This window comes from Rhineura floridana, chromosome 5, assembly GCF_030035675.1.
Source record: "Rhineura floridana isolate rRhiFlo1 chromosome 5, rRhiFlo1.hap2, whole genome shotgun sequence".
In the NCBI taxonomy this organism is placed as follows: Eukaryota; Metazoa; Chordata; class Lepidosauria; order Squamata; family Rhineuridae; genus Rhineura; species Rhineura floridana.
Window position 1 is genome coordinate 20,482,390 of NC_084484.1, and position 72,089 is coordinate 20,554,478.

Genomic DNA, 72,089 nt, shown 5'->3' on the forward strand with positions numbered 1-72,089 from the left:
CAAAGCACACATATCTCTCTTCATTGCAAAAGTAGATCAAGGAAGCTGACCAGGACTTCTCCTGCCTTTGCTCTCCCAACACTGCCCTCTTGTTGACAATAAGAGGCATCTTGGAGTCCAAGCAATCCCCAATGTCTTAGTCTGAGGACAGCCCCTTGATTTACTGCAACCCTCCAAAGAGAAGCTTGTCTCCATTTCTCCCACCTCAGAATAAGTAACATTCCTGCTTCTATTTCTCTTTATGTCCCTTTCACTTTTTAGCTCTTTTTGCAGATGTTCATGCAGCTTTGCAACAATGTGTATTTGCATTCTAACTTCCCTCTCTAATTAATTCAGTTCCACACTCGGTGTCTTCTGCTTTTCCCACACCATATTTGGCATTAGATCTGTTTGATCTTTTATCATTCTCTTAGCCTTAACCAAAGAACTATTGGTCCATTTGTAATACTGCCTGTGTAATCAGCTTTTTATTGAAAGAACGTATTAATATATGTATATTAATCAACAATTTCATTTGTAATAATTGATACGTTCCTTGATTTTATGCCTTGACTCATCATTTGATTGCTAACTTCCCCTGTTGTAAGTGTACTGTAAGTATCATTTGCCCGATGACATGTTGTGACTCTTGAGTTGGACACAACCTAGGTTCCTCTTGTACACAGGGGTTTCCCCAAAATGTGAATATACAGACATGGAGTAATCTAAATGAGGACACATGGTAACACAGGTGACTGCCCTTTGCAGGGTATGTCTGTACAATAGAGTCACATCTTATGTGGGGGTTATGTTCTAAAGTCAGTGTGTAAAGTGAAAATCGCATATAGTCAAAATTTCCCATGTATTATTGACTAAGGGGGCATTATTTTTTGATGAAAATCAATGCTGCCTACATCCATAAATCTTTCTCGGCCGATGAGACCGAGCTGGCTGGAAAGTGCAAGAGTAAATTCTGGGTTCACGTTCAACTTCCTGTTCTGTCTTAGAGCTGGCCAGAATCTAACATCACTTGAGCTTTGGTTCTGTGGCAGTAACAGATTTCTCTCTCCAATCAGCTGAGCACATATAGTTGAATTAGCCCAAGTTAAATGTGCATGTGGCACAACTCCACTGTATGTGAAAATGTCTCCCTTTCAGGTTATCATCTATTGTCCTACAACAACAGAAGCAAATCAACCTTTCTTTTAGCAATAAAAAATATTCTACAGCTTAGTTTTTATGTTGTGGAAGAGATATAATTGTTGTTCCCAAATGGCTTTACCACACACTACTCCGGTAATATAAGGGTGTTGAAAAAATGTGGGAAAGCTGGGATTCCATAAGACATACCACACTAATGTCAAAGAGATTGGGAATGCACTAGCATGATGTTGCCACCCTGGGCTCCTGTTGGGAGGAAGGGCGGGATACAAATCAAATAATAAATAAATAAATAAATAAAAATGATTCTTCTAACAAGACGATCCAGTGTCTTCTGTTTCTACATTCTCCTATTAGCAGATCAAAGTGGCAGTAACCACAGCATTCCTGTAATGTAAGAACTTGGTTTAAGGTGATTAAGGTAAAACATCCCAGTGACCTTCAACCATTAAAAAACCTATGCTAATCCAAAATATTCTGAACAGATCAATGTACATGGGCTCAAAGTCCTTTTGACTCAGAAATATATACTGTCGATTCATCAACTTTTTATATGATATACACATTTTTCTCCATAGGGGAATATCCATGGGAGCATGTCATGCATTTTTCAAGAAAGAGCTTCAAACAGGAGACTCACAGAACAATCCAGGCCCCACTCCTTACACAAGGCTGAGCTAGCCTCCCACCAGCCACTGAGAATGCAGACAGGCAGGAGGCCCATAGGTGGTATTCTCACCAGCAGAGCCCAGCTGAAACTCCTGAAATGGCAAGTTCCAAGAGTGGAGTGAGCTGGGCCAGGATTTGCTGGAGCTTAAACTTGTCTCACAGACATTGCCGGCTGGTGTTGAGTCCAATCCGTACCCAATCACTGTGCCAGCTTGATCACCCTGCTCCCCCATCTTCTGTTGCAAAGTCCAGTGGACATGGAGTTAGGTTTGAAGCCTTAATTATCATGTCCTCTTCCTCACAAATCTTACCTGTATGGATCCAGATGGATTTGTCATTCACAAAGAATGCTTTCCACATATATTTTTTCCCATGGAGGGTGTGGGAAAACACTAGTTGAGAATCAACCTGTTCTTGTTTCAGTCTGCAGTAAAACACTAGTGTTACAATGTCCAAACACCCCTGCAGTAATGATTTACAATTCAATCAGTTATTTTACTTTTGTTTAGGAACCTCAGTGGAATGGTGCAGATGGCAACTAAGGGTCTGATGGCAAATAAATGCTATGATTTGTTTAAGTGATCAAAACAAGAGATCAAAGCTACAAAGCTTCTATTAATTCCCTGCAGCTCTTCTTTGTAATGCATTCAACAAGGTTTTAGAAGAAAGCTGAGGGATTTGTTACGTCCAGCTTGATACAGAAAATGTCTTGTCAATTCCCCTTTTCCTTGACATTTGGCAGAGGGATTTGCTGTCTCACGCACCAGCGGGATCAAATGGTCATAAGCCACAGCTTGGATAGTCTGTGAGCAATGGAACTAACTACTGATAATCATAGATTCCAGGTGAGAGTGAAGGTACATGAAATGGTCTATAGTGTGGTGCCTCCTCACATATTTATTTTCCCCTATTGGTTTCCCCAGTAGGGTTTCTGACACATGTAAATGTATATCATCTAGTTCCGCACCCAACTGTTACAGGAAGTTGAAAGAAAAAAAGCTGTATCTTTTTGACTGTATTTGGAAATTTCATTATTCTGTTAGTAGACCAGCCAGTTAGATTATGAAAATAAACTTGAAAAAAGTAAAATAATCTGTTTTTTTTATTTCTTAAAACTGAATTCCTATTTTTAATCCAGCAGCAATGATCATTAGTCATTTGTCCCTTATTTCAGAATATGCATTCAGATTACCAGAGTTCATACAGCGGAGGCTAGATCTTTCCAGTTTGTTGTTTTTAAAATGATGTTATAGTAACTTAAAATGCCATATATTCTTCTATATGTTTAACAATGTTCTCTCTCCTTCTTTCCTACACACACACACACACACACACACACACACACACACACACACACACACACACACACAGACCATAATTTTAAAACAAGGTCAATTAGTAGGTTAGCAACTTTGTGCGATGCTTTAAGCTACAATACAAATCCCTCAAAGGCTCATTGACATGCACAACTTTTAATGTCAAACATGCCACGACCTGCCAGTAATACCCTTCAGCAATCAACACTAACACAAATAAAGGGGGGAGGGAAGGAATTATACAGCCACAAGAGTGGCTGTGTACTATAGCCAGCATGGATTTTTTGCATTCTGCAATGTTAAATATAAAATACCCCCATGCCATTCTGCTGCTTCCGATAGGCTCAGTTCAAAACAAAAACTTACAGAATTTATAGTCCTGAACTCAGAAGTGCTGGCTTAACAACACTCTAAATTTTCATGGCAATACACAAAACACTCAGAGAGAATCTAGAGTTCAAAGTGTAAAACAAGAGGAAAAAAATCCAGATTCTTTTTGGACTTTTTTCTGTCAGAGTTCTCATAATCTGTTGAAATTAATTAAAAATCACCCGTGTTCACAGAGTCCCATACTCTGACCATTATCTTCTGCAGTTTAAAGGTTTAAAAAATGCATTGCTGATTTTTAATTAATTTAAGAATCTTAACATTGAAATCTATTATAGGGCTCCTGCTGGGAGGAAGGGCGGGATATAAATCAAATAATAAATAAATAAATAAATAAATAAATAAATAGATGATATAGTTCAGATAGTCACTTTAAATATGTTTGATTTACTTTACAATTTTAGTGAAGCATTTTCTTTTGCTTCTGTTTCTGTGAATATGTGAAGTACAGCAACACTTTGCATAATTTACACTAAAAAAAACCTCCAAAAATTATGGAATAATGGCACTGACTATTCTGAAGAATAGTCTGCAGTGGACATGAGGAGTGTCTCAGTTTGCATAAGATAAAACAGTGGGAGATGAAATATATTCTAGCAAATTTCTAGGTGTTCTCTATTTGTTTTTAATTTACCATGCCCACACTTCCTTGACAGGGATAATTTAAACATAGCAGGCTGAACACATGCATCTTGGGCAGGCCAAGTTTGTTTTTTTCCAACAGCTAGTGTCATTGCTAAAGTAGCAACATATTGTAGACAGTCTGATTTTACATCAAACTGCAGTTTCAGATTCAACTGTTAACACACCCAAAATAGAAATAGAGCATAACCTCCAGTTTGAAAGGCAAAAGATTGTCTTCACCATCATATGACATTGACCAATAAAAAGGCTTTGAAATTAATAAAAAATAAATTTGACATAGATTTCTAGTATAAATAATGTGAGAAATATAATTGCAGTTAAGGGACGAAATAAAACACAGAGACATCAGCTTGGGTTGAACAAGGGCCACTTTATTAAATTACAGCAAGAAAAAACACAATTTAAAGTGACCTGCAGAGGGAAGCCTAGGTGCGGGAACTGTCTATGAGCAAGTAGCTTGCCAAACAGCTCTCGGGTGACCAGCCCCTGTTGGGGTAAGGGCAAGCCCATCTGCTTACCCCTTACCCTGACCACACCTTGTAGGTGAGTAGGGGGGCCTTCCCACGTCATCCCCACCCGAGGCCGAATAACCCCTGGGTAGATGAGATGAGTTGGCCACAAAGGCAGCCCATATCCTGTCCTCGAGCCGCATAGCCGTGACAGACAGGCCTCTGGAACTGCCAATCACCTCCAAAGGTGCCTAAGGGGGCCACCTAGCTGTCCTTAACTATTCCCTTCCCGCACCTTTCCGCTACCAGTGCTATAACGAACTGCCCTGAGAGGGCATTAACCTTTCTTAATGTCAAGTAGCCAATTAGCCAAAACCACCTATTAATAACAATGGCCCATAACCTGATTCCCTCCTCCTCCCATAGTGTGGAGCAGGCAAAAAACCTGCCCGCCAACAAGGGTGGGCAGGATAAAAAATCCTACTCGGCCCCAAAGCATCCCCTAGGCACACCATAAAAGAGGGAGGGGAGGGTGGGCGTCGCAGCTGCAAGAGGAACATAGGAGGGGTGGTTGGGCTTAAATAAGCACAGCAGCTCTGCCCCTAAGGCTGCTGCATCGTGCTCGCACCATAGACGTGACGTGCGACTTTGCCTTCATTCAAGATGGAGGCAGCAGCTTTGTCCCAACCTGCAATTGTGCCCAGCCTGCCAGCTACGCGGCAAGCAGGGTGTTATTTTTCTTGATTCGAGGCTCTGTAGAAACAGCAGTTACACAGGAAAGAAGCAAAGCGAGAAAAACACCAATAAACATACAAAAAATGTAATTTTCCATCTTTGGAGATGTTGTTCTGATAAAGGCCACTTGTGAAAATAAAATTTGGGCCCCCCAGCAACGGCAGACCGCCTAAAAAACTTTGCATTTTAATTTTTTATATCATTATTTTCTTTGAAATTCACTGGTTTTACAATTGCCAAATTATTTATTTATTTATTGCATTTGTATACCGCCCCATAGCCAAAGCTCTCTGGGCAGTTTACAAACAAGCAAAAGCACCAAAAACACTGGAAAACATCATAAAAACAGACTTTAAAATACATTAAAATAAAACATACTTAAAAACGTTTTTTAAACAAAGCTTTAAAACATCTTTTTTTAAAAAAGCTTTAAAAACATATTAAATATGTTTTATAAATATAATGTAATACAAATGCATAGACTAGGGAAAGGGTACAAAATAATATCCAAGTGTTTGGATATCCCAGTGAGCAGAGTTGGATCAATAATCAGGAAGCTGCATCACACCACCCAGGCACTGCCAAGAAAAGGCTGTCCCTCAAAACTCCTGCTCCTGCTGGGCTCCTGCTGGGAGGAAGGGCAGGATATAAGTCAAATAATAAATAAATAAAAATATAAGAAGGAGACTTATGAGGGAAGCCACAGAGAGGCCAACTATCATTTTGAAGGAGCTACAGAGTTCAGTGGCTGGGGGTGGAGTAATGGTGCACCAGTCAACCATATCAAGAGCTCTGCATAACACTGGCCTCTATGGGAGGGTGACAAGAAAGAAGCCATTCCTCAAAAAGTACCATCTGCAAGAACATTGCAGTTTGCCAGAAATCATGAGAGTGCCCCAGCTGTGATGTGGGAAAAGGTTTTGCAGTCAGATGAGACCAAGATAGAGCTTTTTGGCCAAAAGTCACAGTGCTATGTGTGGCACAAACCTAACACTGCCTGTGCCTCAAGAAACACCATCCCTACAGTGAAATATGGTGGTGGCAACAGCATGTTGTGGGGATGTTTCTCCTCAGCAGGGACTGGGCATCTTGTTAAAATTGAAGGAACAATGGATGGAGCAAAATACAGAGAAATACTGCAAGAGAACCTTATTCAGCCCACTAAAAAACTGAAACTTGGGAGGCAGTTCACTTTTCAGCAGGACAATGACCCCAAGCACAAGGCCAAAGCAACATCGGAGTGGCTCAAGAACATAAAGGTGAATGTCCTACAGTGGCCCAGTCAATGTCCTGATCTCAATCTTATTGAGAATCCATGGCGCTCTTTGAAAATTACAGTCCACAAGCAATGTCCAACCAGCCTGAGACACCTGGAGCAAATCTGCCAAGAAGAATGAGCCAAAACCTCTCTGACACTGTGTGCAAAGCTGGTATGTACCTACCCCAAAAGACTTAAAGCTGTTATTGCAGTGAAAGGTGCCTCTACCAAATATTAATGTGTGGGGGTTGAATACTTATGCAAGCAACATGTTTCAGTTTTTGATGTTTCTTACAAACATTTCCCAACATAAAACCAATGTCACCTTACAATAATTGATTTTGAGTTTCAGTGTTTCAAAATAAAATATACAGAATGAAATTACAATGTACCATCTGTAATTCAGGGTCTGAGTATTTTTGCAAGGCTCTACATGTATTTTATCTCTATATTTGCAATATTTGCATTTCTTAATATAATTTTTATCCTAAACATGCTTTCTCACATCTTTGGCAGTGGTTTTTGAGTTGAGAACTGTGACATCCAAAGAATAACTTTCCAATCTGTAAATTAGTCTGGATGGTATGGACCAGATCAGTTTACATCAGAATTCACAAAAATCAAATTCCTTAAGTATCCCTTGAAGTACAAAAAGATATCTAGACACAAATTGTTTAGATGTCAGAGATCACAGAATTTTAGGGCTTCCAGATACCTTGAAGTCATCTTATGCAAGAAACCATTCAGGGAGGCAGAAACATTCTTAGTCTTCCTGTTTAATATAAGAGGAAGCTGAAACAAGATACAAGGAACACCTTGGGAATGCCTAAGGTTCTTGAAGGGCAAAGAATACATTTAGTGGCAAGGTAATGAGATGTTAAATAGAGTAGGAGTAACAACTTCTTATTGGAAACTAGAGCACTTCTGATGGGGGATGGGACAATATTTTGCACAATCTTCTGAGCTGTTTAACAAAGTTATTATATTCACTCCACCTGAAATGTATTTAACATGGTATTATTCCTTCCTGACCTATGCAACACTTGCTTCATAGATTGCTAGACCAAAGACGACACATCTCATATTCCCAAGTGTATCAATTTAGCTAAAAGAGGATGATAACATTTGGTAAGGACATTGACCTATTTTTACTCATTTGAATTGGCTAGAAATGATATAATTATTCTGCCCGAAGCACAAAAAAGTGTCTTGAAATCGAGTGCATATGTTATAATAAAAGACTTCGTTCTCAAGGGAAGAGGCAAGGAGGTAATGGGACTGATGAACATATTAATCAGTTTTCCATAGCAGAATTCATCCATCAGTCATTGGAACACATTTATATCTGCAAATATTAGAAATCAAATTATTATGAAAGAGTGAGGCTCCTGGAAATCTAGGCTAATTTCCTTGAAGCAGGAGAGAGGGTATGGGGGAGGCAAGGTCTAGTCCACTGAACTGTCTCTTTCCCTTCTTTTTGTTTGCTGCCATTCCTTGCGTTCTCAAATAGCAAACTACATTATCTTCTGAAAGTGTGAGATGCTGTAGCAGACTGCAGCTGCTTAACTATGCTCCAAGTGAAAAGAGATGCTATGTTTGTGGAGCACTAAGGTAGACTGGAAACATCCACATGCATCGTGTGACATCCAAACATACCCTAGGAACAAAGAAGCTGCCTTAGAGCGAGTCAGACCATGGGTCTATCTAGCTCAGTATTGTCTATGCTGACTGGCATTAGCTCTCCAGGGTTCAGGATGGAGTCTTTCCTAGCCGTACCAGAAGATGCCAGTGATTGAACTTGGGACCTTCTGCATGCCAAAGAGCTACTCTACCCCTGAGCTACAGCCCTACAATTTTCTTTTTTCTCTGAACATCAACACATTCTGTCACCTTTTAGCAGTGTTACACTTTGAATGGGTGTTGCGCCCCGGGCACACCAGGAGTTAGCTCAGGGAGAGGGAGAGGAGTCATATGAGGACAAGGTCCCTGGGAGCGTTGAAGGAAAGGAGAGTGCAGTCAGCCTGCAGCCTCCATCAGCCAACCCTCCCCCATCAAGGCAGTTCCCACTCCACCTGCGAGCCCCCCGCCTGAGCCGTTAGGAAGCGACCCCTCGCATGCACCAACCACTCCCCCACAGGAATCCCCGCCTGGCACTTCAAATGTTTCCCAGGCAACCACCTTCCCACTTCCTGAGGTTGAGCCATCGCCTATCAAAGCCCCACTGTCAGATTGGCCAGCGGAGGCTTGCCCCCCTCACTCCATGTGAAACAGCATGTGAAAAGGGTCCTTCAGAGGGTGGAACTTCGGAGGAGCTGTTGGTTACTGGCAAAGACCTTCCCTACTTAAGCAGGTGCCTGCCCAGGCTCCAGTGCTGATTCAACTCTCCCCACATGCTGCAGAGACTATCCAGGTAGCTTAGTTAGGGAAGATAGTGAGCTAGAATAGACAGGTTTATGACTCTAATAAAAAGAGAATTAAATCAAGCCTCGTCTCTGTCTCGTATTTGGGCTCTGAGCAGGACAATGGGGAAATGACAGTTATGGATTGTGCCAATTACTGCACATGTATTTCATACCTAGAATAGTTTGGCAACTTTTTAAAATGTGTGTTAATTAGGCAAAAGATAAACATATGAATGCATAAATGTATATTTGCCATTAATTGGCACATCATCTGAAGGACAAGGGAAAGTCAAAACTACCAGTTCAGCTCACTGATATGTACAGGCCAGATTGCAAAGTAAGGTGGACTCATACAGCATTCTTCTGAACACTGTGCAGAAGCTTTGTAGCACACCATTTAATGCTCTTTACTAATGGAGGCCTACTAGGGCTTTGGTAAACCTCCTGGCATAGGTGTCTGCCAGCGACTGAAAACAGGGATGTTGCCAGGCTCATGGTTGGTGAACTATATTTAGCATAATGAGTCATAAGATGTCCAGGCCTGTTGTAAGAAACAGAAGGTAATAACAGAAGCAAATCCAATTTCTCAGCCTAGAATGGAGACCTTGATTTATAGAACTACTACTATGCCAACAGGGTTGTTTTTTTTTTAAAGAAAAAAAACCCTTGAACTTCCTGACATGTTTACTTTTCTATTTTTAACATGGTGATCTTGAGCCATTTTCTCAGACTCAAATACCAGATTTTATTGTCTTTAAGCTAAACATTTCCTGAGCCGAAAAATAATTTTCTTTTTAAAGCTTCAGCTAAAACATTCTGGTATTAGAAGCAAACAGTGGAACAGTTTGTGGTGTGCTCAGCAAGATGCCTTATTTATCAGATCTATAGGTGACATTTATTGCTTCATACGCTATGAGCTCCTCTGGGACCTTTCCTAAAATATCTACCACTAAATCACCTTCAACCAATTGCTACATTTACAGCTGTGGGCTATTTGCCAAAGGCGACACACGTTGAATATAATTGCAAGTCATTGTGTTTGACTCAGAACATTGCCAACTAACATACAGCATGTTCTTTTCTATAGATTCAATTCTGATTTTTTTGTTTGATGGAATTAATTTTATTTTATGTCTGAGTGACCATAAACAGGCTGTATATTACTTCTGATATCTACAAATACTCATTTATGTCTGCAACCAACTAAGACACCAATGGGCAAACCCCACACTCATGCTAAAATAACTCTTGATTCAAGTGCTGAGATAAGCAACAGCAGCATGAATTTATTATTCTATCTTGTTTTAAATCTTCGATGAACATGTCGACCCAGTGTGCGGCAGCTGTGAAAAAGGCAAATTCCATGCTAGCGATAATCAGGAAAGGTATTGAAAATAAAACAGCCGATATCATAATGCCGTTGTATAAATCTATGGTGCGGCCGCATTTGGAATACTGTGTACAGTTCTGGTCGCCTCATCTCAAAAAGGATATTATAGAGTTGGAAAAGGTTCAGAAGAGGGCAACCAGAATGATCAAGGGGATGGAGCGACTCCCTTACGAGGAAAGGTTGCAGCATTTGGGGCTTTTTAGTTTAGAGAAAAGGCGGGTCAGAGGAGACATGATAGAAGTGTATAAAATTATGCATGGCATTGAGAAAGTGGATAGAGAAAAGTTCTTCTCCCTCTCTCATAACACTAGAACTCGTGGACATTCAAAGAAGCTGAATGTTGGAAGATTCAGGACAGACAAAAGGAAGTACTTCTTTACTCAGCGCATAGTTAAACTATGGAATTTGCTCCCACAAGATGCAGTCATGGCCACCAGCTTGGATGGCTTTAAAAGAAGATTAGACCAATTCATGGAGGACAGGGCTATCAATGGCTACTAGCCGTGATGGCTGTGCTGTGCCACCCTAGTCAGAGGCAGCATGCTTCTGAAAACCAGTTGCCGGAAGCCTCAGGAGGGGAGAGTGTTCTTGCACTCGGGTCCTGGCTTGCAGGCTTCCCCCAGGCACCTGGTTGGCCACTGTGATAATAGGATGCTGGACTAGATGGGCCACTGGCCTGATCCAGCAGGCTCTTCTTATGTTCTTATGTTCAGTTTAAGATAAATAAAAGACACTTACACATTTACTGATGCACCAAAAGTCTGGAACTTATGCTTGCATCCCAGTCCTGTATTTGTCTACTCAGAAGTGTGTCCCACTGAATTCAGTGGGGCTTACTCCCAGTTAAGTGGACATAGGATTGCAACCTAAGGTCCCTCTATCATCTAAGCATCAAACATGTTGTACAGCCTCACAGATATTGTGCTTGCATACAGTGTAACCTCCATGTATCTATTCATTGCTTGGTCTTCCAGTGTCAACCGTCTCCTTTGTTGAAAGTGGGCAGAAGACTTTTAGATGCAGAATGCATAGAGGGACACAAGACTTGTCCATCATTTTGAGAGTCTTTGATATTGCATTATGTTCTATTTTGTACATCACTTTGAGGTTCTTTTGAATGGAAAGTGAATAATAAATGTTCCTCCTCCTCCTCCAGCTGGGTTCAGACTAGGGATGGAAAGATCTGCCAATTTCAGTTCTTTTGGTTTCTCATTTTTCTACTCTTAAATTCAGTTCTCCACATTTCTGCAGCAATTTGCGATTTTTTTAAAAAAAATCTTCATGAAAAATTTCCAGCATTTTAGTGTGAATTTCTCCTAATTAACACAGTTTTTAGGCAGTTTTGACTAATATACACATTTTTGCAAGCAATTCCTTCTCATTTAATGCATTTTTGTACGTTATTTTCACTCATGTATTCGTTTTTATGGACACTTTCCCCTAACATATGCATTTTTTGTAAACATTGCTTGGTGGCCAAACTGCATTGCAAAATTCAAATAAGTGTGAATTTCGAAGGATGGCTGTGTTTTGGTTCTCTTACTGTTTCGGAAAGTGTGAATTTGATAGATTTGGCTTGAAATACAAAATGCAATCAAATTTCTTACCCATCTCTAGTCCAGTCTGGTGTTGGGCAAGTGTTTGTTTCATGGTGAGTTTTCACACAAGTGAAAGGAATAGGCAATGAAGTTCTTGTTTTGAGTATGGCTCTGTTTAAACTGCATTAATTATCTGTTTTTATGATGGTTTGAAGTGCTTTTAGTGCTTTCGATTGCCGCCCTGGGCTCCTACTGGGAGAAAGGGTGGGATGTAAATAAAAATAAATATTTAGAATGTACAAGGAGAGTATGATAAATCTGCAAGTCTGAAGTTCAGATTAGCTTGAACAGTTACTTTGCTAGTTTTACAACTGGTCAAATATACATAAGATTGCATTCAGAAAATTAAATTGAGTATTTATACAGGGGTGGGGAACTTTTTCAACTGAGGACTGCATTCTGTCATGGGCAGCCTACCTGGGGCTTCATGGAGTAGCAGCTGGTGGGGCAGCCAGAGTAGAAGGACGGGGCTTCGGTGCTCTCCTGCCTACCCAATACCATGGGGCACTGCCACAGACTGAGAGGCAGAGGTGCAGGGAGCTCAGTGCTGCACATGGTGGCAGGAGTGTTGGATCGCCCCTCTCCCTGTTGGTCTGCAACACCAACCCACCACTTTGGGAAGCGATGAGAGCAACGGAGTCCCACCTGCTCTGCACCACCAGCCACTACTGGCCACATGCCAGTGGAGGGCAGGGCCAGAGGCAAAAGCAGGCAGAGCAGTGGATGCAACTCTTCCCATTGCGAGACACACACACACCCCTCTATCCAGGCGACAGGCATGATCACAGTTCAAGGACACATTTCAGTTAGACAAAATCATTTGAGGTGGGTGTAGCACAGGGTTGGTGAGGAGTGAAACCTGGAGACTCCTGAGTTGAGGACCAGCAGAGAGGCCAGGAGGTCTTGAGGTTCACTACCCCTGTTCTAAAATGTTGGTTTTCAGAATTAAGTGCTTCCAATTTAAAACCATCTGTGTTACTAAACACTGATATAGCACTATGATTCATATTTCTCTTTCCCCCAACTGGTAGAGGAAGAAGATGGGGGCTTAACTAATGGATAATGTGGATGCATCAAGGCCAAGTTGTAAATCAGCACAATATGTAAGCCTACAGAACATTTCTGCTTGCATGGCCTGGATATTAAGCCCAGATGCTTTAACTTACAATTTCTATGCTCCCCTCCCCCCATTTCCTGGTGTTTTTTTTGACACATGAATGCATTTGCAAGTCCTTTAACTGATTTCCTAAACCATTACTTTTTATTCTGCTTATTGAGGTAGGAACCAAAACAGAACAATAAATGAACTAATTTAAATACTTTTATTTATTTAAGTCAGTTCTTTCTGATTTTGCCAGATATCATCATTAAACTTTGCTGCATTTATCTTCCTCACATTTCCACTTAGCTGTATGGAAATGAGTATAGACAAGTGGCTGAGGATGGGTGAGCACCTGCACAATAACAAGAGAGAAAATGTGTTCCTATGTCCCAAAGTCTTGTAATGCCACACACTCATATGCCCATGTGGTTCTGATCATTGTCTCTGAAGATCTGTATTCATTATTGACCATTCATTTCCAGCCCACCTAAACTTCTTTGCTCTTTGCACAGGCACACTGAGTTGCAGATCTGAGGCTCTCCACAAGTAGTTGCACTCTGGCTCCCATCGGCCCAGACAGCATAGCCAGTGGTCAGGGATGATAGGAGTAGTTCAACAACATCTGGAGGCCCGCAGTCTCCCCATCCCAGCTCTAACTAGGGATCAATAGAACAGCCTAAGTCCATTCCATATTAGTTTCACTGGCACTCAATCATAGGTCCATCCATTTTTTGCAGACTTTTCAAAACACACACACAAACACATAAATTGTCCACAGAAAACATACATTTTCAAATGTGGTTCAGTGAATTTTGTACAGACAAACCACACATTTTTGTGCATATTTTTTAGAAACCAAACTATCACAAAATCTGGAGAAGTGTACAGTCTAATTGACTGCTGCATCCCAGTCCTCAAGCAAGTGTGGCAACATCAAACCCAGTTGGTCTGCTGTGAAAATTGCTCCACCAACCCTAGCTCTAACACATGTGCTTTTGTTCACTGAGATTAGAGCATACTAGTTGCTAGCAGAGACAGATGAACTACTTTATTTCCAGTTCATATCGTGTTTGCAAGTGTTCATAAATCAGTTCCTTCTAATTTCCACATTAATCTGCAGTTTGTTAAAAATCTGTACAAAAATAATTTAAATACATGTTTCAAAACATATTTTCTCTCAAGATACCCACTTTTATAACTGCAATCCTTCTCATTTCTACTCAGAGTTAAGTACCCCTGGGCTTCTACTGGGAGGAAGGGTGGGATATGAATCTAATAAATAAATAAAGAAATAAATAAAATAAGTCCCAGTGAGTTCCTGGCAGGATTGTATAGAATTGCAGCCTACATGTATTTTTCTTTCAAAATTTGTGTTTTTCCCCTCAAAATACACACTAATAAATGTTTTCTGGTTTGTTTCGTGTGCTGGGAAGTGTGATGGAACATTTAAAAAGTGCAAAAGGCAACTAAATTCCAGTCCACTCATGAATCTGAGAGGTGTGGATCAGGTTAGAGTTGAGGTCATATTAGAATTTGGAAAGATGCAATCCCTTAAGCATCCCTAATCTCTGACAACCTTTTGAATCACAAACGTGGACATCCAGCATTCCCTTACCAGTCCCAGCTATTAGTTTCTAATCACACATCTAGGTACTGGCAATGGGAGATTATTAGTCTATCTGCTGTTGTTTTCTGAAATGCTCAGGTGGCCTTGCTATAGTTTTGTCATTTCAGATGGTAGCTGGAAGAGACACTGAGCAAGAGGCTTTCTACTAAGTGAAAAGCCATGTGGCAACAGCAAAAGGAACAATATAAAAAGCAGCTTTAGAAATTGCTGCAGGGAAACTGGAAAACAAACTCCTCAGTGTATGAGTGGAGGTGTTTTACTCACATGCATATCCGTTCTTTAGTTTCTGCCCATTGCCACTTCCACAATAGCCATTTTATCCAAAACTTCCTCAATTCATCCAGGTATCCTGGAAAATCCCAGTAATTTAGCTACCAAAACCATCACATTCCATCATTTTCTTTATCGTTTGCCCATCTTTTAAAATACCTGAATTTTTAGTTTCTTTTCTAACTTTCAATGCAACTGCAGGGCCCAACTTTCATATGTGGACTGGCAAAGAGGTATTGACTCACCTGGTGCAGGTGAGAATGGTCTGTTATGCAAGTGATGACGGAAGCCCCATCTGTCTCCATTACTTCTCCTGTATTTCTTCAGCGCATGCCACAAGTGCCCCTTCAAAAAGTTAAAATTCTGCAAACAAAGCTGTTCAAAAGAGGAAATGGATTAGATTTGTCCCATCCCCTTCTTCTTCCTTGCCAAACAGGCAATTGGCTAGCAGGATTTTAAACCCCATTGCCTTTTTCTTGCATTATATGACTTGCTGTCTTGCAGTGCTGCTCTACCATTACATGGCCTTCAATATAGTCACTCCATACCCTCAATTACTTTTAACAGTCTGCATTTGCTTTTTTTGTACATATTCTTGTTTTCTGTAATAATAATAATAATAATAATAATAATAATAATAATAATAAATTTGTTGTTGTTGTTGTTGTTATGATTATAGTTTATTTATACCCTGCTTTATGGCCAAAAGGCCCTCAAGGCGGCTTACAAGAAAAACACAAATATAAAAATAGATCAATAAAACAATACAATTTACAAATAACAAATAACACTATCAAAAAACAGCGATTACAACTTCCAGTGAAAGTACAGGGTGGTGCAGGCGCCTGGAGTGGCAGAAACATCTCAGGCTGCCCCCAACAAACGTGTGAGTTGGTTCTTTCTCTTTCCTTCTGTGGTTGCAAGTCCGACACCTTCAGTTGAACTTCTGATCAGCTTCTCTGATGGCAAAATACAAGTAAGCTTTCCCCAGCACCAGCCAGTCCCGCAGAAGCAGGGTAGGTCATGGCCTGGATGTCGTTCCCCATCCTGCCACCGTAGTTGTAAATGGTGGTGGCGACAGCGGCGGCCCCCTGCTTCGCGGCCACATAGATCTTCTCAGAAAAGGTGCACCAGCTGCCCCGCTGGATGAGGACGAGCCACGGTGTACCTGAGATGGCGGCGGCAACTGGGACCCTGAAGTTGGTGAGGGGGTTGTAGGCATTGACCACCCACCGCAAGAACGAGTCCTGCCCCTAGATGCCATTCTCGCCAGCGCTCCACCCACTCTGGAAAAGAAGTCCAGCTTTCTCTGGCTTGGCTTCTGCATCTTTTTACAGCTTTTGGCGATGGTGGCGGCTGCCGAACTATATCAACTGTTTTAATAGTTGCTTCCTCCCTGCAGGGTGCAGGCGGCTCCACTGCAGATCTGTCTGCTTATTTTGTGCTCTCGGATCCATAATGGCAGTGTATCAGTGTGTTATTTCAAAGGGATTTGCGAGATCAAAAAAGAAAACATTTTTTGCGATTCTCCAGCATCGTGTTCCTGTGCGGTTCTCGTTCCTTGCAGTGGCTTGCACAGGAGGACTGCCAATGATAAACATACAGTACACATAATTAAAAAGGTATGCATAACATGCATTTGATTTGAACATTACAAAATGTCTTTCTCCTGATGATCCTCCCCATCCCCTGCATTCTCAAGGAAAGGCCACGTTGCATCCTTTTCCCAAGGGGCAGGGTCTTTTTTGTGGAACTCTCTATCAAGGGAAGCTCTCCTGGCCATCTTCCTAATACCCTAACTGAAGCTGAAGACCTTTATATTTCAAGGGCTTTTCGCAACTGGTTAAAATTGCAAATAACATTTGACAACCTAGACCCGATACGTACAGTATATAACTATAATATATATATATATATATATATATATATATATATGTATGTATCTATATCTTTATATGTATCCAGCCATTTGGATGGGATGCACACCTGGATACAAATTTGAATGCACATCACATTAAAAACAATGCACATCTAGTTCAGCTTCCACACAGATCTCCTTCTCTGGATTTGGGCTACTGCTTTTTTCCTGCTCCTCGTCTGTTGTTAAATCTTTATTGCTGCTATATTAATTGTCTTAGTACTGATTTTACTGCTGGTTTTATTTTATTACCTTTGTCATTGCTATGTGAAATAGATTTTTAGTGCTAGTATTTTTATGGTATATTTTTGCAGTTTGCTGTTTACTGATTTTTTTAGTATGTTTTAGGGGATTTTTAGTATTATAATGTAAAAAGAACTACATTTGATTTGAAATGTTGTATGTCTTGGATGCCTTTGGGCAGGGAGGTACTTCGTACATACAATCAAGCAATCAAAACATGTTTTTGTTATTTACCTGAAAAAATGCTTGTACAAATATTTGGAATCAACAAACTGAAGAGGAAACATTGTGAAAAAAACTTTTTGTCCCTGACCTTATTATTTTTACAGTCATTTCAAATCTTTACTTCTGAATGTTCATATATGCAGAAAGTTAAAATAGCAGAATGCAAATTGTATCACCTTTTGCATATGTCCTAGTTTAGATTCCCCATTCCTACCAATGCAGCAGTGAAGATAAGAAACTATAACTGAGAAAGTGTTAAGTTTGTGTTCTTTACTTTGTGGAATGGAGGCCAATTTACACATATATCCAAATTTGTAACAACTGCTTCTCTATGGTGAAATTCCACAGAGAATCATCAATAGTCAACAATGTGGGTAGAGCTGATTACATCAGACTTTCCCACTTTATTGAAACCGTCCCTCCTTATCATTTATGATTTTAACAGAGAAGAGATCTTGAGGATTATCCGCAAGCAAGCTTTACAGCAAGTTTCAAAGCCCCATTCTTGGACATATTTGAGATTAGGGCTGCGGCAAGTCTCATGTAGAGATGAAGGAGAACCAAAGGTAGTTGACAGACTTAACTCATACCCTGCTGATTTCACACCAATGGGGCAGAAGTAAGGGTACAGCAGTTCTTGCAATCTTCCATCTTTTGGTTTTTCCCCTTTCTTTCACAATTTTCCTCACATTGGTTTTTGGCATGTGGGAGGACTAGGAAAGCTATGGATCCTTTGCATTTATGGTTTCCCCCTGGTCCACCCCAGCATGCCCTCAACCCACTCTGGCAGACACCCCCTTTTCAGCCATACCAATGCCAGAGCTCCAGTGTTGGTAGAGTAAGGTTGCAGATGTTTCCAAGGTGGTGGGAAAGGAGCATCCTACACTGGATCTCCCTCTCTGAACTTAAGTCAGACTTCTCTCTCTGCCCTTGGAAATGACAATCCGATGCTTTCTATGGCCCATGGGATACCCTCCTAAGCGTCATGGGATTGCAAAGTTAATGACAGGAAAACAGTATATTTTAAAAGCATTAGTTATGATTATCTGTTTATAGTCACAGTAATTATAACATTATTATCAACAGAGCTCAAACAATTATCCATTTTAAGAAAAGGGATTTGTGCTGTTGGCATGCAAACCCGGTTTGCAGGCCCTTTTAGTTGCTTAAAACAATGTCACATTATATGAACATTCACAATGGACTGACCTGAAACACCAAGAGAGGAATGATAGCTCCCCTTCCCTTTTAAAATGGCATCTCCAAGACTAGTCTTTAATCTGTGGTATCTGATGCCCCATGGTGCTGAGAGATGTTCAAATCAAATGTCTTCTCAGGCTCTCTAAACTGTATTTGAGGCATGGCCAGTGAAGAATACTAATTAATGTCCAATCAGAAGTGTTTGCTTGATAACTTGATCCTTCATTTCAGCTCATACCATTAGCCCCCACACACAGGACTTGCTCAGCCGTGTGACATTTTATTTCTCTTACCAAGATAAAGTTACATTTTCTTTTACAAGGTCAAGTTTCTAGGGAGCTGTACTGATCAAATTGGTTTGGCATCAAGCACAAGAACTTCTCATGCTGTGTTAAACTGCATTACAAAAATTCATACAAAATTTGTTATGGAACTGATGCTCTCTACATGGCAGTAGCCAAAGTTGTTCATGGTCACTACAATGTTGCTATTTATTATTGCCAAGCAACACTGAAGAAAAAAATGTAATGACTTCAAGAAGACTTTTTTTTAAAAAAAGAAGAAGAAAAGAAGAAAGAGTTTATAAAACACACTTCTGTAACTCAGTCCAAATATCTTGTGAGATTTTACTTGTGAGATTTTGTTCCCATCCAAAAATAGACCTGGAGTATGTTCCTTGTATTTCTTCTATAGGCCTGCACACAAAATGTTTTTATCTTCCTTTTGTGTTTTGTCCTATAAAACTACATGTGCACATGGAGAGAATTTGTGTACAATGCTGTGGGGTGGGTAAGAGGAATTTTTGAAATTTCTACTGTTGCTGCTTCTAAAGCAGAAAAGACAAGCACGTTTTCTGTTTAAATTTTAAAATTTAAGCTGAAAAGTGGATTGCCTTTTCAGCAGATGGGGAAAACTTTACAATAGCTTCTGGCTCTTTAGAACTTTCCTCTTTAATTTTCATTGTAGTCTTGAGGACCACCTGAAAATGCATCAGAGAGCACTGGCTGTCTCTAGATCACAGTTTATTCTACAACTTATTCCACAACACATGTTTATACTGATACTCATAAAAGGCCAGATGTTAAAAATCTATAGCAATGGCACACATAGGTATTTGCAGCCTCCTGACATAATCACAAAGATGTATAATGACATAGGATAATTGGAGTATTTATTGCTCAAGGGTGAGGCAGAACCAGCTGGCTTTGCAGCTTTCAAAGGACTTTGCCTTCAAACAAATTGTCTTGAGGTTCATTAAGGGGATAAACTAAGGGAATTGGTGGATAAGCAGCTATCATCCTGTATAGGGGTAGTAGGTACCACCTACCATGATATTTTAGCAAGGCAAGTCTGGATCTCTTCCCCAATCACCATTAAAGTTTTGTGTCCTCATAAAATGAACAATGAGCTAAACATAAATGCCTTTCTACCATATTTGTATCTCTAACATTCTGAAGCTTATTGTAATATAGAATTTCTGCTTATCTATTATTTGTTTTCCACAGGCACATTATTGTCATTGCAGGTATGGTGCATAATGGCTGACGGCATACATCTAGATTCCATAACTGATATCCTAACCTTCGTCAAGATAATGAAAAACAACTTTTGCAAACATAAAGAAAACAGAATTTCTTCATGTATTTTACACAAGATGTTAATAAACACTAAGGATACCATTTAATAGAATACATCAATCCTCTGTGTGCCTTTGTACAGTCCTCAAATGGCTTTACAACAAATGCTATATGGGCAGAAAGTGGCACATACTATGCATAGGATTCAGATGGATCCCGAATCCCAAGGTGAAGCAGGGTGCCTCAGAGTGATCTTGGATTTCTTCATTGTGAAGTGAGATTTATATGAAGCTGCAAAAGTTGAAACATAGATCCCTGTAGTTCTTTGATCTTTGTAACACCTTGGCAATCCAGACGTCTTAACATTGCTGTGGATGTGTCTACTAGACACGTCATGCCCCTGGAGTGAGAGTCCAATCCAACATGAAACTGTGCCCTTCCTGTGTGGGAGTCAGGGAGGAGTGGTATGTTTTTATCCCAGGTGAGAGCTGGGGTGTGAGCTTCATCTGACAGCTTTCTATGTTTGACTGGCTCCTAGTGTGATGTTCTCTGCCACTGACCTCTGCTGTATTCTGTTGTTTTCAAGAGATGGGTCAGGAAAATATGTGTCTTGGCCAGGGATGGGGGAGATGAGAGTGGGACTGCCATCCCCATGATGGTAGGTTGGGGGAGATATGGCAGTGGACAATGGTATACAGGGGGGAGGAGGGGAGCTAGTTACATTTAAAAAAAAAACCCTTGCCCTCTCTGCTTCACCTGCTGTGTTTCAGAATTTGAGGATGCTGGTCACCTAACCCCCTGGCCTGTGCATAGTGGTGTTAAATGCCAGATCTGTCCAAAACAAAACTTCTATCATCCACAATTTGATTGTGGGTGAGGGGGCAGAATTGGCATGTATAACTGGGACCTGAGTGGATGAGCTCAGTGGCCCAGTGCTAATCCAGCTGTGTCTGCCTGCGTACTTGGTGCAGCACCATTCCAGATCACAATGACAGGAGGGGGAGTTGCAATCATCCATAAAAAAATCCATCTCCCTCACCAGAAGACCAATCAGCATTATGTCTGGGTTTGAGGGATTATTTGTGGTGTTGGGCCAGAGAGACAGAATGGGAATGTTTTAGTATACTGTCTTACCCGCTGCTCTACAACCTCCCTAAACCAGCTGGCACAGGTAATATTGGATGTAGTGTTGGAGAACCCAATATTGGATGTTGCATCAATATTCATGCTGACGCTGCCTCAAATGGGCCAGCTCAGGACTTCATGGCCACCATGACAACCATGGGACTGTCTCAATACATCAGTGGCCCAACTCATGTGTCTCAGCATGCCCTCAACCCAGTCTTTGCCACACAATAGATTGGTAATACTCTGTTGACTGGGTGACTCTCTGTGAGTCTGTTGTCATGGATGGACCATTCTTTGGTAAGGTTTGGGCTTAATGTATCTACTCTACTCTGCAAGGATGGGGGACCTATTGAGATGGCCCATCCTCAGAGACTTATGGAATCTGATGGATTACTGAATTCTGTAGGGGATATTCCAGATGACATGGCTGGTGCTCCTGTCAAGGCTCTTATCTCACTCTAGAAAGGTGAGATGCATACAGCCATCAACACAATTGCTCCTGATTGCCCTCTCCATTGCTGTGGAGCATGGGTCACCTTGGTACTCCAGTGATCTCTGTGTGATGAAACAGGAGGTTCAGCAGCTGGAGTGCAGGTGTTGTAGATCTCAGCCCAAACCTGACCAAACACAGATAAGGTTGCACCATTGTGTCAATGTGGAGGTGGTGGTGGTGGTAAAGAAAGCATACTTCTCTGCCACCATTGCATCCACAAGTAGCCATCCAGCAGAGCTTTTCCAGGTGGTGAATGGGCTTTTGTTATCTGTCCAAGAGTATGTTCCTTTGACACCCTCAGAAGTCTGTTGTTAACAACTTTGCAAGTCACTTTAGGAACAAAATCATATTTGGACAGAGTTGGATGCCACAGTTAGAGCAAGTCAATGGAGGTGTCTAGAGCACTGCCAGTTCCATTCACACTACTGGATCAGTTTCGATTATTGCAACCTGAGGATGTGGACAAGATGCTTGAAGAAGTGCAGCCGACCATTTGCCCGCTTGACCCTTGCCTACCTTTTCTTAGAGCTAGCTGTAGGCAGTTGTCTGGGTCGGTCCAGGGAGTGATTAATGCTTCCCTGGAGGAGGGGGAGGTACCATCTGCCTTGAAGGACTGGTCCAATATACAGCAGACAGATTACTGATTGGAGTTCCCTTTAGATATCATATAACTCCTGTTTTAAAACAGCTGCATTGGTTGCCAGTTTGTTTCTGGGCCCAATTCAAGGTGCTCGCACTAATGTTTAAAGCCCTAAATGACTTTGTTCCCAAATATCTGATTGACTGCCTCCTTGGGTGTTGAGATCAGCAGAGAGGGCCCTTTTGGTGGCTCCACCACCATCAGAAGATCAGCAGGGTGGCTCAGGAGAGGGCATTCTCTGTAGTAGTTTTTTGCCTGTTAGTGAATTTATATCCTGCCCTTCCAACTCACTGTGAGATATTCAAGTTGGCTAACAGCAGCATAATGTATAGGAGAAACTACAAAGTCCACAGCTGGATAATACCTTTATTAGAAGAAACCACTTTCTTTTAAAAAAAAATGTATTGGCAAGGTTTCAAGTTCTCCAGAACTTTTCATCAGAACTCAATAGAGAACTTAAAAGCTGGACACAATTTTGGGGGGATTTTGTTTTGGTTGATCCTTACAACAGTATTTACTGAACCATGTACTTTGTAGTTTTTTGCTTATGCACCAACACAGCTTCCCTTGTTTTTGTTTTTTATAATTTAAGAACAATCATGTACTCATACTTATTTAGGTTGAAGGGCAGAATACACATTTAATAATAATAATGACAATAATCCAAATAATATGGCAGCATAATTCAACAGCATAGTTCAACAGCAATATTTAAAAGCCAGCCAAATGATATACCTGTCAGAGTAATTAGGTCTGGAGTCTAATGGCATGAGATTAGGGGCATGAGATTAGGGGCCAATCTCTGGCCAGGCCAGAATGTTCAGTATTCTGGGTGCCACAATGGAGAAGGTTCACTCCTGTATCTATTAACCATACCTTTGATGATGATGGGACACATAGTCTCCCCAAAGATGAGTGTTTGAGCAGGATCACAAAAGAGACAGTTTTTCAACAAACCTGATCCTAAGTAGGGTTGCCTTATTCCAGTTCCATAAATCCTGCAGGCTAATTTGCATATTATGAAAATCATTTGCTAATTATGCAAAATAAGCACATTAATGGTTGCATTGTTCAGTTTTGTTTTTGTGCCTAGTAATTACCACCAAAGACTGGGGGAGGATGTGAGGAATCTTTTGGTTTTTAATACACTTTCAACCTTAAATGCCTATATAGTTTCCAAAACTATGGAATATTTATTTATAAGAGGATTTATATCCTGCCCTTCCACTGTTAAAAACAGAACTCAGGGCAGCTTACAAACATAATAAAAACAATAAAATCACACAACTAATATAAAAACATAATAAAAATACAAAATAGAAACAAACATAAAACAAGCCAATGCAGCAGTATAAAAATCCATATTGAAACAAAAGCCAGCAGAGCATCAATTAAAAGCAATATTGTGACCAAAAGGTTGTCTGTGCCAACAATTAGGAAATGTGAAATGTACACACCACTACAACTTGTAACACAGATAGAACTCAAGATTTCAATATTATCAGTTCAGTCAATCATCTTATCTAAAGAGAGTAGTGTCTGAGCATGTGAGAAGTGTCTTTAGTACACTGATTCTGACATACCAGATCAGGGAGAAGGTAAATGCAGCCTTCTATGATACAGTCTGGAACTTGATGGAGACTTAAGTGCTGGCATCTCTTTTTTTTTAATGCAGTGAATTCTAGAGACCTGACAAGCTGTGCTAGCATTAGACAGGGCAGCAGTTGCATTCCTATTGGTCTTAAGGGAAGGAAGGTTACACCTCCACATTGAGGTTTACTTTTATAACTTGTGTTTGTTCAGGGGAGGGAGTGGATTCAAACACCTTTATTCCATCCTCCATGATGGCAGGAAGACTGTCCCATTACATTAATCATTTAAGACACATACCCTCAGACACAGAGGCAATTGAGATGAAAGCTGCTTCTCCTTGCTAACTCAATCAGAAGGTCTATGGACAAGGGGCGGAGATGCACGTGTTGCTCAAGTGAGCATGTGCAGTTTCTCCATATGCAGCAAGCAAGCAGACTAAAATTCTTGATTTTCCCAGGATAGCTGTGGTGTCCCTCATTGGCTAAGGAGAATAGAAGGCCAGAGTAGGCTACCTCCACATTTTTTCTGGATCCACAAGGGCTAGAGACTTACTTTTTAAAAAAGATGAAAGCTGGGAATCTGGGCCACCTAATGGGCTAAGTGGGCACCAGGCAGCATGGCTAGAATCCAGGTAAAACCCAGCTAAACTGGGCAATAGGGCAACCCTAATTCTATGGCATTTAGGAGTTTAAAAGTTGGCTGGCTGGGCAACCGACAATCAGGGAGAAAGCACTTGGAGGAGGCTGGAGGAGGCAGCTGGCAATGGCAAAAGTTCTAAGGCAGCAGGCTACACCTAATTGCAACCCTGGCTGGGAAGCTGTTTGGAAGGAGGCTGGAGGAACATGGAGGCCTAGTAAGCTGCAGGCTGTGCCTGAAGAAGGGAGCTCTCCTGAGTCTCTCGAGGGGGTAAGGACAGACACAGACCTCATTCACTGGACTTCTTTGCCTCAACTCTCAGGGAGGCAGGATAGTCCTGGATGGAAAGAGCAAGAGGTTTTTTTCCCCTTTTGCATGCTGGCACCAGGGAAAGCAAAGGTAAAGTTGTCAGACAAGGAACTGCTGGGCTGGATTCAATGAATACCAAAGTGCTCTTGAATTGTACCATTGGCTAACTTTTGGGGGGACCTTAAATTATAACCTTAATCCAGGGAAGATGCCTTAATGCCCAGGGAGATGTATCTCCGGCACTGTTGGGAGTATGTATGTTTATTGTTACAGTCGAGGACCCGAAATGAGCACATAAAAAGATTTTACAGAAACAGCAAAATAAAATTCAGAATTACAGTCATTAAAAAGAAGCACGAATTGATTGGGCTGCATATATAAATTTAGCGGTTTGAATGGTGATATCTTTATCCGAACCGGACAGCAGTATAACTATCATTTCGTTAGGAGAAAGATTTTTAAATTTCTGGTTCATCAGGATGGGTTTGAGGAATTTAGATCGAATATGAGTATATAGCAGACAATCCAACAAGGAGTGACAGAGAGTTTCAGCCACTTCTAAACCACAGGGGCAAATACGCTGTTCATAAGGAATGTGATGAAATCTTCCTTCCATAATTGCTGAGTTTAGAACATTAAATCTGGCTTTTGAAAAAGCCAGACGCAATTTAGGGAAAGTGATCAGATAGAAGTAGGAAGCAGGTTTACCAGATGGAAAAGTTAAGTTGAAATGAATGGGGAGCAGATTTTTGTGGCACAGACAGTTGAGTTTTGTAAATCAGCATCATTAAGCCGTGAGCGAATTAAGGAGGTTACTGCATTTGGGGCCAGTGTAGCCAAGTAATCCGTGGATAAACCTATTTTCGTTAGTTTTGCTTCAATTTTTTTAAGCCAGGAAGATGGATATGGATCATCCCAAAAATGAGCTATAAGGCCTTGAGGGGGAGTTAAAGATATTTTCGCCCAGTACCTGGTAGTCAAAGTCCACGCCCAACAGTCCAAGGAGGACAGACCACATTCAAGTCTTAAAGCCGTAGAGGGAACGTAACGGGGCAGGGCTAAAAGGCTGCGAAGAAAACTGGAAAGCGTGGATTCAACTGAAGGACCAAAATAGTGGATCCAAATGGGGACATCATAAAGGAGTTGGGGAACAATCTTGTATAAAAATAACTTAATAAGTGCTGGAACAAATCGACCCCCTTTAAAATAAAAGTAATGGAGTAAGCTCTTTGTGGAATATCTTGCCTTCATTACTGCTGCTCTTATGTGTGTGGTCCAACTTAAGGAGGAATGAAAAGTTATGCATCATCATCATCATTTATTATGCCCAAATACCTGTAACTAGCGACTTGTGCTATTTGGTGACCATTTATTGGGAGTAATTATTAGAGTGTGCTGTGGCACTTAATCCCTAATAAAACCTGTGAACTGAACATCCCAGTGACTATGGCTGTCTGTGCAAAAAAAGAGGAGGGCTGTGGAAATGGACTGTACCCCTGCCCATGGAAGCCCAAGACTCTCTCTCAAGATTGGTAGTCCTAGTAAACAGAAATCCTTCTGTCTTCCTGGGATTCCGTCTCCTATATGGGATAATGTTGGATCAGGGGTGAAATGTTTCCACCTTTTCTAACATTAAGTGACCACCAGCTCCCAGTACATTTCTACCATACCCTTCAGTCCCCCAAAAGAGCTGCAAACCAGCTGTTCTGGACAATAAAAATAATGAGATTAAAAACAAAAACATTATATCAACCAAACCATTAAAACAGCAGCCTGAGAGAGGTGTAAAACTACCAGGTCAGCTTAGAAATGGAATGCCACAGAGGGAAGTTAAAACATTAAAGGCACAACAGGTTTTTTTTAAAAAAGTCTTTGTCACCGTCCTGAAACTTGAGAGAGAGGCCAGTCAAACCTCTCTCTCTCTCTCTCTGCTCACACAAACATCTTGGGCATTTTGCTGTATTCTAGAAGGGAACTAACAGGATTCTCACTGATAATTATTTATTTTATTAGTTAAAATGTATATACCATCTGATCGTAAAAAAAACTTCTAAGTGGTTTACAAAAGTGGTTGGGATTCTGATCCTACACAAGGTTTGAATGACATTGCACTTATTTGTTTTGCATCCCTCTAGCATCCCTGGATTATTCCAGCGTTTGCACACTGAATGGCAAGCTTCCATAGGCGCCAATGCATGTAGTTCCAAACTACATGAACTGTATACCACTAACCCCAATGCATAGATGGCAGAGGAGCTGAGGAGTGGGTTCATTGGAGGCAATGAAGCAAGACAGCATGATCCCAATGCCCCCGCCATGTGCATGATCACACATCTTCTGGAAGCAATGGGCAAAAAGGAGAATGAGGCCTAAGTCAAGTACCATCATTGCTTATCTGTTTTCAAAACTAATTAAGAAGTCCCCTCTTTAAGTGGAGTTTTTGCAGCCTCTTCAGTTTAAAACATAAATATGTGTTTATGGGGGTTAAGAAATGTTTCATTTATAAACCTAAAAGACATACAAGATTTCCAAGGAGTGGCTCTAAACAACTCTTAACATTTATCTCGACAGTTTATATGCCTGTCTGTTTCAAATTCACTTTTAATGGTCACTTTTGGTTGCTGAAACATTTTAATGGCTAAGAGGTTTTTCTGGTTGTTCATTTTCCATTATAATTTGAGGTTTAAGTACAATCTTAATATTCTGTGTTGAAATAGCTTCGGCTTGCTCATCACAACAGAGCCATTAAATCCCTATAAATGAAACCTACTTCAGTGCTTACCATTAACAGCAAAGATATTCTGGTTAAACTGCTATCCCTTGAAAGGATGTTTTCCCTCTTCCTAGTCTGTGCATCCATATGGTGAAATTGTTAATTCTGAACTGTTTCTCCATTTAAAGATGTCCAGGTTTGGAAGCTTCTGTTTTATGAGACGCTGAAATAATTCAAAATGTAATCAAAGCAGCATTTAAAGGGCTGTTCTTGCAGGCCGAAGATCTTTTTGATTGTGTCCTCTTGATTGTGCCTTAACTTTGGACAGCACTTATTCAGTTTAATCAATTGCTTCAGAAAGCACAGAATGCATAAGAAGCAAGGCTCTTGAGCAAGTACAAGAATCATATACAAACTGCAACACACAAGTCAAAGAGCAAGGTTGACCCTAAGATGAAGTAGGCTAAGGGCGCAATTCAATTTGCATTTACACTGGGCTGAGGGGAGTTGGATGTGGTGGATCTCCAGCTGAGTCCTGGCTCAGCCAGGCTACACCGATGTAATTATCTCAGTGAGGGCTTAGCCGGGATCCAGTCAGCTCAGTCGGGACTGGCACAAGCGAAGCTGACATAAGCCAACGTAATGCCCCCAAAAGGTGTGTACCGGGGTGAGTCAGGGGAGGGACTGAGCTCACATCCAACTTGTGTTCGTAGCACTCCTGCAGGTCCCAATGCAGGCAAAAGTTATGCTGGGAAAAGGTTAGTCTAAGAAAATAATTGCAATAGAAGTCAATGGACAGGACTTACTCCCCAGTAGGGGTATTTGGGAGTGCAGGCTTATATTTTCTGTCCATGGTCACAGCTCCCGGTTGAGCCTCCTGAATGGCAGTTGGATGTGTCACAACTTTACACCAGCCTCTCTTGCTCCAGCACAACTTACATTGGCTTCCCCTGAGTTGGATTGCTCTGTAAAACAGTCCCCTCAGGTGGCAGATTTGGGGCACATTTAAAGGGTGGTAAAATGTCAGTTATTGTGCTGGGAGATTTCAGTGTTCACTCTGAGACCCCCTCCTCAAGATTAGCTTGGGATTTCATGGATGCCATGTCAACCTTGGGCCTGTCACAATATCTGGCCCAACACACGAGGCAGAGCACACTGTAGAGTTAGTGTTTGCTGGTCAGGAGTTATGTGATCTGGGAGTGGGGGAGAACTCCGTAACTCTCTGATAGGATTCCAATTACCACTGTTCCATACCTCACAGGGGCTGAGGACCAATTAGAATGGTCCACCCCTAAAGACTGTTGAATCCGGATGGATTTCTGAGGGCCTTGGGGGAGTTAGGGCCTTAGGGGAGTTTCCAGTGGCTAGTTCCACTGATTCTGTCAATGCTCTAGGTAAAGAATAGAGTTCCAGCAATTTTGTCAATACTCTGGGGTTTTGTCAATACTCTAGAGAACTGCAGAGTTCATTCTGGTCCCTGGTGTATGATGGAGCTATGAAAGATGAAGCCACTTGGGAGACAATTAGAACAATGCTGGAGGAAGACTCACAATCAGAGCTTGGAAGTAACTTGTTATTTTTAACGAGTTACTTGTAATTCGTTACAATTTTAAATAACGAGTGGGTAATTCCATTACATTTGGCAAGTAACGGAACGACTAGTAACTTCCCTACTTTTCAGCTGCAACTTTAACATTTCCACATTAGGTTGGACATTACTTGAGGACGGGAACAAGGGGAAGTCAGCTCCTGGCTGTGATTGGTTAACACATGTGCCTCACACTGATTGGACCTCTGTGCAGACTGTCTCTTCCCTCGTGATCTGTGTTAGGAGGCACGAGGGAAGAGGTGAATAGGCAGGGCCTGCTAGCGTCTGAGAGGACAAAATGGATGCTGGAGGAAAAAGCCAGGGCAAGGACAACGGAGGAGAAGGCAGCAGCAGAATGGCGAAGAGCTGTGGAGGTGAGTGACAATGATTTGTGTGTGTGTGTGTGTGTGTGTGTCTGCCCCCGCCGCCCCTTCTGCCCCCATGGCATTTTGCCCCCCCTGCCCCCCACCCCCCTGTGGCCCCTTCTGCCCCCCCACTGCCTCTCCTTGCCTTGTTGCCGCCCCCTCCATCAATCACAAGGCACTTCTGAAACTTCGGCCTATCAGAGCTTGGAAAAGTTACTTTTTTGAACTACAACTCCCATCAGCCCTAGGCAACATGGCCACTGGATTAGGCTGATGGGAAGCTGTAGTTCAAAAAAGTAACTTTTCCAAGCTCTGGCCTACTTCTCTTCCTTCCCCCCTTTTTGAACTCTCCCCCTTGTTTCCATGCATAGCTGTGTGCTGTATTTATCCAGACAGAGCACTCCTGCCTTTTAAAATGCCGGCTAGCTTTTTATTGTATATTTATTTGAATTCCATCTTTCTTTTTATTTGTATTTTTGTCCTGTTTAATCACAAGACTGAATTGTATGTGGGACAAAAACTGTCTCAGTAATAATAATAATAATAATAAAAATAAAAAATCATTAGGCGTATAATAAATGGCCTAAGGCTGATTTTTTTGTTCTTGGCAGAGAAGAGGTGAGAAGTAGGGTCCTTGCAGCTCCTCCTCTCAGTCCCCCAGCTCTCAAACTCATGTTCTGTGAGAAAGAGAGAGATTCCCAGTCCCAGAGAGAGATAGACTGTTGACAATCTCTGCTAATATCTATACAAATGTACATAACATGCATCACCTGAACTCACATGATCTAGAGTTACCTTAGATCTTCCAAGATTTGCAAATGAGAAGCAATAGGGTTTTATATTAGTTCTGATTGTCTATTGGACTATCATAGGTTATATGTTTTTTTCATTTTCTATGGCAAAAACTCCAACTTCAGTGGAATTTATGTGATGTGTTCTAATCATTTGAATTTGGCTAATGAATGCTTTATTCTTTCATCAGAACTTTAGCAGTAGTACTAAAATATTAATAAAAAAGAAAAGGGAAAGAAAAAATACTTTACATACATCATTCAGCTGTATTGCTAATTATAGATATAGATATAAAAGATAAACGGCATTTTGTCAAAAGTATTTTTGTCTACATTTTATACCTTATCCTTGGTTTTCCAAGCTTGGCATGGAATGGTTCTCATACAGAATTAATTTGAAATGCTGCATATTTATTATCATAATCATCATATTCAAAATAAAAAATATATGTAACGCCTTCAAGTTGATTCCAACTTATGGTGACCCTATGAATAGGGTTTTCATGAGGCTGAGAGGCAGTGACTGGCCCAAGGTCACCCAGTGAGCTTCATGGCTATGTGGGGATTTGACCCTAGTCTCATTTTGTTCTCACAACAACCCTGTGAGATAGTAGGTTAGACTGGCCCAGGCAGGGTTATTCAGTGAGCAAAAATGATGCAAATAGGATCTCTTTTAATTGTGCTATCGACCTGCTTACTTCCACTCTGACTGGGGCATCTTGCAGCATGGGGAAGAGATGGGGGCACATCACAGCTGAAGTTCACCCATATAGGAGCATTATCTCTTGTTTATTACAGAGACACCTGTTGCAGGTTTTGCTGCTGAGAGCAGCAGTCAGTTAGTGCGGCCACTTGAGTCACAGCTTGTTGATCCTGAGGAGGCAAAACTAGAAAGTGAGGTTCAGAAAGGAGGGCCTGTGCATGAGGAGGAGGAGGGCATGAAGCAGTGCCAATTGCCCACAGCCACATCTGCAGAACAGCAAGTACCATGGTTTGGCTTTGAGAAAGCTTGTACATTTGTGAGCCAGAGTGGGAAAAATGTTGTTGTACGATGCAATTACTGCCTTCCAAGGATCAAAAATCTGAGATCAGCTGTTTCCTCCTCATCCAATGTGAAGAAACATTTTGAGGTAAGCCTTTGTCATGCTGGTCCTCAAAGAGTGTCCATTGTCTATTTATGTTTCAATTGTGAAGTTCCTCTTCCCTTTTTTCTTGGATTCATGCTTTGTTCTTCTTCCTCAGAGGGCACACCCTGAGAAGCTGAGAGCAATTGAAGAAGCAATAAAGGCAAGGAGACGTGGCCTTCCTGAACCAATGCATGACACCCCTCCTCCCAAAATGCTGAAGCAGCAGCAGACAACCCTTGAGAGGTGGGGATCTGGCAGGGAGCCTGTCACCCAGAGCAATCTCGACAGGAGAATCATTGATTTCATTGTAGAGGAGACATTACCACTTCAGACTGTGGACAAACCATCATTCATTAATCTGGTTCGCATTGGACTCCCCAAAGATCTCACCATCATATGTGCCAAGACTCTGAGAGACAGAATTGAGAAGAGACCATGCCACATGAGAGAAACTCTTGCAAACCGAATGGGTGCTGTGGCATATATAGCAACCACTGCAGATTGTTGGACCAATGGCATGAAGAGTTACTTTGGAGTAACAGCCAACTGGATCAACCCAACTACCCTGAAACATGAGGTCGGGGCCTTGGCTTGTAAGCGTCTGAAGGGGCGCCATACATACGATGTCCTTTCAAAAGCACTGCATGATGTACATGTGCAGTACAGGATCCACAACAAAGTTATGTGCACTACTACAGACAATGGCTCCAACTTTGTGAAAGCGTTCAGAGTTTTCATGGCCAAAGAACCAGTGGAAGCTGCAGGCACCAGTGACGATGATGGTGATAACCAGGAGGAGGAGGAGGCTGAGGTGGAGTTTGTGCCTATCTGTGAGATCCTGGACACAGGACCTGAGGCAGAGGAAGAAGCTGCAGACTCAGGAGAGGATTTTGTTTTACCACCACACCAGAGATGTGCTAGCCACACCCTCAACCTTGTGGCAACACAAGACGTAGAGGCCATGCTTTCTGACTCCTCCAAAAGTAGTCTTCTTGGTCCTTTCAAGAAACAGTTTCGTTCCTTGATGGGAAAGTGCAGCAAGTTGTGGTCCAAGCAGAACCAGTCAGCCCAGATTGCTAAGTATGTCCGTGCGCAATGTGGTGTGTATCTGAAGGTACCGAATAAGACCAGGTGGAATTCCACCTTTGATGCGTTGAAGCAACTACATGAGCTCCTGTCAACTGTGCCACTAAAAATGCATGCCATAATGGACCGCTGCTCCTTGTCCAGGATCACAGCTGCTGAAATTGAAGTGGTACAGGAATGCACAGAGATTATGGAGCCACTAGCCCAATCCCTAGATATCCTGCAATGGGAGAACGGCATGTTCATGGGGTATTTTCTACCAACGCTCTGCAATCTGAACTGCAAGTTAGAAGGACTGGAAAAGAAACCTGAGAGTACACATACTGTTTTCAGCTGCTGAGAGGTGTGCGCGAAGCCCTAAGAAAGCGGTTTGCAGCTATCTGGGAGGACAAGAGGCTTCTTCTGGCAGCCTGCCTACACCCTCGCTTCAAACTAGATTGGCTGGAATCGTGTCAGGCCGCCACCCATACCAACAAGTAAGAACATTAGGGAAGCCCTTTGGGTGGATTACTCCAAGGGAAATGTTGTCTCAAGGGAGGCATCAGAGGGCTTAAGGTGGTAGGCAGGGGCTGGGCCTTTTCTTCCTGGGGCTCCTCATCACAAACTTGGGTTGCTGCAGGTAATCCTTAAGGGTCTACTGTGCTGCCCCATGAGTGTGGTGACTTGGTCACCTTCCTACCTTCCATGTCATCATCCACAGGCTCAGGCTGGATCCTGAACCAGGGGACATGGCAAGCATCAGGAAATGAAGAGCAGATGATGGTTTCCTAACATATATGTGTTAACATATCCTCTCTCTTTCTTAGATACACAATGGAAGCCTTGTTGAAAGCTGAAATAAAGATGGGTGTACTTATTGAGGACAGTGATCAGTCTTCAGATAAAGACCAGGAAGGAGATGACTTAGAAGATGACTTCTTTAACTTTCTGCCCCAGGGCAAGAAGTCAGCAGTGGACACTGCTGAGGAGGAACTGGTGAGGTACCTGAGGTCTCCCAGCAGGGAAGTGTCATCACTCCATGGCTTTCCACATGTGCTGCGGTGTTTTTTGCAGCACAACACAGGGATGCCTTCAAGCGCCGCAGTAGAACGCCTGTTCAGTACTGGTGGCAACGTAATGACTGTAAAAAGACATTCCTTGTCTGACATGCTCTTTGAGCATCTTGTTCTTTTGAGACATAACAGAAACATATTATAAAAGCATTTCAAGTGTAAAATTTGATTTCAAGAGTTGGGGTATCTTCATTGCTTGGGGGGATGTGAGATTCTGTTATGCCATTATGTTAATCTTATGGATAAATTTTTTTATTCTACTACCCCCTGTGTGTGTGTGTTTATTTTTAATATTGTTTTAGGCTTCTTAGATGTGCAGCAGCCAAGGCCAGCACCTTGTAGGAGTTTTTTTAAAAAAGTAACTGAAATGTAATTGTAGTGATTATTTTTGAGAAAAAGCAAAGTAATCAGTTACTTTCAGAGCAATTGTAATTGTAACGGTAATTACTACTTTTTGGGCCAAGTAATTGTAACTGTAATTTATTATTTTTTTAAAGTAATCTTCCAAGCTCTGCTCACAATGAATGAATGGGCACAGGCTACAACTCATTTTAGAGCCTACTCTGTGGTGGTGATAGCAATAAAGAAGAGATTTTTCTCTGCCACCATCATGTCTGAGGAGAACTGGTTGGTGGAACTTTCCCAAGTGGTGTGAGGCCTTCCACATCAAAAGCCTCAGGACGAAGGGTTGGAGACCTTTGTTATCCACTGTAACCAATTTGCATCATTCTTTGCAGATACAATCACTCAAATCCAGTTCATTCTTGACTTGAAAGTCATGAGAGTACATGTCGAGTTGCCTTGGGAATTGGATTGTCCTGTTGTTATGGATTCTTTTCAGCTTGTACAACCTGAGAATGTGGACAAGATCCTTTCTAGTGTTCAGGATACCACATGTGCTCTGGATCCATGCCCTTCATGGCTAGTAAAATCTGCCAAGAATGGGTTGAGGGGAAAGGATTAGTAAAATCATAAATGCATCTTTACAAGAGGGGCAGTTACAGGTGTCACTAAAGGAGGAAGTTGCACCCACTACTGAAAAAAAACCCCACCTTGGATGCACTGCAACTTACCAACTACCACCCTGTCTCTAACCTCCCATTCTTCAGCAAATTTATTGAGTGTGTGGTGGCAGATCTTGGATGAAATGGATTATCTTGAGCCATGTCAGCCTGGTTTTTGCCCAGGTCATGGCACTGAAACTGCATTGGTCGCCTTTGTGGACAACCTACATCAAGAACTGGACAGAGGGAGTGCATCTCTGTTGGTTCTGCTGGATCTCTCAGCAGCTTTCGATAACATCAGTCATGGTATCCTTCTGGACCACCTTAGAGGATTGGGGCTAGGAAGACCTAATTTTTCTGGTTCTATTCCTACCTCGAGGGTTGTGTCCAAAAAGGGGGGGGGACTGTAGTTTGACTGTTTGGCCTTTGGAGTTCTGCAAGGCTCCATTTTGTCCCTTCATGCTACATGAAATTTTTGGGAGTGATCGTCTGAGGATTTGGCTGGGCTGCCAGCAGCATGCTGATGATACCTAGCTCTGCATATTGATTGCATCAGATCCCAAGGATGCAGTGCAGCTGCTGGATTGGGGCCTCCAGGCTGTAATGGGTGGATGTGGGTGAACAAGCTGAAATTAAATCTGGACAACACAGAGGTGTTGCTGGTGAGCAGAAATGCTAATCAGGATTGAGCTTGTTGGCCCACTCTGGATGAGGTTGCACTTTCCATGAAGGAATGGGTCTGCAGTCTGGGAGTCCTTCAGGATTTGGTCTTGCTGCTAGAAGATCAGGTAGCGGCGGTGGCCAGGGGAGACTTTCTCTCAGCTTCAGCTGTTGTGTCAGCTGCCACCTGATCTTGGACGCTCTGATCTGACCACCCTCACCCATGCCCTAGTCACCTTGCATTTGGATTACTGTAATGCACTCTGGGTGGGGCTGCCTTTGAAGACTACTTGAAAGCTTGAGCTGGTTCAAAATACATTGCACCCATGCTCAAAGAGCTACATTCGCTCCCAGTTTGTTTCAGAGTACAATTCAAGGTGCTGGATTTGACCTTTAAAGCTCAAAATGGTTTGGGATCTAGCTATCTGTCTGCCTGCCTTCCAGTCATTAGACATGCCCATTGCATGAGAGCCAAGGAAGAGGGCCTGTTGGGAGTGCCTACTATACTCACAATAGAACCTTCTCTGTTGTGGTCCCTAGACTATGGAATGCCCTTCCCTGGAGGTAAGATCAGCCACCTCTCTTCCCGTATTTAGATGGCTGCTGAAGACCCATCATTTTATGCAAGCATTTGGTTATTTTTTTACTCTTTATGCCATTGTACTGATGTTTATAGAGGATTTTATAGGGTTGTTTGTGTATGGGTTTTTTTGTAGGTTTTTGTACTTTTAAAATAAATCTCTTTTAAAACTCTGTATGGTTTTATATATGTTTTGTATTTTTAAATCTATGTAATCTGCCTTGGGACCCACATTCTGGGTCTGATAACTGCTACTACTACTACTATTAAATAGACAGAATGCTGTTTTTATTAGCCATCACCTGCTCCTCTCTTACCATTTCATTTATACTCCCCCACTGACAAATAAATACATTATTCTATCTATTCCCTATTACTTTCCAAACACCCCATTACTCTTTTCCTTCCTTCCACAGCAGGATTAGGGTTGCCTATCAATTGGGGTGACTGATTGGTGAGTTTGGTTTTTTTGGGGAGGAGACTTTGGGGCAAATCACCAAAGAAAAGTAAGGTGCAAGACAAGTTATATTCCTCTCTTCCAGCCCTTTATTTTTAAAAGTGTACATCTTAGGTGAATAGACAGCCATGAACTTTCTGTAGACATTTCAATGTCTATTGGGTTTCACCACTGGACTTGCTTGGGTTCCAGTATATGACACTGTGCCCTCTGCCCCACTCCATAATTCCCAAAGACCCTATATTTTAGCCAGAGCTTGGAAAAGTTACTTTTTTGAACTACAACTCCCATCAGCCCAATCCAGTGGCCATGCTGGCTGGGGCTGATGGGAGTTGTAGTTCAAAAAAGTAACTTTTCCAAGCTCTGATTTTAGCCCAGAGGACTGAATTCTGTTCAGGAGTGGGCAGAAGATAGATCTAAATACACTAGTAAATCTCTGGACGATTTGCGATAGATCCACAAGGATTTCCAACTCCCAACTGCAATAAAAATAAAAGGAGCCAACTAGATCAGGCCAGTGGCCCATCTAGTCGAATATACTATTCTCACAGTGGCCAACCAGATACCTATGGGAAGCCCACAAGTAGAACCTGAGCATAACCGTGGACAACTGAATTTAACTGGAAAAATGAAAAATGGAGAAAAACCAAAACTGACATATCTCTATTCCCAAACCCCTGTCATGGCCTCTACTTGGTATTTTTTGTGTGTGTTCTGAATAAAGTAAGTTTGATTATGTGGCTTATCTTTATTGAACAGAAACAAAAAAACCATGGAGTTGTGGCTAAGTGATAATGAAATATCAAATTGACTTGTCCATGTCTATTTCAAGTCTACATAAATCCATTTTCTCTATTAATCATGCTAAAAAGATTAACTCGGTATTCATAAAATCTCATTTCTTTTCCAGTATTTTAGTGATAAAGACCTTTGCTTAGTTAGCTGATTTATCCAGAAAATGGATAAAGCTTTTGCATGTCAAAACTTTTAATTATAAAGTTGTCAAGGTAGTTGAAAGTTGTTTTTAAAAAAGAATGAATTAAGTTGAAAAAGAAATTTGTATAGATCAAATGAGAGGCCAGCTATTTGTTAGTTCAAGGCACTTGGTAAATGCTGTACTTTTCACAATAGAAAATAATATCAATATTCAGGAAATAATACAAGAATGACCTAGAAAATAATGACATGAATAATGAAATATATATGCATTCAGCAACACATTCTAGTTATGATTCTAAACCGCCTCAAACTAACCAAATCTGAACCGTCAACTCTTGTTTTTAGATGGAGCTCAACTTTAGTATTTGAACAAAAAAGCAGAGCTTGGAAAAGTTACTTTTTTGAACTACAACTCCCATCAGCCCCAGCCAGCCATGGCCACTGGATTGGGTTGATGGGAGTTGCAGTTCAAAAAAGTAACTTTTCCAAGCTCTGCAAAAAGGCAAGGTTTTAATAGACATAAAAGAATCAATTAGACTTGATTCTTTCCCCCTCAGCTCGGTTTGTAATAATGGAGTCAGACGAAATTATTGTTTGTCTCTTTAATGTATCTTTAGTCCATCTTAGTTCAAAATTACAGAATGTCTTCAGATGAAACTACATGTTACATGTGATTTGAAGCTGCTGATCTTTTTTATAACTGAATATACTTCACTATCTTTTAAGGAAAACTCTCACAATGCAGTTTACAATAAAACGCTAGAAGCAAAATTAGGATAAACATATATTCAAATTAAGCACTAAGATCAGTAAGAAGCTTGTTGGAATAACAAAATGTTTAGGGAACACTTAAAGGCCCCAAGAGTTTGTGCGGGAGGGAGATCAGTAAGTGTGGAGCCTCCACTTGGATGTCAGAGATTTCTGACGAAAACTGAAATGACTGCAGAAATGGTAGCTGTTTGCATACAGTATTTGCTTGTTGTGAGGACCGGATTTACTTCATCTGAATGTATCCGACATTTGTTAACACTGGACTCCAAAGCTGCAAATGTTATGTAAAAGGTAAAGGTGTCCCCGCACTTGTAGTGCAAGTCGTTTCCGACTCTTAGGATGACGTCTTGCGATGTTTACGAGGCAGACCATATATATGGGGTGGGATTGCCAGTTCCTTCCCCGGCCTTTCTTTACCCCCCAGCATATGCTGGGTATTCATTTTACTGACCACTGATGGATGAAAGACTGAGTAGACCTCAACCCCTTTTTACCCGAGATTCGACTTCCTCCTTCCGTTGGAACCAAACTCTGGCCGTGAGTAGAGCTTCAGCTGCGTTACCGCCGCTTACCACTCTGCACCATGGAATCATAGAATAGTAGAGTTGGAAAGGGCCTACAAGGCCATCAAGTCCAACCACCTGCTCAATGCAAGAATCCAAATCAAAGCATTCCCGACAGATGGCTGTCCAGCTACCTCTTGAATGCCTCCTGTGTCGGAGAGCCCAATACCTCTCTAGGTAATTGGTTCCATTGTCATATGGCTCTAACAGTTAGGAAGTTTTTCCTGATGTCCAGTCAAAATCTGGCTTCCTGCAACTTGAGCCCATTATTCCATGTCCTGCACTCTGGGACGATCGAGAAGAGATCCCGGCCCTCCTCTGTGTGACAACCTTTCATGTACTTGAAGAGTGCTATTATATCTCCCCTCAGTCTTCTCTTGTCCAGGCTAAACATGCCCAGTTCTTTCAGTCTCTCCTCATAGGGCTTTGTTTCCAGTCCCCTGATCATCTTTGTTGCCCTCCTCTGAACTCATTCCAGTTTGTCTGCATCATTCTTGAAGTGCGGAGACCAGAACTGGATGCAGTATTCAAGATGAGGCCTAACCAGTGCTGAATAGAGGGGAGCTAGTACTTCATGCGATTTGGAAACTATACTTCTGTTAATGCAGCCTAATATAGCATTTGCCTTTTTTGCAGCCACATCACACTGTTGGCTCATATTCAGCTTGTGATCAATGATTCTAAGATCCTTCTCACATGTCTTACTGGTGAGCCAAGTATCCCCCATCTTATAAATGTGCATTTGGTTTCTTTTTCCTAAGTGTAGAAGTTTGCCTTTATCCCTGTTGAATTTCATTCTGTTGTTTTCAGCCCAATGCTCCAACCTATCAAGGTCCCTTTGAATTTTGTTTGTCTTCCACGGTATTAGCTATGCCCCCCAACTTTGTATCATCAGCAAATTTGATAAGCATGCTTTGTACCTCCTCATCCAAGTTGTTAATAAAAATGTTAAAGTGCACTGGACCCAGGACCGAGCCCTGTGGTACCCCACTCATTACTTCCCTCCAGTTTGAGAAGGAACCATTGATAAGCACTCTTTGAGTACAATTCTGGAGCCAACTGTGGATCCATCTGATAGTTGTTTCATCCAGCCCACATTTAGCTAGTTTGCTAATCAGAATATCATGAGGCACTTTGTCAAAAGCTTTGCTGAAGTCGAGTTATGTTATGTCCACAGAATTCCCACAGTCTACAAGGGAGGTTACCCAATCAAAAAATGAGATGAGGTTAGTTTGGCAGGATTTGTTCTTCATAAATCCATATTGGCTCCTAGTAATCACTGCATTGTTTTCAAGGTGCTTACAGATTGACTGCTTTATAATCTGCTCCAGAGTTTTTCCAGGGATTGATGTTAGGCTGACTGGTCTGTAGTTCCCCGGTTCCTCCTTCTTGCCCTTTTTGAAGATAGGGACAGCATTAGCTCTCCTCCAGTCATCCAGCACCTTACCAGTCCTCCATGATTTCGCAAAGATAATAGAGAGCGGTTCTGAGAGTTCTTCAGCCGGTTCCTTCAATACTCTAGGATGCAGTTTATCGGGACCTGCTGATTTGAACTCATTCAAAGTGATTAGGTATTCCTTGACCATTTGTCTATCAATCTCAAGCTCCAATCCTGCCCCTTCTACTTCATGTTTCCCGGGAAGGTCATAGGCCCTTTTTTGGGAGAAGACTGAGCCAAAGTAGGAATTGAGCACTTCTGCCTTTTCTTTGTCATCTGTTATCATTTTGCCATCCTCATTGAGTAGCTGTGCCACCATTTCTTTTCTCTGTCTTTTACTATGGACATACCTGAAGAAAGCTTTTTTGTTGCTTTTAGCATCTCTCGCTAACCTCAGCTCATTCTCAGCTTTAGCCTTCCTGACACCATCCCTGCAATTCCATGATACCTGCCTGTACTCTTCCTTTGTGGCCTGCCCTTCTTTCCACTTCCTGTATGTATTATTATATATATTTTTAGCGTACAGCACAACTCCACCTCCCTTTTTATTCCTTCTGTTCTTCTTGAACAAGTTGTATCCTTCAATTGCTGTATTCCTGTCATGGGAGTTATCCCAACAAGTTTTCAGTTATACCTATCAAGTCGTAATTGCCCTCCTGTATTAAGAGTTCAAGTTTGTCCTGCTTGTTTCGCATGCTCTGTGCATTAGTATACAGACATCGAAGACCATGTGATTTATGGTTTGGCTTCCTTACTACGTTTTTCTGAGGACTGTTACTGGGCCCTGTTAGAGCCGATCTCTCTGGTCCCACTACTGTGCATAAGCCTTCATCAGTCGTTCCCACCAAGTTTACGTCTCCCCCCCATTAGGATTCAGTTTAAAGCCCTCCTGATGAACTTCTTCATGCTGTGGCCAAACACATTCTTCCCAGTCCTTGTGAGATGCAACCCATCACTTGTCAGCAGTCCATCCAGTAATTAATGCCATTACTGATCATATTTGCATTCTTCAGACTGTAATGGCAGAGAAAACATAAATAAAATTTACATTGTCCCTCTCCCATGATAAGGTGATGATGGATTGGAATAATTCTGTCCTTTTGTTATCTTTTGACTCCCTGTCACCTTTCTACAATACTATGCATTTATTTGGATGTGAACCCCATTAAATCCAGTGAAACCTACTTCTGAGTAAACATGCATAGGATTACGCTGTAAATCTCATACGTAAGACTGGTTTTTGACTCTATGTTTTGTCACAATGACTGATGAGGGAAACAGATGTCATTTTGCTTTCTCCAGGGCTCCCATATTTTCTTAAAGAAATGGTTCCTATAATCTGGAGTTTCTCCAAGCTTTTGAGGCCCACTTTCTAAGTTTAGGCTTCTAAGTTTATGATGCCTTTTGTGGCTCCTCTGCTCAGTGCCAGTGATCTCTTCTACATTGTGCAAAGATTCTTGCATGCAATTGTGCATTCATACAGTGTGCTGCATGCTGTTATGAGCATGAGGGTTGGAACGGATGATCCCTGTGGGTCCCCTTTCCATCCTCTGATTTGGAATCCTGTGCCTTGGAATGAGGAACTTGCTCTGCTGGTCATATGAGTCTCTCTTTTGTTAAACAAATAGAGTGGCCAGGTTTGTAATGGGTCTATCAGTTGCTCAGCAACTGGTAAATGGGCCAGGAAGACCCTTTTGTCATTGAAACTCTTCAGGAGAGCCTCCCCTCTTCCTGGCAGCTAGCAGAAGTTTGTGCCTAGAGTGTTTTTAGAATGGTCTAGAGAATGGCTGGGGCTGGAGGCAGGCAGAGAGGCTATCCCTGTGCACCATGGCTTTAGGATGCCTCCTGTAACACAGATGGGAAAGATGGGTATTAGACTGCTGATGCCTTGAACCCCCTCCCTCCTAAGCTTAGGTTGGAATGTGTGTAAATAAACAAACCATATTTCATAAAGACACCACAGTCTCTGCTGACCTTTTTCCCAAAGTAAACCAAACCCTGGATGAGCACAGGGACCTCAGAAATCTCACCGCATGGAGATTGGGGAGGCGTGCAACAATGCAATATCATTTTTTTCCATGCTAGGATATGTGAGGTGAGGTAGTGCACCCCACATTGGCATTAGAAGTCTAGTACAGCAATTCTAACCATGTGTGCTTGGAAGTAACTCCTACTGAATCCAATGAGGCTTACTTCCAAGTGAGCAGGGTTTGGATTGCAGCCTAGAGCAGCATATCTGAGCTATACAAAGGATTGAGTCTGCAGTCCTAAACCCTTACCTGGGAGTAAGCCTAACTGAATTCAGTGGCTCTTGCCTCTACATAGACATGTTTAGGTTTGCAGCTTGTGCTATATTGCAGGGATGTTGTGCTGTCCAAACCACATCTGAGGCTGAGGCTCCTTCCAGAAATAAAGCAAGGGGATTCCTAAAACAGAGTGGCTTCCTTCTCTATGTGCCCAAGACTTATTTTGGAATAAACATACATGGACAAAAGGTGAAATCCTAAACCCATTCACCTGGGTGTGTGTTCCATTAATTCAACAGAACTTACATTAACTGGGCAATAGTTATTCACTGTGTTGAACAGTGGGACTATGTGTCCAAAGCTTTGAGGCTGCAATCCTAACCCCATTTACTTGGGAGTAAGCTCCATTGGATTCAATGGGATTTTTCTTGGAGTAGACATGGTTTGGAACCGTCATTGCTCTTAAGACTCATTTAATAGAACTTACAGGGTTGCTGCCCTGAGCTCCTTTGAAGGAAGGACAGGGTATAAATTCAATAAATAAATAAATAAAGTAAATAAGAACATTAAAGTGGTCCCTGTTTGAATACTCTTGCAGAAGAGGGAAAGCCTTATTGGTCTATGGAAGCTACAAAGAATCTTGTGACTTTTATTAATAAACTGTTAAATATTTAAGGCTGCAATGCTATACTTACCTGGGAGTAAGTGCCATTGAATTCAATGACACTTCTGATAAGACATTTATAGACTGCACTGTAATTGTAATGGTTTTCAAAAGTACGAGAAGTTTGCTCCTTCTCCTTGCCTGAGCATCACGCAAAGAGAGGTTTCCCCACTGACCCGATCTGCCCTGCCCTGCCCTGCCCTGCCCCACCAATCCCTTGAGGAGATGAGGTGCATCTGCTTCTAGAGTAAATAAGAAATGAAAACATGACTTTAATTATGTATAGGCCTGCCATTGAAACACACACAAATCAAAGTGTGGTTTGTTAAGCATTATGCAAAGAGCAATGGAATGAGAGAAAGCCCTTTCTTTAATGAATATGCATCAAGACAGAAATTGACAACATGTGACATCCTTAGCCACCATTGAAAAGACTTTACCCCTGGTAAAATGGGCCAGAGGCACAGCTTTAACAGCCAATCTTCGAGCCTGGAAAGTGCATATGTGTGTAGGCGGTCCTTCAAATAACACTGACTAACTTAAGTCCACTGATTTCACTGGGTCTGCTCTGGGCATTATTTAGCTGGATTCAACCTTGAGACAAAATTAAGAGTTTCTGTTTGAACAATATATTGAAGAAATTTTCCAAGGTAAGCTCAATGAAAGCTGATTAAATCCACAAAATTGCTCAAAGGGGTGAGGGTGGAATGGGTGACAGTTCTGCACATTTCTAGGTTGCCACTAAATTTCTCTAAAGTCCAAGGCAAATTTGGAGAGTCCTACTTAGTCTTCACCACTCCAAGCATTCTGAACAGTGCTAGAACAATTTCAGTCATTCCCCTTCCTTCCACAACATTCTTCATCATGTCTATTTTGTTTTTTCTTTCCTGTTTTATACAGCTATAAGAGTGGCTATGAGAGCCAGCATGGATTTTTTTACATTTTTTACATTCCACCATGTTAAATTGAAAATACTCCCCATGCCATTCTGCTGCTTCCTATAAGCTCATTTCAAAATATAAACTTATTAAACTTATAGTCCTGAACTCAGAAATGCTTGTTAACAACTCTTTAAGGTTTCATGGAGATACACAAAACACTCAGAGAGAATCGAGAGTTCAAGTGTAAAACAAGAGAAAAAAATTCAAGCCACTGTTGGACTTTTTCTGTCAGTGGTCTCCTAATTGGTTGAAATTAATTAAAAAAGCAACCATCTTCACAAATAACTTGTAGTCCTATTACTGACCTTGCCCAATACTCTGACCTGCAGTTTAAAGGTTTTAAAAATGCATGGCTAATTTTTAATTAATTTAAGAAATTTAACATTGGACTCTGATAGTGCAGGAATGCTCAGTAAGAACAATTGTCAGTGTTCCAAAAGTCAGACTAATAGCTAATCAAGGGGCCACACCCATGCTAGACATTTTTTCTACTTGAAACAGTCATGTTTTCCCCCAAAGAATCCTGGGAAGTATAGTTTATGGTGCTGACAGGAGACTCATATTCCCCTGACAGAACTCCAGTGGCCAGAGTGCTTTAATAGACAGCCCCTCTTCCCAGAGAATTCTGGTGATTGTAGCTTTGTGAGGAGAATAGGGCATCTCTAAACAACTTGCAGCGCCCTTCACAAACAACACTTCCCAGGATTCTTTGGGGGAAGCCATGACTGTTTAAAGGTGGAATAAATGTCTGGTATGGATGTGGCCAGGGACAGCTTTGGTTTAAATTTGTGTGGGTGACTACATGTATCTGCTGGAGAATAAAAAGGTGTGGGAAACCCTGAAAATGTTACTGTTCACAATGTTTTAGTTTTGGAAAAGAAAGGGGCTTTCCCTCTGCCCAGTGCTCACCCATCCAATCTCCTCCCCTCTCTCCCCTTCTCACCTCCACCTTCCTTCCTACTCCTCCCTCCCCTTTCCCTTTCTCCCCTTCACCCCTCCCTTCTCCTCCCCCAGATCAGTTTCATCTATCCTAAGGAAGACTGCATAGGAGTAAATCCCACTGAACTTAATTAAGTATGAAAATGATCAAACCTACCCTACCATCCTCCTCCCTCCTGTCTCCCCTCCTGCCTGTCTCCTCCCTTTCCTTCCCCCTCCCCTCTCCTTCCCCCTCCCCCTACTTTCCCTCCCCTCTCCCTCTCATTTCCCTTTCTCCTCCCTCCCTCCCTGCCCCTTCACCTCCTCCTTCGTGGTCAGTTTCACCTTTCCTAAGCATGATTGCACAGGAATAAATCCCATTGAATTCAATAAGATTGCAGATAATCAGACAGCCTTTCTCCTTCCTCTCCCAAACATACAAAAATGTAATTCTCCAACTTTGGAGATGTTGTCCTGATTGCAGGTGTTGCCATCACTTACATATGCTCAGAGACACGTTACCAAATTCTTTCAAGCTACACAGCAAGTGAATTGGACTATAAAAGACGAACCCACATTATGTTTGCATTTTTACAAATGTGTAGGGCAGTACCATTTCTCAGAGAGGAGGTCAGGTCTCCTGCTCCCCTGGTGCATTCACTATAGCTGCCCAATTTCCCTGCTTTTTAAAGTTTGATAGAAATATCTGTTGGCTATAGGTGTTTTCTTAAACCACAAGGGTGGTTTTTTTTTTTTTGCCTATTAGTAACTTTACAGTACAGGGCCTGCTGTACTGAAACCATCTTTGAATAATACTTTGTTCTGCCCACCCATTACACTACATGACTGGAATAGACAAAAACAGAATCTTCAAAGTAATTTTCACAAGCAATTAATATTAAGATGGATTTCAGCTCTTTCAGAATAGATAATGACAACTTACATAGAGTTGACACAGAACTTGAAGAGTCCTTCTACATATTTTATAGAAAATGTGAGGAAAGTTTAAAACTGCTGAAAGCAGTGACATTTCTCAGTGCAGTTTTGAATAAAGTATGTCATAGTGAAGCTCTATCGCTTGGCTTTTGAGATCCAGAACATGATGCACAAATGCCTTTGAATGTTGTGAAATATAGGAAAGAAGCTGATAATTCAGAAGGAATCTGGAGTTTTACACAGAACATTTAATTAACATCTGTAACTGCAATGTTAATTCAGGCTGCAATGCACAATTAATTGAAACCAATAGCAAAATTCTCATTGCTGTTAATGGCTATTGATTGTGCCTTTTGTAACCAACAAAACCACCAGCGCAAACAGAGCTTTATCATACCAACACCTTTCCTCCATCAAAAGAAAGTTGATTTCAGAATGCTCTTAAAGCCACCTGTGCAAACCAGTTGGAAACAATTGTGTCAGTGAAATTTACTGCGATCACTTAGTGCTGGTTCACATATGCTCCTTCATAACTAGCAGGATCAACTGGTGTCTTGCATATGAAAACAGGATGTCATAAATTTAATTTCCCAGACAGAACTTTCACATAGCAAGATATCACCTCAAATGCAATACATTTCAGTAAAGTCAGTACCCACATTCAACTGCCAGTCATCAAGGATTTTTTCAAACATGCATAAACATTGGTTGATATCACTTGATTATTCAGAAATTCATGTCTCACTACTGAATATATATAAATTAGCTCTTTGAAATATTGGGTCGGATCCTGCTTGCATGCTTTCATAGGCATCTGGTTGGCCACTGTCTGATCTAGCAGCACTCTTCTTATGTTATTATGTAGGTGAAATCCTGTGTTGGATCTGTGAGGACTCATGCAAGTTGTCATTAGATGCTGCTGTCATTGATTAATAAATATGTAAGTGTGAACTGGCTATGTGTTGAGCAATCATGTGGTAAGAAATTCAATGAAATTCAATCAGCCTTTCCCAACCAGTGTGCCTCCAGATGTTGTTGGACCACAACTCCCATCAGGCTCAGCCAGCACTGCCAATGGTCAGGAAAGATGGGAGTTGTGGTCCAACAACATCTGAAGGCACACTGGTTGGGAACGTCTGGTATAGATGTATGTGTCCACCCACATTAAGGCTGTAGTCCTAGGCCTAATTGCCTGAGAGTCAGCTCCATTGAAATCACTAAGATGAAGTGGCACATCAGATGCAATTGTCAAGCATGTGGAAGCATCTTTTCTGGGATGCACTTTCATACAAATGGGGATTGTATCTAAATTATTTGCAACACAATCCTATATATGTTTACTCAGAAGTAAAACCTGTTCAATTCAATGGGTGATCATGAGGGTTTTTTTTCCATGCAATGACCACCTAGGAGTGGTTCAGTTATGTCATTTACACTCATTTGTATAGGAGTGCATTGTGTAAAAGCTGGGGAGTGCATCTGAAGGATACCTCACTTTTAAGTAAATGTGAATAAGACCAGGTGGCAAGAGTAGCAACAATTAATGGTGAAAGAAGCTGTATGTGGAATTCACTGTCATATAGTATAGCAGTCTGGATGGGGAACCTCTGGCTGTCTAGATGTTGGACTACAACTCCCATTGTTCTTGACCAATGGCCATGCTGACTAGGGCTTATATGAGGTTGAGTGCAACAACATCTGGAGGACCACATGTTCCCAGCATTACAGGGATATGCAAAACTCACCGAGGAAATTTTAGATACCTTACCTTGAGACTTCCTACATAATTTCTCTGGAACCTAAATAAATCTTTCAAATTCATTTTGAATTCATGAATAGGCAAAAAACCTTGCGGTTTAATAACATACCTATAGACAACAAATATATCTATCAAACTTTACAAAGCAGGGGAATGGGGCAGCTATAGTGAATGCACCAGGGGAGCAGGAGACCGAACCTCTCTGAGATATCGTACTGCCCTACAGATCTGTCAAAATGCAAACACAGTTTGGGTTGGTCTTTCACAGTCCAATCTACTTGCTGTGTAGCTTGGAAAAATTTGGTAACGTGCCTCTGAGCATGTTCCTCAACAGATTATGAGAGCTCTGACAGAAAAAAAATCCCAAAGGGGTCTGTTTTCTCTCTCTTTTTTTACATTTTGAACTCTCGATTCTCTCTGACTGTTTTCTGTATTGACATGAAAATTTAGAGGGTTGTTAAGCAAGCATTTCTGAGTTCCGGACTATAAGTTTTGTACGTTTTTGCTTTAAAATGAGCTTATGGGAAGCATCAGAATGGCATGGGGGGTATTTTCAATTTAACATTGCAGAATGTGAAAAATCCATGCCGACTATAGTATACAGCCACTCTTGTGGCTGTATAATTTCATTTTAGGCAACAGTTTTACGCCAATTCTATGTACATCAATTTTTTTTATGCAGCATCTTTTATGAATATAAGGAACATGGGGATAAATAAAAGGACAGAACTTAAGCAGAATGAAACATGAAATAAAGCAATAGGATGATGGCTGAATAAATAGTCCTTTACACAAAGGCACTCTCTCTGTGTGTGATAATTAAGTTGTAGCAAAACAAGTGAAAGAATGGGAGTGACAGGGTCGATAACACTGAAGTTTATTACACTAAACCTTCTGTGTTTCACGTGTACCAACCAACAATTTATCCCCAACGCGTTCTTCTGTAGAAATTCAACGTTTTCCAGTGTTTTGTCTCTGGATCTCAGCATCACTATTTGTCTTCCAAGCAAAGAACCAGTGTAAGTCAGATATAGGTCCTGATTATTATAAAATAGAGTCGTTCCCAAGTTTTTAGTTGATCAAGTACCTTACTTAAAACCAATTAATTTAATCAATTGATTAAATGTAAATACAACTACATAAGATTGACTTTCAAACTAGAGGATCAGGTAAAAAAAATGAATTGAATTAAATCCATGGTGGGTTTTTTTGCAATGATAACATAATTGTAGCATCCGTAAATAGAAAGCAACCATTGTGCAAATAAAGATTATTATTAATTATTAATTATTAATTATTTACTACTACAACTACTACATGTATGTACTGCTTTTTAGCAATGTTTTATTATAACAAAGTCCCGACTATCTATCTCACGTCAATGAGGGAGGGACAGACTGAAAATTTCACAAAGCTCCATCACTAGCTCTGTGCTTTCTTCTTCATGGGTAGTGGTCTATATCAGGACTGAATAACCTGTAACCTCCAGATGTTGTTAGACTACAACTCACATTTGGCCTGACCATTGACCATGCTGGCTGGGACTGATGGGAGTTGTAGGCCAACAATATATGGAGGGCCACAGCTTCCTTATCCTTGGTCTACTATTCTGGTAGGCTGTTCCATGTGATGTGATGTTCACAAGGAATGCTAATCAGGCCATCAGGGAAATATGTAGATGGGAACTTTCAAGCAGTTCCATACAATGAGAGCAACCACCCCAGATGGGGTATGTGTAAAGAGGGTATGAGTAAAGGGGGTATAAATATCCCCCTCCAAAATAAAGTACATATGGAGGTTCCTCCTTGAAAGAGGTACCCATAAGGGGACCACTCTGCAAATGCAACACACACATTTTGAGCTTTTCTGGTTTTCTGTTTACCCCATCCCACTCCTTGGACCTTTTTGGTGCTTAGTGGGGCATAGCCTTCTTTATTTATTTTATTTATTTTATTTTATTCAGCTTATATCCCGCACGACTAGCAAACAGCTCTCTGGGCGGCAAACATAGAAACATATACAATAATAAAATTACAAGATTAATATAACAAATATAAAAATACACCATCTAAAATAAAAATTACAACCCTTACATAAATAACTTAGATTAAAATGCCTCAGAGAAGAGAAAGGTTTTAACCTGGCACTGAAAAGATAATAGTGTCGGCGCCAGGCGTACCTCCTCGGGGAGACTATTCCACAATTCGGGGGCCACCACTGAGAAGGCCCTAGATCTTGTTACTACCCTCCGGGCCTCCCTATGAATTGGGACCCGGAGGAGGGCCTTTGTAGTAGACCGTAGTGTACGAGCCGGTTCATAACGGGAGAGGCGTTCCTGCAGGTATCGTGGTCCCGCGCCGTATAAGGCTTTATAGGTTAATACCAACACTTTGAATCTGGCCCGGTAGCATATTGGAAGCCAGTGCAAGCGAGCCAGAATAGGTGTTATATGCTCAGACCTCTTAGTTCTTGTTAGCAGTCTGGCCGCCGTATTTTGCACTAGCTGTAGCTTCCAAACCGTCTTCAGAGGTAGTCCTACGTAGAGCGCGTTGCAGTAGTCCAAACGTGAGGTTACCAGATCATGAACCACTGATGTAAGGTCCTCCTTACTCAGATAGGGACGTAGCTGGGCTACCAACTGAAGTTGGTAGAACGCATTCCATGCCACCGAGGCTACATGGGCCTCAAGTGATAGGGAAGAGTCTAAAACGACTCCCAAACTATGAACCTGATCCTTTAGGGGGAGTGTAACCCCGTCCAGGACAGGGTATGTATCCACCATCTGACCAGAGAAACCATCCACCAGCAGCATCTCAGTCTTATCCGGATTGAGTCTCAGTTTGTTAGTTCTCATCCAGTCCATTGTCACGTCCAGACAACGGTTTAGCACCTCGACCGCCTCACCTGAAGACGATGAAAAGGAGAAGTAGAGCTGCGTGTCATAAGCGTCACTTCATTCCTTGTTTGGGAGAAACATAAAATGATTTTTTAGAGAAAAAAGACTAGCAACATTTCTCAAGGAAAGAATTCTGCTACATATTCCTTATATATACAAAACATGTATTTCTGTCTCATTTGCCTCAAATGGAGAGGCTACAGAGGGAAGGCTACTGAATCTCCCACTTCAGGGATCCTCAGTTGCAGTTTTGACAGTCACCCAGCAATCTGAGAATGTGGCAACAGAAAGAAGATTATTTTTTTAATAATCCCCCTACATACTCCTCTGCTGATGAACTTTAAAAAAAAAATTAAAAATATCAAAAATTATTTATTTATTAAATTTGTTACTTTTCTACACAAATAAGTGCACTCAAAGTGACTTACAGTTAATAAACAAATAAAATTAAAAAGCAACAGATTTTAAATATATATAAAAAGTTAAAATAAAACAATACATAGGCAGTGGAGCAACCCTTCTTAGGAAAGTTACATAGAAGCCCTGCAAAAGCCTTCCAAAGTTAAGAACAAAATGCCTGGGAGAAGAGAAATATTTTTGCCTGGCACTTAAAATTGGATAATGATGGTACCACGTGTACCTTCTTGGGGAGAATGTTCCACAAATCGGGGAGTGCCACAGAGAAGGCCCATTCTCTTGTTGCCACTCTCTACCCCTTCTTTGTAAGGGACACATGAAGAAGGGCCTCTGATGCTGAGCACAGGGTCTGGATTGGTACATATAGGGAGAGGCGGCCCTTGAGGTATTGGGGCCCTGAGCTTTATATGGCTTTATAGGCCAAAACCAGCATTTTGAACAGAGCCCAGAAACTAACTGGTAGTGAGTGCAGTTGTGCCAGAATTGGTGTTAGGTGCTCAAACTGTCTTGTTCCTGTAAGAAGTCTGGCTGCTGAATTCTGCACCATTTGCAGTTTCCGAAGTGTCTTCAGAGGCAGTCCCATATATAATGCATTGCAGTAATCTAACTGCAAGCTAAAAATAAAATCAATTAAGAAACACAAAACCTCCATCCTTTCAAAAAGGATTCAATCTTCTCATAGATGTATCCATTTTTATTCTTCCATATCTTTTGGATTACACTGCTGATTTTTTCCTCAAAACTATGAGGCCGCACAATTTATTTAGCCGTACAGATAGTTTTGGTACATTGTTGATCCTTTCACAATCTTGGTAAATGCTAGAAGATTCTCGCTGCTATCAAGAGAAACTGTGATTATAATACTTCTTTCAGTTAGAACCATAAATTTCTTATCAAGATCACCTTCAAATTCAGCCTAGCATAAACTTGATGGCATTCAAAATGTGCATCCCAGGGGTGAAATAAGACACAGACACAATATATATTGGGTTAAATAACGGGCCACTTTATTAACCAAATTAACATTGTATAATGAACCTGCAGGGGGGAACATAAGTGCGGGATTCTCCTGGTGAGTCAGGCAAAGCTTGCTTGCAGCTACTGGGGCGATTCAACCCCTGCCAGGGAAGAGGGTGCCAATCTGCCAACCCCTTGCCCTGACCACACCCATATGGTGTGTAGGAAGGCCAACCTGCATCACCGCCTCCCCCTGGTGCCCTGAAACTCTGAGTGGATGAGGCATGTTGGCCCCAAAGGCGATCTGTATCCTGCCCTCAGGCTGTATAACCCTGAGCTGCAGGCCTCCAGAACTGCCTATCACCTCCAAAGGTGCCTAAAGGTGTCACCTAGCTGCCCTTCACCTTTAACCTTTCCTGCACTCCCTTGCCATAAAGCGACCAATTAAATTGTTAAGATCAAACAGCCAAATCAACCTAATAACCAGAACACATAAGAACATAAGAACATAAGAAGAGCCTGCTGGATCAGGTCAGTGGCCCATCTAGTCCAGCATCCTGTTCTCACAGTGGCCAACCAGGTGCCTGGGGGAAGCCCGCAAGCAGGACCCGAGTGCAAGAACACTCTCCCCTCCTGAGGCTTCCGGCAACTGGTTTTCAGAAGCATGCTGCCTCTGACTAGGGTGGCAGAGCACAGCCATCATGGCTAGTAGCCATTGATAGCCCTGTCCTCCATGAATTTGTCTAATCTTCTTTTAAAGCCATCCAAGCTGGAGGCCATTACTGCATCTTGTGGGAGCAAATTCCATAGTTTGACTATGCGCTGAGTAAAGAAGTACTTCCTTTTGTCTGTCCTGAATCTTCCAACATTCAGCTTCTTTGAATGTCCACGAGTTCTAGTATTATGAGAGAGGGAGAAGAACTTTTCTCTATCCACTTTCTCAATGCCATGCATAATTTTATACACTTCTATCATGTCTCCTCTGACCCGCCTTTTCTCTAAACTAAAAAGCCCCAAATGCTGCAACCTTTCCTCGTAAGGGAGTCGCTCCATCCCCTTGATCATTCTGGTTGCCCTCTTCTGAACCTTTTCCAACTCTAGAATATCCTTTTTGAGATGAGGCGACCAGAACTGTACACAGTATTCCAAATGCGGCCGCACCATAGATTTATACAACGGCATTATGATATCGGCTGTTTTATTTTCAATACCTTTCCTAATTATCGCTAGCATGGAATTTGCCTTTTTCACAGCTGCCGCACACTGGGTCGACATTTTCATCGTGCTGTCCACTACAACCCCGAGGTCTCTCTCCTGGTCGGTCACCGCCAGTTCAGACCCCATGAGCGTATATGTGAAATTCAGATTTTTTGCTCCAATATGCATAATTGGATAATGCATAATACACACCCGTGCTAACCCTGAGCACCCTTGCCGCTAACCACAGTATGGAGTAGGCAAAAGAAACCTGCCGGCTAATCACGCAGGCAAGCCAAAAATTCCTAGTCGGCCCCGAAGTGACCAAATTAATCACACTGCAGCAGAGGGAGGGTAGGGTGGGTGCCAAAGGAAAGAAGAGGTGGGTGAGGGGCCGGCGAGAGCTTAAATAGGCTCTGCCACCCGTCTTCCACGGCGTGCCTTGACGGTGTCATGCCCGACCTTGTGCGCCTGCCCTCTTCCACAATGGCGGCTGGGGGTTCATCCCGGGCCGCAAATCTCGCCCCACAACCAGGTAATTACCAGGAGCCGAGTTCCTTTCATTTTTTTATACAGCTTACCCACATATGAAGCCACGTTCCTTTCACGCTAGCAGTCTCCTTCCTCAACCAGCAATTTTTTCCCTATCTCTGTTGGACATAATATCACTATAATATACTTCTATTAAATTTGCACATGTAAGAAAAATATTCCTTGTGTCTAGACAAATTTCTAGGAGACCTCTCTCTCTCTCTCTCTCTCTCACACACACACACACACACACACACACACACACACTATCGTAACACTGTTTCTGAAAACTAGTTTTTTTATTTTAAAATGTTGACATCTCATAATGTCTCAGCTGCAAACAGCAATCTGCTCCTTCATTCATCCCCTGCTGATGATCTAAGCAGCACCAGAGAAATCTCTATGTGATGTCACAATAGCTCCATCATGGCAGAGCCCACATAAGGAGTTTTTGAGGGTCCAGCAGCAGCACTGAGTCAGCATGGAGCTTGCCATCAAAAGGTAATGGCACTAGTCCCATCATATTACCCAACGATCAGCAGTATTTGAGACTGTAATGAAAGGAGAATATAGAGACAAAGCAATGATACCCCATCACACCAACAACTTGCCAATAAGACCATGGATTTTATGGCAAAGTAGCAGGGAACATTCAGGGCACAGGGACAGAACCTCAACACCCATGTCTGTTGCTGTTGGAGCCTTTAAGAACTGTATTAATGAGAATGAAAAAGAAAGAAAAGCAGGTGAGATACCAACAGCTGCAGGGCAGTACCCAGCAGCCAGGAGAGTAAAAGGGCAGGAAGAGGCTTTGTATCCGGGGCTCTCTACATGGTGCCTGCACCACTACTCCTTGGTGTTAGTGAGTTTGTTATTAGTTTTGGTTGAGAGGACTGCCTGCTTTTTTTTTAATTTGTGTTTTATTTGCTTTGGAAAGTGTGTAGTTTTGCATATTTTGTTAGGGATGGTGGTGAGCATTTTCTCCTCTGAAATGGGTATTTTGTAATGTTTATGACAGTATCTTAGATTTCCAAATGTGGCCCTGCACCCCAAAAGGTTGATTTGTAGCATCTTGACTGTGCTCATATATGGCTGCTGTGACTGGACAAAAGTGAGGGTGCTGTTCTGTCTTCATTTGGAGAGAAGGAGAATATACCAGTGACTCACTTGGTGGTGGTGGGTGTCATCTTATAGGGGAAGGGTCTGGTTGATTATAAGGCCCTACTCAAGTTTGTTTTAGATTTGGAAGCTCCCAGACTCTATGTATTCTGCCCTACTGCTATACTTAAGTAAGATAATTTTGACACCTCTGCATCTAACACTTTTCACAATTGCCTAGTTTGCATGTAATGATAAACCAAACCATGCCTAAGTGTGCAGGTACTCAGAGTAAAAACTGTGAGCGCTCCTTCCTCCACTCATCCTGCTGCTACTACCTGAAGTTAAGCTGGACTACCTGGAGTTAAGCCATGGTTTGGTTTAGTGCCACAAACTGAGCCTTGACAGCTATCAGAAATCTGGTTGCTGTTTCCTGCACTTGGCACTTTGGAGGAATTACCTGCTGATTATATTAATGTATTAATGCCTAACTACACTGGAAAGTTTGATCATGTCTGGCTTTTTTTTTTTAACAGTTGATGAAACATATACTTAATGTTGTGTTTTAATGATTGTTGCTGCCTATTTTGTAATTAATGCAAAATGGTATCATATTTTGAAATGAACTGTTTACTTGAATTGCTATATTTTGATATAAATTGGTCTTATACTATTTATTATAATAATGCTTTGATATGTATTCCTCTTCTTGTGTTGTTAGCTGCTTTAGGCACATCTGTATATAAAAAATTGGTATTTTCAAATTAAAATATCTGTAGTTCTGTTACTGCGTCTTTGTTATCTTTTCGGCACCTTTTGCAGACTTTCCTCTTTCAACAATCCTTTTAGGTTGAGACCTATCTCAGTCTGCTTCTGTGTTAGTATTGCTCAATATGTTTTTTAATAATGTTTTTAACCCTTTTTTAAAGTTGTTTTTTAAAAATGTTTTAGCGCTGTTTTGTTTTAATGTATTTTAAGATCTGTTTTTATGATGTTTTAAAGTGTTTTTAGTTCTTTGTTTGCCGCCCTGGGCTCCTGCTGGGAGGAAGAGAGGGATACAAATTAAACAATAAATAAATAAATACTTCTACTACTACTATTACTACTAGTTACTAGGATACTTCCAGATGAGAGTTTAATATTGCAAGTCCATAGAGCAAATGAGTCATTAGCAGCAGGTTTCTAAAACTTTATTGGGATTTTCCCAGGAAAAGAGTAAATCTGGATTAAATGGGGAAAACATATGGGCTAGCATTTTTATGGCAATGAATGACACCATGTGGATGCTGCAAAAAAAAAAAAAATCTGGCATGTGTCCAAAGCACTGATACCACAATAAACACCTGCTGGGAAGCACCCTTAGTTATAGGCTGTTCAACAGAGTAGCCACCAGTACGATGAAGTGGCTTTGAGCCTCATCACACTATTCAAGTAGTTTTTAGAGGGAAATCCTTCAAATGAAAGAGAATATTGCTTTAGAATCCTCTTTAAAAAAGGAAAACATCAATGAAATTAGTAATATTGTTATAAACTCATGACACCTGCACACTTATAGAAACAAGCATTGTTTTTGAATCCGTGAACACTGGGCTGCATCCATCTCATTCATTTCATTGCTGATCACTCATGGCTGAGTAAGATTGTCTTTAACAGTGGGTCCATAAGTAACTGTGGTCTTTAACAGTGGGTCCGTAAGTAACTGTGGAGGCCAATTCTGGATCCACACAGCCTCCCACAGTGAGGTTTCAAGATGGAAGATGGTCGTGATGAGGATTTGTTTGACGTGCTTTTTCCGTACTTTTTCGAAGTCCATAGCACCTTTGATAATAGCCAACCTCAATTTGGGACTTTCATGGGCCAAGACTTCCTAGTTCTTGATGCTCATGCTACATTTTTTTAGATTCGCTTTAAGAACATCTTTAAACCTCTTTTGCTGTCTACTGATATTCCATTTTCCATCCTTAAGTTGGGAGTAAAGTAGCTGCTTTGGAAGATGGTGATCTGGCATTTGAACAACATGGCCAGTCCAGCGAAGTTGATGTTGAAGGATCATTGTTTCAACACTGGTGGTCTTTGCTTCTTCCAAAATGCTAACATTAGTCTGTCTGTCTTCCCAAGTAATTTGCAGTATTTTCTGGAGGCAGCATTGGTGGAATCTTTCAAGAAGTTGGGAGTGGCGTTTATAAATGGTCCATGCTTCACAGGCATACAGTAAGGTTGCTAGTACAATGGCTTTATAAATAAGCATTTTGGTCTCCCTGCGAGTATCCTGATCCTCGAACACTCTACGCTTCATTCAGGAGAATGTGGCACTCGCAGAGCTCAGACGATGTTGAATTTCAGCATCGATGTCAGCTTTTACAGAGAGTTGGCTACCAAGATAGGGGAAGTGATCAACATTCTCCAGCATCACACCATTAAGCTGGATTGATGGTGCTACTGAGGGACTAGTTCGCACCTGTTGATGAAGCACTTTGTTTTTTTAATACTAAGTGAGAGCCCAAGCTTTCAATATGCTTCTGCAAAGACATTTAGGATAGTTTGAATATCTTTTTCTGAATGTGTGGAGACTATATTATTATCGACATATTGAAGTTCTATGACAGAGGTTGACATTACCTTACTTTTTGCTTTCAGCCTATTGAGATTAAAAAGCTTTCCATCTGTTCAATATATGATTTCCACACCAATAGGAAGTTTCCCCTCAATAAGGTGTAGAATCATAGCAATGAAGATAGCAAATAAGGTAGGAGCAATGACACATCCCTGTTTTACGCTGGACCAGGCATAAAACAGGGATGTGCAATTGATCGTACCCTTATGCATCCATCTAAGGGCTCATCCAGACGGAGCAGGATAATCCAGGTTTTCCATACCCGCTCTGTCAGCTGAGAGTCCTCACTTGCCCCTTTTCCCGCTCCTTTCCCGCTTTTTGCTGATATTAAAAACACGCTTTTTTACCGGCCGCACACGCAGCCCGAACATGCGGCATCTTCTCACTTTTTTCCTATCCATGCCCACGACACATCTGATTCGTTGGGAAAATATGACGTCTGCTCCCCTCTCCCCTTCCACTGCTATCAGTTCTGCGCATGCGTGCTTGAACGCGGAAGCGCAAAAAGCTGGCGGTCATGGCCCAAACCGAATTTGGAGGAGGCGGCCACGAGTCCTCCCGTAGCCTGTGGGGCCCTGGGCAAAATCATAGGTGGCTGATGAAAGGGCGGCGGGCAGCACAAAGAACCCACTCAGGCAGGGGATTCGCACCTCCCCCCTAAAAGCCGTGTGCACGCCTGCTTCACAGCTGATGAGCCGGAATCAGGCAGCACAAGGAATTCACTCAGGGGATTCAAACCTCCCGCCAAAGTACCTCACACAAACCCAATTCACAGCTGATGAGCAGAGAGGGGGGAAGCTGTCCAGCCACTCATCTGGGGATGGGGGATGCCCCAAGAGCGGGAAGTGGCTTATGAGGCTGCACGGCTACAAAGGAGAAAAACACACCACAGCCCACCAAGCTTCTCATCGCACACAAACAACACCTATTGTTGCGGTGTTCCCCACTTTACAACACCATGTCTGCTTGGCAAGTCTTGCAGAACTGCGGATTTGTGGTAAACCAGAATAGTTATTCCATTTGGCAAGAGAGTTCTTGGATATTTCCCGTTTCAGCTTGCCAAACACTCTCTCTGGTTACAGTTAGCCATAAGTCAGGATCGCAGCTAATTCTGTTGCTATGGGCGAAAGGCTATAGCTCTGTGACAGAGCACCTATAGCAGCATATCTGCTTGGCAAGTCTCGCAGAAATGCGCATTCGTGGTAAAGCAGAAAAGTTACTCCATTTAGCAAGCGGCTTCTTGGATATTTCCCTTTTCGGCTTGCCAAACACTCCCTATTGCAGCCATTTATAGGCCCCAGCAAGTACATCATAATTGGGGTGCAAAAGGGATTTGTGTTTCCCCTTCCAGTTTCCCCTTCCTTCTGCTGCTTTCACAAATATGCTTTCTTGCATTTCTGCAATCACGTTAATCCAAAACGGTTAAACAGCCCTGTTACACTCCTTTTTATATACACGAACGTCTCAATTCCCATATACTTTGGAAAGCAATGCAGCAGCGGTTCCCTTCACACAAAGAGTGTGCGCCGGGCTCTCTAGGAGGTCAGAGTGCCGGTCTCTACTTCCTGCTTCTGCGCAAACCTGCATTTCCGCACCTGCGCAGTATATCCAACAGCACTGATTGGCCACGTTTTCCCCGGCAACGTTTCCACACAAGCGCAAACGTGCAAAGGACGGGATTGGCTGGAAAAGAGGAGGGGGACTGGGGAACCACCCCAGGACCGCCCATGCAACAGCGTCATCTCTTAAATCCGCGGTATTGCGTCCGAGCGGCCGAAGGAACCGTGGATGATTCACGCTTTTAAAAAGTGTATCTCATTTTCCGCGGTTGTGCGAAAGCGGATTTAACCGCGCGAAAACGTGCTTTTGCACTCGGCGTCATCAGGACGACCAAAAAATAATGAGAACACAAAGCGGTCATGTCACACATTTTGCAGTCGTCTGGATGAGCCCTAAGTTATAGATGGAGTAGGCTACTGAAATGAATTGACATGACTTAGTCATATTGATTAATTTCAGTGTGTCTACTCAGAGGAGGACTAACAAAGACTACAACCCTCTGGCATGGACTTGCCCATAACTCAAGGCAAATTTGGATAGTCCTACTCTGAAGACCTTCACAATGTTATGTGGTGTGTATTGTTTGCTTAAAGCAAGCCATAAAAATCACACCTGACATGTTAACATCATTATTCTTTTTCAGATTTGCCTTGGACTGATTTGCTTTTGCTTAGATGCCTCCCTTCCTTTTTTTGTTGACTCTCTTCACAACAAAATATAGGTGCACGTTTATTTCAGTCTTTCTAGAAGCAGTAGATAAGGTTGTAAACTTGTAACTGTACAGAAAAGGATGCAAGTAGGGGACTCCCATGACTAAAAAAATATCATTTATTATAGTTTGTTTAGAGAAGGGAGTGGGTTTCTATCGAATAAGAAATTATATGTTATATAAATGTTTGTTCTAAAATATTGATATATAATATGCATATTTTTGAAATATGTTTATGATTTTAAGAAGAAGAGGTGTATTATTACTTGCATACAGCAAAACTAATTGTTTTGTTTTGTTGAAAAGCTGAAGGAGGCATGAACGGTATAAATAAAAAGAAATGTAATTGGATTATTTTCATAGGCAAATATGGGTGTTGATTATGTGTCACATTTAGATTCATGAAGCAATATTTCCCTTGAGAAAGAGTGGTATTTGGAACTCATTTGGAATTAAATGTACGTTTGTCTGTTCAGCTGGTAGAGTAGCTGTTTTTAGCAGTAATTACTCCTTGCAAGATCCTCTGTGGCGCAGAGTGGTAAGCGGCGGTAACACAGCCGAAAGCTCTGCTCACGGCCGGAGTTCGATTCCAACGGAAGGAGGAAGTCGAATCTCTGGTAAAATGGGTTGAGGTCCACTCAGCCTTCCATCCATCCGTGGTCAGTAAAATGAGTACACAGCATATGCTGGGGGGTAAAGAAAGGCCGGGGAAGGAACTGGCAATCCCACCCCATATATACGGTCTGCCTAGTAAACATCGCAAGACATCACCCTAAGAGTCGGAAATGACTAGCACTACAAGTGCAGGGACACCTTTACCTTTACCTTTAGTCCTTGTAAACGGACACTTGTTTACTACCCCCATTACATCTATTCATTTATGTTTGAGCCATAAGACTTTCACTGAATGCTGCCATCTCATCAACAAAGACATTTATCGAAAGTCTTAGAGATGATGAAGTTTTATATAATGAGTAAATGGCATAGAAACTTCAGCACAATAAACTTAAGTTTCCTTGAGCTTTATTGTTTTCTTCAGCCTTGAAAAAGGGATAAGCAATTCTATTTCAACACATCAGGCAAAAGGAATTGATGGACTGGGGGTGGGGGAGAGAGAGATGCATCCCTGCCACTCACAAATCACTCACACATTTAAGACCATGGGAAAACTCATATGCAAAGAAGCCAGAAAGGTACATATTACAATAAGAAGGAATGTGCAAACGTTCTAAAAATAATGCAGTGGTTTGAGTGAGGAGGACATATAGAAATCTAGTACCTGGGGGGGGGGATGTCCTTTCCCCTTTTACTATAAAAATGGTCATGACTGGGTAAAGAGAAAACTGAAGTTGGGTCACGAATATAGTGGTAATGAACATGGAATAAGATAGCTTTTTATTTCAAAGGCATTTATGTAAGATTTTTAAAAAAAACATTTGCAAAAAAATATCCAGAATGGTACACTCAAAGCATCAATACTGAAATATATCATTTGGATGAGGTGCTTAAACAACCTTCATAATTCATACGAGTACGCACAGACTCACACTCCTTAGGATTGCAAACTTAAACCCAAGAACACCTATCCAGAAATACTTAGCTGCAACAAGGCAGCAGTTGTAACAGGAGTATATTGATGATGATGAGGGGGATATATATGCCCTTTTCAGGTGGTCAAAGTACAATGAATATTCAGGGGGACATCAGGCTTTCCACGACCAATTTACATTAGAAAATGTCAAGATCTCTCAGACATCCAGCTGAATGTGCAAAGGCTTCCTACACACATTCTAATGAATGCATATAGGTTAGGACTAGAGCTCTGCATAAATTTATCCACCTTATTTGTGGGCAGAGAAACTAGAGAGATCATTTCAGTGCATTTCTTCATGGGGAGGATAAATTCTCCAACCATTTATCGGGATGGGGCTCACCATTGGCAGTGGTAGTGGCTGTTTCTTTCTTTGTTCCTAAAATGTTTTTTCTTGTGTTGCAAGTGACAGGAACAACTTAAACTGGGAAGGGATGAGTCCAGGGACAGGTCAGCAAACGGTCACATTGGTAGGCATATTTAATAGAATCTTGGGAACTAAGCCAATGTCATGGTTGCCGGCTTATTTTAAAGTCACATAGATAATACTATTTTTAAAAAGCCAAACGTATATTGGGACTAAAGGGGAGATGCAAGCTTGATAGACCATTGGGGCTGCATACAATTTGCTGTTGCTGACATTGGAACCTTGTTCCAGTACCAATGTTTGTTTAATTTCTATTATCAGCATTCCCATGAGGAACCAGCTATTTCACAGGCCTCATCCACACAATAACCAAGATCAGCAAGTAGGGGGAAAGGGTAAGGTAGGGCAATTGGATTTTGGCAGACACTCTCAAGGACATATGATAGGGCAATGACTGTAGAATGCAACCATGAAGTAATCAATACAAAGAAACCAGGTGCTACTCTGTCATCCCTAGAATGAGTGTAAATGTGGAGGAGTTTCATATCTGGAATGGTCTTTAAATAAATAGAAACACTGAAATCTAATACATAGGAATGCTTGCCTTTATAGACTGTGAGATCATTCACTCAAAGGATGAACTGCAATATTTCATATTGAGAAGACTGTTTCAAAATAAACTGACATTCTCCTACTTTAGGTGGACAGATTGGTTGGGCAACTAATGCCTGCAATACTAAGGGACCAGAGCCTTGACAAAATTCCATTTAGGCTAACATTCAAAGTTAAACAGTGAAATTCCTCCCGCAAGTCAGAAACATTCCTACTGCTAATATTTCTTCTTTCTAAACAGCCAGGCATAGTTTGCATAGTATACTAAATATATTGGTGGAAGTCCATGTAGGAAAAAGCTTAGGCCTGGACCGCTACAAATGTGAAAGCAACCACAAAGATTGTGACAACCCTGCTTTCCAAGGCACATGTAAAATGGGGCTGACATTACCTATAGGGAAGGATCGTAGAGCAGTAATGACATTTGAAATGAGCCCATAGTACAGCAGATAAAGTGGATAATTCCCACACCACAGTGCCATCTCCCTGGCAACTGGTAACATTGACAAACAAACTAATCTGTGGTTACCACATTTCAACTGTTGCTGGTTTGAGATGGGGCCATATTACATTGCCATAAAGGCTCACATTTAGTGGCTAAGATTATGTCTTGATTTGGGAGTGCCATTTTAATACACACGTTTCATTTAAATGTTTGGATAATTATATATTACAAATATATTTTTGTAGCACCCATTAGTCTCTTCTGGTGTCCAAAGGCATATATCTAGAATATTTAACGAATGTACATTCTTAGTGCCTTTGCTGACCTAACAGCACACTTCCTGTGTCACTTAGTAATGCAGGCAATCCAAGGTCATATGGGAGAAGGAAGGAAGCCACAGAGTTTGTATGCAAGATTGAAATTGTAAGAGGACAAATGGGTCTCAGCAGTTACTATAGTTTTACACGGGAGGGCTTCTGAACCCTCTCATGTTGGTTAAAATAGTTTCTTTGAGAGCCAACTGTGTTTGGGAACTCTATGCAGCTCTGTCTCCTTTGGTGTCCATTGGTTGCATAAGAGCAATTGGAGCATATGATTTTTGCTGACTGAGATATGTTGAAAGCAGATTTATCATCCCACAGCACCTATCTATTGTAAAAGCATACTTTAAGAGTGGTGTGTACATGAAACATATGTAACAAAAGGTGGTCTTAAATGGATATGGAATCCAATCAGTTCAAAGGCAAAAAATGGAAAAGACTGCAATGAAATGATTAAAGAAAGTTAATCCCATCTACACAATTATGCAAATAGAAAATCACTTTCAGGACTCATCGGCTTTTTGACAAGTATTTTAAAATAATACAAAATTTAATTCTGGAGGGGATCCTTTCTCAAGGTACATTTGTAATCAAACTTCTAAATATATATATTCTTATTTCTGGAATGTAAATCATAATTTAGATGCAAGGTTCATCCTGAAAGCTTGCAATGTGCTAGCAAATCACACTTGCTTGGATATCTCCAATTTATTTATTTGTTGCATTTGTATACCGCCCCATAGCCGAAGCTCTCTGGGTGGTTTACAACAATTCAAAACATTAAAAACAAATATATAAATTTAAAAACACATTTTTAAAAAGCAATTTAAAAACACATGCTAAAATGCCTGGAAGAAGAGGAAAGTCTTGACCTGGCACCGAGAAGATAACAGTGTTGGCGCCAGGCACACCTCGCCAAGGAGATAATTCCATAATTTGGGGGCCATAATTACTTGGCTCCTGTTAATTTTGAATGCTATATATCTAGAAAACATATGTTACTTGCCATGGAGATCTGCTTGCTTTCAAGCCTCACCTTTTTCTTAGTTAGCTCTGCAGCATATAGCCTCTGAGTGAGATGTCAGCTACTGTATTGGAATCTCCCTTCTAGCCTGGCAGTAGACTCAACCCTAGTAGTCAAGGTTAGAATTCCTCCCTGATCAAATACAGTGTTCATACCGTGATTTCCTCCTTTATGTCCCTTACTTAGACCTGCATCCAGGCCGTGCCAAAGCCTGCCAACATGATCCTGTGTCACATGATGCTTCTGTAGGTCAACTGCACTTATGTTAAAAACTAGCAGTACTTGTACTTTCTAGCCAACAAATAACCCATAAAACTTCCTGTTATCTCCTTGTCTTTGCTTAAGCCATGTGTTGCCTTGTCAAAAGCTCACATTCCTTTCCAGCCCATTACAACTGAAAAAGCAGACCATAATAACAATGAATGTCACTTTGAATAATCAAAAGAAAGTGGCATCTTCCAACTTGCTCTAATGCATTTTCAGTCAATTATCTTACTGTACTCATTCATTCCTACACTCATATCAAAGAGTTTTTCCTCAGTAAATATTTCAAGATGCAGTTCTAAATCAATAGGTCAGCTCTTTATAAATCAATACTCTTATTGGTTGCAAGAAGAATTGCCCTGCCCTTAATACAGATACGCTGTCAGCCTTTAATCACAGAATTGTCTGTCTGGAAGTCATTCAGAGGTCATCCAGTCTAACCCACTATAGTCAGCAGTGTCTTTCATACATTTACAACATATACTTGTGAGCTTCAAGCAGACAGCAGAATGAAAAAGGTGCACCTTAAGAGACATGAATTAAGGGCAACAAGAAGGATTAATAAATTGTACCACAGTGGATCAGATAGCCAGAGCGTGCTGCATGGCATAAGGAAAACTTTAGGGGGGTGGAGGGTAAAAAATATGTCAAACTTAAATGTGGGGAGGGAAAAGATTTGTCAAACTTAAATGGGATGTTCAGTTGGACCTTGAGCATTAAAGCAAGTGTGACTGTTGGGTCATTTACAATGGAGCATTTTCAAAGTTTCAGTTCCCTCAATTTTATTTAGGTGACTCAGGCTGCAGTCCTAGGCACACATATTTTGGATTAAATCCCAATGAGTGTTGTCATGAATGAAGCCCTACTCAGAGTAGACCCACTGAAATTAGTGAACCACAGTTAGTCATGCTTAACTTCAGTGAGTCTGCTCTGAGTATGACTTAGTTAAATACAACCCATATATGACTCTATTTTCCCCCCAAAGAAACAAAAAGTCCTTACAACTATAACATATGCATACAAATCCCCCAAATGCATTGAACAATCACCAGAAAATACCATTTAAAAAAACAAACACAAAAGCAATCCATAAAATTCCCAAACCCAGAGTGAAGGCACAGAGAAAAGAAAAACGTCTTAACATGTTCATAACACAGATTTTTTTCCCCTTCCTAAACAACAAGGTTTTGACAAAATGTCTGGAACCATAAAATGTCAGGACTTGGGGATGCAGTTGACAGGGTGGGTGCCAAAATGAAAAGGCTCTACCCCTTGTGGCCATCAATCAACCTCAGATGGCCAAGACATCCAAAGAACAAATGATGAAAGGAGCATGTGGAGATGAACGTGTGGAATAAGATGCACAAATAGTGAAGGCAATATAGTTTATGTAAACATGCAGTGCACAGCTTAACTTATACATGTATTTTACTGCTTTCCCTTGACATGTATAGGTTGTTTGTTATTCTGCACCAAAGCCATGTGTTGGTTTGCCCTCAGCTTAGGACTGCTACCCAATTACAGACATTAGTTTATAAATTGTATGAATTTTAATCAATTGATTGGTTATATTTGCATATTGTTAATTAACACAAATAGTTCTAAACTAAAAAAAAACAATTGTTTAATTTAGTACTGTAATGTTTAGCTCTTACTCTTGTTCTCTGCTGGCCCAGAGGGTAGGACTAGGTCTAATGGTTTTAAGTTGCAGGAGCGTAGATTCAGATTGGACAGTAGAAGGAACTTCTTGACAGTAAGGGCAGTTCGGCAATGGAACCGACTCTCTACGGAGGTGGTGGGATCCCCTTCACTGGATGTCTTCAAGCAGAGGCTGGACAGCTATCTGCGGGAGATGCTCTAGCTGTGGATTTCCTACTGTGAGCAGGGGGTTGGACTCGATGGCCTACAAGGCCCCTTCCAACTCTATGATTCTATGATTCTACTGTAAGCTACATTTGTTCAGATTTGTAAACTCATGTTCTTTCTGGAGACAGGTACCTCAGGTTTCTACTTGGAGCCTACAGAACTCTGGAACATGCCCTCACAATGGTGATGCCAGAACATTGCTCTGTTTCATCATGCAGAACCAGCAGACACCATCTTCAGGATCCCATTCCACATGCTCATTCAGAAGGGAGTGCATCTTTACCATGGCACCTGCAATTGTGGGATGATGTGCAATGCAGCAGTCACTATTAGAATTCCAGTGGGAAATGTGTCCATGGGGGTATCTCTTCTTTTTTAATATAAGTATTATTTGTATTTCTTTTTTTAAAAAATACCATCCTGATTAACTAGAGACACCTTTTTATTCAATTAGAACATAGAATTCTTCAATGTGGTCATTCAGCAACATGCAGAGGGCAACACCTAAATTAGAAGGTTAAAAAAGAACCTTAGCCAATTAATCAACTGAACACTGATGTCCTATTTAAGCTAAAAAAATTAAAATCCTTCATAAGAACATAAGAACATAAGAAGAGCCTGCTGGATCAGGCCAGTGGCCCATCTAGTCCAGCATCCTGTTCTTACAGTGGCCAACCAGGTGCCTGGGGGAAGCCCGCAAGCAGGACCCGAGTGCAAGAACACTCTCCCCTCCTGAGGCTTCCGGCAACTGGTTTTCAGAAGCATGCTGCCTCTGACTAGGGTGGCAGAGCACAGCCATCATGGCTAGTAGCCACTGATAGCCCTGTCCTCCATGAATTTGTCTAATCTTCTTTTAAAGCTGTCCAAGCTGGTGGCCATTACTGCATCTTGTGGGAGCAAATTCCATAGTTTAACTATGTGCTGAGTAAAGAAGTACTTCCTTTTGTCTGTCCTGAATCTTCCAACATTCAGCTTCTTTGAATGTCCACAAGTTCTAGTATTATGAGAGAGGGAGAAGAACTTTTCTCTATCCACTTTCTCAATGCCATGCATAATTTTATACACTTCTATCATGTCTCCTCTGACCCGCCTTTTCTCTAAACTAAAAAGCCCCAAATGCTGCAACCTTTCCTCGTAAAGGAGTCGCTCCATCCCCTTGATCATTCTGGTTGCCCTCTTCTGAACCTTTTCCAACTCTATAATATCCTTTTTGAGATGAGGCGACCAGAACTGTACACAGTATTCCAAATGCGGCCGCACCATAGATTTATACAACGGCATTATGATATCGGCTGTTTTATTTTCAATACCTTTCCTAATTATTGCTAGCATGGAATTTGCCTTTTTCACAGCTGCCGCACACTGGGTCGACATTTTCATCGTGCTGTCCACTACAACCCCGAGGTCTCTCTCCTGGTCGGTCACCGCCAGTTCAGACCCCATGAGCGTATATGTGAAATTCAGATTTTTTGCTCCAATATGCATAATTTTACACTTGTTTATATTGAATTGCATTTGCCATTTTTCCGCCCATTCACTCAGTTTGGAGAGGTCTTTTTGGAGCTCTTCGCAATCCCTTTTTGTTTTAACAACCCTGAACAATTTAGTGTCGTCAGCAAACTTGGCCACTTCACTGCTCACTCCTAATTCTAGGTCATTAATGAACAAGTTGAAAAGTACAGGTCCCAATACCGATCCTTGAGGGACTCCACTTTCTACAGCCCTCCATTGGGAGAACTGTCTGTTGATTCCTACTCTCTGCTTTCTGCTTCTTAACCAATTCCTTATCCACAAGAGGACCTCTCCTCTTATTCCATGACTGCTAAGCTTCCTCAGAAGCCTTTGGTGAGGTACCTTGCCAAACGCTTTTTGAAAGTCTAAGTACACTATGTCCACTGGATCACCTCTATCTATATGCTTGTTGACACTCTCAAAGAATTCTAATAGGTTACTAAGACAGGACTTTCCCTTGCAGAAGCCATGCTGGCTCTGCTTCAGCAAGTCTTGTTCTTCTATGTGCTTAGTTAATCTAGCTTTAATAATACTTTCTACCAGTTTTCCAGGGACAGAAGTTAAGCTAACTGGCCTGTAATTTCCGGGATCCCCTCTGGATCCCTTTTTGAAGATTGGCGTTACATTTGCCACTTTCCAGTCCTCAGGCACGGAGGAGGACCCAAGGGACAAGTTACATATTTTAGTTAGCAGATCAGCAATTTCACATTTGAGTTCTTTGAGAACTCTCGGGTGGATGCCATCCGGGCCCGGTGATTTGTCAGTTTTTATATTGTCCATTAAGCTTAGAACTTCCTCTCTCGTTACCACTATTTGTATCAGTTCCTCAGAATCCCTTCCTGCAAATGTTAGTTCTGGTTCAGGGATCTGCCCTATATCTTCCACTGTGAAGACAGATGCAAAGAATTCATTTAGCTTCTCTGCAATCTCCTTATCGTTCTTTAGTACACCTTTGACTCCCTTATCATCCAAGGGTCCAATTGTCTCCCTAGATGGTCTCCTGCTTTGAATGTATTTATAGATTTTTTTGTTGTTGGTTTTTATGTTCTTAGCAATGTGCTCCTCAAATTCTTTTTTAGCATCCCTTATTGTCTTCTTGCATTTCTTTTGCCAGAGTTTATGTTCTTTTTTATTTTCTTCATTCGGACAAGACTTCCATTTTCTGAAGAAAGACTTTTTGCCTCTAAGAGCTTCCTTGACTTTGCTCGTTAACCATGCTGGCATCTTCTTGGCCCTGGCGGTACCTTTTCTGATCTGCGGTATGCACTCCAGTTGAGCTTCTAATATAGTGTTTTTAAACAACTTCCAAGCCTTTTCGAGTGATGTGACCCTCTAGACTTTGTTTTTCAGCTTTCTTTTTACCAATCCCCTCATTTTTGTGAAGTTTCCTCTTTTGAAGTCAAATGTGACCGTGTTGGATTTTCTTGGCAATTGGCCAGTTACATATATGTTTAATTTAATAGCACTGTGGTCACTGCTCCCAATCGGTTCAACAACACTTACATCTCGCACCAGGTCCCGGTCCCCACTGAGGGTTGCCGTCCCTCTGGTCAGTTCCATGACCAACTGATCTAGGGAATAGTCATTTAGAATATCTAGAAACTTTGCTTCTTTGTCATGACTGGAACACATATGCAGCCAGTCTATGTCCGGGTAGTTGAAGTCACCCATTACTACCACATTTCCTAGTTTGGATGCTTCCTCAATTTCATGTCTCATCTCAAGGTCTCCCTGAGCATTTTGATCAGGGGGACGATAGATCATTCCCAGTATTAAGTCCCTCCTGGGGCACGGTATCACCACCCACAACGATTCTGTGGAGGAGTCTGCCTCTTTTGGGGTTTCGAGTTTGCTGGATTCAATGCCTTCTTTCACGTATAGAGCAACTCCGCCACCAATACGTCCTTCCCTGTCCTTCCGATATAGTTTATATCCAGGGATAACCGTATCCCACTGGTTTTCTCCATTATACTAGCAAGTGTGTGCGTGTGTGTGTATTAAAGTATTTCTCAGGAAAAGAAGTCACTACATGGCACAAGGAAATGGCACATCACTTCATTTTTCCTTTAAAACTGTTCTAGTTCCTATGATTATTCAAGCCACAAAGATATATGCTTGATATTAAACATACAAATTTTGTACCAGATAAACACTTCAAATACAGTTTATGAAAGAATGGACCAGGGTTCAGAAGTCAACAGAAAAATAGGCATTACTTTTTTAAAAGTTCTATTCTTTCAGCTCCAAGATTTGGATTCTAGCCAGCTTTGATATTTTCCAAAGAACTGCTACCCTTGTAGAAGAATTTTAGCAATAAATCTGAACTGGAATTCATAACATGTGACATTTGATTTAAAAGCACAGTATTCTTCTAAATAACCACATTCTTAATCCCCCCAAATTATAATATAATAAATTTTTAGCATACTTTTAGTTTGTTCCCAAGAACAGCTAATCTGATGTTTCTAAGAACAGTTTGATTCATTTCTGCTGGAGATTGACTTTGGGTTCAGGGATAAAAATACTGTTTATCGTATTTTGTAAACTCAAGGTGAAAAGTGGCTTGCTTCGCAGCAGACCTGTTGTAAGAGGAAAATGCAATAAAATTGCTCAAAGTTGCACAAATTAAAAATGTGAATATACATTACTGGCATAAAAAACAAAGGCACCAGTTCATGTTTATTTCTATTAATAAATGCTGAAACTTCTCTTTCAGTTGCTCCTCTTTCATTCCATTAGATGATTTGGCTCAAAACAAGAAAACTTTAACTGTAACTCCTAAATCTTTGGAATTTGTAGTACACTTATTCCTTCTTCTGTTTAGAAGCTCTAGCCATACGCATAGAGATCACATTCACACTTCTTGGCCAGACCTGTTGAACCTCATCATTTCTCTGCATGAATTAAGAGACTGCCCTGGAGCAATACCCAGTATTCCCTAGTGAGTGTGTATTTCAGGGGAAGACTGGTGATAGCATTGATCCTTTTCAGGCATTCAAAAAGAACACATGGAGTCTCACTGGAAAAGGGTTAGTGTACACACATCACAATCACACCTAGGGACCCTTTTAAGGACATTCAGCTGAATTTGCTTAGAAGCTCCCTTCAGGTCTCACGGTGACGGGTGAGTTTTTGATACCTCCTCTACCTTGTCAGTGAAAATCAATTAAATAGTTGCTATTTGTAACTACACTTTTATCAGCAGACTGTTCTGAGCCAACATAAATAGTAAAACCTGCTGGAAAGAGATGGTTGGGAGTTTCTCAAGGTCCTTTTTGGGAGTCTCTTCCAAGGCGGGGGAAAGATAACTACTGATAACTACTGATAACACTCCCCCAATTAACTCAAATTCTACCAAAGAACTACTAATCACATGTCACAGAAGCAAGGTGCTATATCTATTATAGTAACTAAAATCTTAATGTTTTAAACTTTCTGAAATAAAGACGCCAAGTGAGCCGGATGTGCTAATCTTGTTGGAACTAGTGAAGTTAAAGAGATACTCACCGCTCTAAAAGTTTTAGTAACCACCTTTCTACTAGAAACTTTTTTTTAAAAAAAAAGGAAAATGCAAAGATGTTGAATGAACTGGAAATGTTAAAAATCTGTAAGAGCTGTTTGCAGTTAAAAAGACTTTTATTGCTGTAAAACTCTTTTTAGAAAATGGTTCTCACTAGGAAAAACTATAAAGATATAGGGCTCATTGCGAGCTCTGATTCAGTGCATCCTAGTAACAGGGCAAAACAGACAAAAATAACGAGCTATTATCATCATGAGGAGTGATCTGACCAATTGGAGGATAAACTGGTCATGACAGATTCTGTAGATGGGGAAGAGGCTAATAAGAATGAGAATGATTGGGCAATAAACAACCACCCTTTTTGGGGGTCGCATATCTCACAGGTGGCTCCAACAAATTTGGCACAAGAATTGGCTGGTGCAATGGGCGAAGAGGCTTTTTTAAAGTTACTTTATCCTGACAAGGAGTCAGATTTTCCAACTTTAAGCGAACATAGCTCGATGCCTCCCCTTGAATCCTCATCCTGCTACGTGAATAATATCAGCTGCGAGCAAACAGAAGCAACCTTTAATGAGGGAATAAAGGCCTCGAAATCTTCAAGCCCACAATTAATTATGGTGAGCGAAAACTGGTGCCAAGCGATGACTCAATCTATGAGTTTGCGGCTGAATCTAATTCTTTGCTAACAACGCTTACAACTCTTATTGCCAATATGGCAGGGCATATTAATTATGATTTAAATAACAAGGAACCAACTATAGCCAAAACATCCACGCAAGGTAACCAGCAAATTCAAGTGACAGTTTGCTCACCTCTGGTGAAACTGAAGAGATTCAACAAATCAATATTAAAACAAAAGAAAAAAACTAAAAATATTAAATCTTTGCGGGCACGTAATAAATCTCATATGAACTTTGGAAAACTTTTTAGACTTTTAGAGCCCTCAAACACTGTAGCAATTAAGACTAAGACAAAAAGAAAACGAAAAAAAACACCCAACTACCTGTGCCAATTCCAAACAGAATATTCTGTCTACGACTG